Genomic DNA, 72,089 nt, shown 5'->3' with positions numbered 1-72,089 from the left:
AATATAAATTTCAACCAACAACTTTCAAATATATTTTGGAATTTAAATTTATTTATGATAGATTTTTTAATTACTCATAAATATTATTTTTTATTAATATATTCATAATTATTACTCAATCATTGGTAGAATCCGCCCCTTTATCAAATAGTGTTTCTACACCCACACATGAGGGATCTCGACGGGGATCCCACCTAGTGTGTTTCCTTTTTTCATGCATTTTTTTATCATTTTTAAATATATTTTTTTTAAAAATAATTCACAACATCAATAAAAAATACTTACTTAATCATTAAGTAAAAAAAAAAAACTAGTCGGATCCCAGTTGGGAATACCCAGTTGTTAATTGAGTATTTTCCTTTATCAAATCCCAAAAATTCAAAACTATCTCATCACATTTCACTATCTAAACATACAATTTTTTATAAACTATCACATCTCATATTAACTCAAAAAAATCTCACTACTATTTAAAATATCTCATTTTATCTCATCTCATTTAAAGTTACGAGATGTTCTCATATCTCAAACTCTCAATTCTCCAGGCACCATTGCTCCAAAAATACTGAGTTTTCGTTTCCTAAAACCAATTAGGTGGTTCATTTGCAATCGATTCTCTTGAAAAATCCAAAATAGTAGGTTCCCCACAACTGCTTCACACTCGCCTCGTTTGGTTACACAGTTTATATGAGATGAGATATTCTGTTGAAAGTTGAATAAAATATTATTAGAATATAATTTTTTAATATTAATTTTATTTTAAAAATTGAAAAAATTGAATTATTTATTATATTTGTATGAGAGTTTGGGAAAGCTGTAATGATAAGATGAGATGAGATGATTTTGTATATCCAAACATGGCCTAAGAGCTTAACAGTAAGCCCCGCATTGCTTAGGTATGATTATTGTGTTTCATTGACCTTCTATATAATTGTTGGGCTAGGAGGTCAAAGCAATCCAAAATACAACTCTAATGAGTTCATATTTTTTTTAATAGAAATTATATTATAATTTGGGTCTGAAAATAAATTTTAGACAAAAAAAGATTTTTGACATTGGGTTGAGCGGGGGGCAAGGCGAAGCGCAGTTTCAACCCCACCCCTGATAGTAGGGCGGGGGGCCCTGCCCCTACCTCCTAGGGGTGGGGTATGAAACCCTTCCACCCACATGGTGCAGGGAGGGGGCGTGAGGAGGGGGTGCCCCCGCCTCACACTTTGCGGATAGCACCCATATTTTAAAGAGACCAACGACAACATCTTTGTTTTTGTTATGTTATTTATGTGTTGATATATAAATATATTATTTATTATAGATATTAGAAAACAAAAATATATTAATGTTCTCCACATTGGCACTTGCAATAGCTTTACCCTCTTATGTGCCCAACACATTGCATCGACTATAATTGTTTCCACAAAAAAATAAAAATAAAATCATTTATTTAACCATTAAACACGCTAATAATAATTTAAAAAAAAAAAGTCTATTTACCCATTAAACATAGCAATTAGTATCAAAGATATTTATATATATTTTTAATATTTATAATAAATAATATATTTATCTACAAATACATAAATAACATAGCGAATGCAAGACATTCTCAATGATCTCTTAAAGTTTATTTTTACTAAAATTGCAAGGATATTCTCAACATGGTTGGGTTTTGCTTGCCAACATGCAACGCTGGCTATTAAAGTCTTAACAGGAGATGTTCTGTTACTTTGCAATTGGAGGCAAGTCGAATCCCAATCTAAATATTAAACATTAAATCATTTTCAATGAATGATTATGGTAGCTAATGTATACAAAAGAAATAAAAAATAAAATCATTAAATTGCTCATATTATTGTCACAGAATTTACTGGTCAGTAAAAACACTGGTGGGACCACTACCTCTTAGTCGAAGATTGAAACTGAATATTAAATCAATCTAGACATAATGAAGTAATAATATATAGACAGATAGTCAATCATTAGAAGATGCTATTAATACTTTGACTTTTTTATCAACTAAACATGTTGTAGGAAACCCTATTCAATTTAAATAAAGAATTAGTAATCTACTAATTAATTTACGTTGTCCTCAAATATCTCATTTTCATTGGTATAAAGATGTATTTTTAATTAAGGTTATAATAAAAAATGATTGCTAGCAGCCATACTAAAAAGAAAAATTCATAGCAAGACTTCCACAATACTTTCCCTAAAAGGTATGAGAACCGTTAGTAAAACTTGATGGTACAATTTGTTCGATTAATCTTCCTTATGGTAATATTATAACCACGAAATAATCTTTGCATCAGTCCATGTATCAAAACGCACACCCTACACCTGAGGTGGCAAACAAACACCCCCCTCCCCTCACACATGCGAATAACTTCATTCTCCTTTCCTCTTCTCAAGCTTCCTTCTCTACGAATAGCTCTAGCTGCCCCAAATTGAATCAAGACAATTTCAGAAACACACAATCAGCCAACTTCCTCTCTCAAACCGATCTCCCATGTTCCTCTCTCGTACCGTCTTTACTCCTACGGCTTGTCTCTCTGTTTCTAAAGGAAATTCTTGAGCTTCTATTCCACCAAACTCTAAGGAAGCTTTGCACCACACTCTGAGAATTCCGAAGCTTCCTTAGAGTTTCGCGCCTTTTTCTTCTTGATGTTTTTGGGTATTTATTAGAGCTTGAAGTTGGAGATTAGTTGAGAATCATATCATCCTCTTTTTATTGGTATTTTTCTGCAACTTCATGTATCTCGTGGTTTCAAATTTGTAAATTGCAGGAGCTTTTGTGAGCGTTTGATCGACAAGCAATGGTTATTCATGATTTTTAGGTATGGCTCTAATTACAAGCATAAAAATTCCTAATTAACTCTGTTTGGTTTCCGAGAAAATGCAAAATAAGAAAATAATTTGAGCTTCTGAAGCATAGATTATTTACCATTTAGGACCTGAGAAAATGATAAATTCCTGTTTAAACAAAATGCAGCTCTACGACTTAGTTTAGCTGAGTCGATAATTCAAGGTTTGAATGTGATTTGTGGCCAATCATTTCTCGAAGCCACATTGAGCATGGAGGATGAAATTCTATAATAGCGAAGCATGTTCTCGTCCAGCGACCTCGACAGACTCCGGGACCAAAATTTCCAATCAACCTCCATCTGTCCGTTCGAACTGTAACCGTCGTCATCATCTTGTGCTTCTGCTTCCAACCTCCTTTTCCTCTTCTTCTTCTGCCTTGTTATCGTTTTCTACACAGTGGTCACTAGCATTGCAAGGGGGCATGCGGCGGATCTAGATGATATGCTGGAGGACTTGGTCGACGCTGCGCTTGTGGCAGTAGAAAGCCGAGATGGCTGTCAGTGGGGCCCCAACTAATGTCGCCATGGCTAGGTGCAGAGATGATGTATAAGATGAAGATGAGGGATTTTGTTCCAATTTGGCGGGAGGATGTTGGTGGGGAATATTTGAATGGGATGCAAAAAAAATACAAAACGTGCTTTTTGCTTTTGAAAAAAAAAAATTAAATTAAATTTGAAAAAAAAAATGTAAGGTATGCTACATATCAGTCGTGAACAGTAACTGATATGTAGAAAAATTCTTATAACCACTATCAATAGACTTGGCTTAATTATATACAATGATTTACGATTAATAAGGCAAATGGATAAAGAAATGAGATTTGATAAAGAGAAATTGATTTATTCATGAAGGAATCTCAATAAACTCATAAAATTGACGTGGCTTGAAATCATATTATTAAAAATTGATAAACAAATTATAATACCCAATGATGAATCCTCATCACCAATTATTCTAAAAGAAGAGAGTGAAAGTTTCCTTAATATTATAAACAAAACAAAATTTTAAAACGATATCATTTATTCATTTACAACAATTACATTATTAAATATTATAGCAGATTTGTCTTGTATGTGAGAAGGTCTAACTATCTTGAAAAAATAAAAAAAAGATATCTTATGGTATTGACACAAAATTAAATATAAATTATAAACTATCAAATCAATATATTGGTTAAAAATATTGAAACAAAAGTTATTTTAGGAAATCAACATCTTGCTTTATTGTATATATATATATATATATATATATATATATATATATATATATTTCTGTGACGAATGAATAAATTGCGGCCAAAATATTTGGACAAGAACTCAATTTAAGTTTTTATTTGCACGTTTTTTAAAAGAAATAAACCATTTAAAAGATACTTCATTAAGCAAAGAGATTAATTATTTATCAAAATATAAAAGTAACCTAAAAGAAAAACAATTAAACTTTCTCAAACAAGAATCCAAATACAAAAGAACTGATTAACAGCTGATAGATCCATTATTAGTCCAAAAAAGTACTAATTTTAAGATAATAATAGAAATGAAATACGTTCTAATTTATCAAAATCCTTTTTGAACTAATAATCGATTTTGGAAGAAGAATATTAGACCCATAGGAATGAATTTTCGGAAAAAATATTAGACCTATTTAAATTAATAACAATTTATTAATAAAATGATTGCTTGGAAAAAATAAGTCACTATAGAGTTACGTTGTCTTTTAAAGATAAGTATAATTATAACAAGGAGTCCCTCAATTAGTAATTATTTATAAAATATTAAACAATAAAATCAAGTTAAATTGGATTATGAGGTGGCACTTGAGAGTATGTCATTGCCCCACATCCCTCTTGCAAGGCCATGTAGTATTTACTTTCCAAGTCTCGGCAAAATGGTGAGAAAAGTATAATTATGATTATGTTGTTAATATATTTGTGACGCTCCCAGCCACCACTTGGGATTTGACGGGTGGTTGCGACATTGGGATCACACCATATGGGCAACACCCCTTACGTTTCGTGGAATATTGTGTGCTTGTATGCTCAGCATACATGCTTAAAAATACGCACAGTGGAAATAATTTAAGATTCTAGCCAAAAACTAAAAATATGAATACTAGGAAAATATACTTAATTCACTCAAAACGTTATCCATAAGTCACATCAATCATCACGTTAAAAAAATTACAAATCAAAAATTTGTTTGTCGCCCACTTAAAATAATATCATAGTACTATAGTAAATCAAATTCTTAAAAAGAGACAGGCCCCCATGCTACACCTTGGGATGGGTTGGTTCTTTTTACTCATACTCATCCTAATCATCTACATCTACAATAAGATCTATACTTCTGAAGGGCAAAACTGTAGAGGGACTACCACAATGCAAATTAGAGAAATCTTTGTAAGTAAATACCACACATATAATTATAAAATAATGGTGCCAGAAAGATGCCTCTTAAGTAGAGCAAACTGCACGAAATAACTGACTTGAATTAAATAAATAAATAAATATATTTATATTACAAAGTCTCCCTCATTTTTCGTATAGGAACAACCCATTTTTTGTATAGGAACCTCCCAAAATCCTTTCTTCCCCAGCAACCCTCGTTCGCCCTTCTTCCTTTCTACAAATAGAGTGCATTCCTCCCTTGCTCAATAGAGCGCATTCTGGTAATCACCTCTCTCTCTCTCTCTCTCTCTTCTCAATCTTTGTAATACTAGATCTGAAGGGAAGGGACTTTTCTATAAAAAATGATATTCAGATTTTTCCATCAAAAGTGGGAATTTTGATGCTTTCTTTGGTAAGGTAAGTATAATGGCTAGAATAACAAATTTTTCTTATTCTTTCATAGCTTCTACTTGTTACCTTGGAGAGCGGGTGGTTGAGGTAATTGGTAGATCGTAAATACCATGTTACCAACTCCAACATTGGAGAGCCAAAATACAATCTCATGGGAATTGATAGTTTCTTTCTCAAGGTTTGAAAGAAAAATGCATCACATGCACTACGAACCAATTATTAGTTAAACTACTTGAAAAGGGGGGCTATACATTCTTGCTATTTAAGTACTTTGAAGTGAATAGCCACCCTCTTCTCTTTTTTCTTCTCTTTATTTTGGTTGAATTTTTCCACAAAAATAGTTTAGTTGAAGTTAAACACAATTTTTACTTGATAATTATTTTACTTAATTTCTTATTAGTTCTCCGATTGTATGAAATAAATGATGACAATAGTGTATGCTATTATTTGTCGAATAGCTCGATGGGTAAAGAGGAAGATAAAGCTTAGGGTTATAATGACCCGTTAAAGATATCATTGACGAATTGTTCAAACTCTATGAAGGTGATAGCTTTATTTATAGATTTTTTGGTCAACCTTGTTCTTGTATTGTTGGCAAATCGAAACTAATGCTTTTGCTTATGCTTTTTATCTAGGATTATGATGACATGTCAAGACCATCCGTTCCACTATTTTTTAGGCTAGAACCTCCATATGCTCCTCCATTCCAATCTAACAATTTAGTATAATAGTCATAAGCTTGCGTAATTATTTTATATAATTACATATCAACATACCCACCTTATAATTGTTGACCTGGATTTTTTTTGTGTGATATTTGAAGTGGTGCTCTCAAACCGCAACAATGTAGGAATGGTTCCAACCACGAATGATCGATTATACTATATGACTACCATATGATTGTAAAGATGCCATAATTAACAATCACTAAACCTCTGCATGTATATCATAAAAGAATTAACAATCTAGTTCTAAAAGACACAATAAGATGGTCTTCTAACAATACTAAATGAAACATTCAATTTTAACAACTTCTATATTCTTCTTCCTCACAAATATGGCTCACACATGTCAAACACTAAGCTGAAAGATCTCTCCCTTCAACAAGATTCTAATTGTCATGCTTTACTCCACTTCAACCAGCCAACGCCAATTCATTGAACATATCTCATCAAAATTGCATCTTATAAATCTTGCATGTTCATGAACTACTTGAACACTCAAGGCTTTCTCTTAAGTGTTATTTTCTATCTGATAACTCTTTTAGTGACATCCAACAATGCTAAACATCCAAGGGAACTCCTCTCAAAGGATATCTCAAACTATAAATTACCAACTTCAAAGCTTATAAATTTTCTTTAGAAGGACATCATAGACATCAAAGCTCAAAACCAACCTATAAAGTGGCTTACTACAACAATTGGTTGGTCAAACTTCCTCAATTCTATTTGATTGAAAAATTATTTGTGCCATAAATGAAAATAATAATTTCCTACGAAATACGTCATATGCTTCTGAAAACTCGATAAATGTGTTGCTAAGAATAATATTGTAAATGCTAATAAGCTGAATCTCGAAACAACAATTCCAAACAGGTTAAGCAATCATTAGTCCATTGTCAATCCACTTTTTTTGGCAGTTTAAAAGATAAAACTAAGAAAGAACATTGATAATCCTGTACACACTATCTGAATGTTAAGGTAGTATCATTCAAGATGTTCTGGAAATTTAAAAAACTATTCACGATCTCATCACAAATCATTAAAGTTGGGTTCTCATCACTAGGCAACAAAATCACAAATACGATCTCATCGATGGGTAAAAAAGTCGCATTGTTGTTTGAAATCCTAATTGTTCACAAAGAGAGAATTGGGTTCTCGTTCTCATTAATGTTCACAAAATATGAGAAATACGAATAAGAAGGTGAAGCTCTCGAACCCAATGAAATAAAACTGAAGAGGAAGGGAGAGACAAAAATTGTAACCTGTCCATCGAGTCCCACGGCTGGGTGACACTTTCATCTGCGAGTGATTCTTCTTTGCATCGTCCATCACATCCTATGGCTGGGTGACACTTTCGTCGGTGAATGATTCATCTTTGCATGATCCATCGCATCTCACAGCTGGGTGATTCTTTATTCTTTGTGTGATTTTCGTCCTCCAGTGTTCTTTCCTTTCTCTTGAGCGAGTCTAAGGAAAATGAAAGGGTTTACTTTCTATAAGGGTAAAATCGAGAAGGTTATTTTCTATGAGGGTGAAATCGACATTTCAATTGCTGATGTGGAGGGTGTGCGTTTTGTGCTATTAAACGGGGCTTCTTAGTTTTTAATAGCATTTTTTATTATAAAATATGAGATAACAATAAGATATGCTTGAAAATGATACCCAAGGGATTTCAGGCAACAAGACCTACTTACCGAGGGAATGAAACAAGCATCTAGTAATTTACGTCGAGAAAAGCAACACCCCAAGCAACAAAAGGAAATTTAACATGTATACTTTTAAATTCTAATAAAGCTATGAAACCGAGAAATACTTTTCGTAACTCACAAGTCTTAAAATTTGAAAGCCAAGTATTGAATTTAATATTATCATAAAATTTCAAAGCAACTTAAGTAATATAATTTTAATGTAGTAAAGTCATTCGAATATTATGGGCTTCAAACATAATTTCAAAGTTCCATAAATCTGAGAACCCCAAGTTCTCCATTTTGCCACAAATATCACTAAGGACATAAGACCATTTTACTCATCCATCATTTAAACACACTTTTTTAACATATGTACCACAGTCTCCCGTATATTACCATATACATACCATGGCTCTCTTTGTCGCATCATGGATAATGGTCGGGTGTGGAACTTCATTATAAGCAACACTTGACTTCGCATCCCTGTCCTTGACTACAGTATTCTCTAGCCTCCACCAGCAAAAGGCAACAACTACGGTACAAGAGTGTTACCATCCCATTTGACCTCGTCGACACATGCCTACCTAGCTGATGTCACTCCATCACGATCCTGAGTGACCAGCAAAGCTCTACCGAGATAATGTCCCACCTCAATTTGGGGTTCTGAGCAATATTTTGAATACCGTACCGATGACCGTTTCGGTCGAGACATTGAAACGAAATATTTCGATATTGGTATCGTTTCAGAATAATTTAAATATGAATAAATTATATATATAAATTGTATTTAACATAATAGTTTATATATAAATATATATATATTATAAATTGTCTGGTATGAATTGGGGGGTCAAAAAATGAAAAAAAAAAAGAAGAAAAAAGTAAAGGCCGAAATGGCCGAAATTCTGACCGGTGCGAAATAACAGGCTTCCTTATATCGGCTACATCACATAAACGGTATATTTCGACTGTACTGGCCAGTATGATACGATATTCAAAACATTAGTTGTGAGATACACACATGCACTCACAAGCACCTTTAACCAGCAAAATAATATACTTCCTTCTTGTAAAGCATTAACAAATATCAAATATAACATTTTGGTGGAAATCCAAATAAAAAGATTTCTCGTAGAAAATCATGAAAACACATAACAGATCTTTACATGAATGACACATGAGTAGGATTGAATGCAAATCACAGAGAGAGAGAGAGAGAGAGAGAGAGTATGAGGGATTTCTAGGTAATGAGGACTCTTTTAACATACACATATGCTTGAATGCTACACCATCATTCATCCATTTTATAAGTATCAGTATGATGAATACTTACCTGTTTAGCATAAACCTCTCTTAAGCCTGGTCGTCGTTGAGATGTCAGAATCTCAGTTACCCCTTCTATCGTCCAGATGCGTGCTCGAGTTCCAATCTTGAGAAAGTAAGGGCTCACGAAAATAGGGAGAGAGAGAGAAAGAGTTCGTAGTTTGTGAAGGTGACGTCTAGTGGGGAGAATAAAAAGGTAGGGAAATCTCTCATGGGTTTTTTGTAGCTAGTTGTGGGATTGGTCCATTGATTGGTGGTTTCTTAGCGGTCGAGGTGTACACTGGATTGATATGGTGACAAACTTCTGAAATGATTAACTCTCACTAAGTTTAGAAGCTCGGCCAATAAATGACGAAGCACTCTAACTGGGTTGACTTCCTAGAATGGCATGCGTGAATGTTATCCATGTGGCGTTAAAGTCTGCTCATGGTTGGGTGAATAGGAAGTTCGTGACTCTTTGGCGATGAGGTCGTTTCGCTAGCATGGTGAGGGCTTCTAGTTGAGACATCATTTTTGCGAACTCCCATGTCATTTCTGGGTACTCCAATTCTTTAGGTGCCTAACTAACCTCGCATTTTGGTGTCTGTTGTTCGTCCTGCAATGCGTTCATGCTACACGTTACTTGCTCGTTAGATTCCTTTTTACTTGTGCTGTGTTACACTCTCCTATTCTTTGCTTGATTATGTCTTTGTTCACATGAAATGTTGTATTACTTGTTTACCATTGCTTGCCTACACCCTTACTTGCCTAGATGACGCAGTAACCATTCTAGTCCCACCTAAGCCTTTCCTTACACTATCTTTCATTGAACCTTTGCATGCCCATGGTTGTGCTTACCTCAGGCATGCTCACTATAGGTTTTGGTCGTTTTGACCTTTCGTCAAGACTTTCCTTTGCTCATGAGATTTGCAAATCTTTTACACAGTCTCAACTAGTTATCTAGTGGGAGCTCCTTCCTTTGAAGGGTGCAATCCTCACAATATTCTCTCAAATTACCAAAACTTATGAAATTCTAGCCCAATATAGCCTATTTTAGGCTCATATAACTTCAATAACAAGCAAAAAGGAGTTAGAAGAAATTAGTAGAGGTTATGTCACATGTCTAACCAGTGATGATAATGAACTTACAAGTTCATCATCAAAGTATTCTTAGTAGAACCAATTGTCTCTAGCTCAATAGGCCTCTTCGATCCAACAAGCCTCTCATTTTCAGCAAACACAATTACTCCATATGCCTAAGACCCATTGGACTTGAAACTCGTTTTAGATTATAATCCAAATCTTACTCCCTAAAATGAAGAGAATGATGTTTATGTAAAGTACTTTTGGTACAATTATTTATTGTTTGCCAACCGACACATTATACCCAATCTTCATTGACAATTATCATGTTACTGTACACATTTTACTTTTTCTACACATACATTAGGACAAATTAACTTTTGACAACAATTATCACATCATGTGCACCTTTTATTATTTTTGCTGAATTGACAAGACAAAATACTTTTGGTACCAATTATGAAGAGCACAACTATGCTGCCTATAAAAGGAGCAAGAGTAAAGAAGCAAGGCATCTATTAAAGGAGGAATATATTTATATGATGAAGGAAGGCATCGAAGAAAACATTAGAAGCCCACCTTCTCATTTACTAACTTCTATTCGAAAATTATTTCTTACTCCCATTCCTATCTTTTGTAATATCTTCCTCGTGACTTCCGTTACATGTACTCTGAAAAATTAATCTTTTTATAAGTATTTATTTTTGAAATAAACATGTTTTTCATATTTATATGCCTTTATAAATACTATTTCACAATGTCCTTATATAATTTACTGGTGTTAGATCCATTCTTGCAAGTATATTATATTAGGAAAATCTTATACTTCAACTACCATCCTACTTTCATCCCACTATGTAAAACGTGATACATTTATTACCATTAGATGATCCTTTATTGGATGATTATTTATCATCTAATGGTAATATATGTGCCACATTTTACATAGTATAATGAAAGTTGGATGAGAGTGTGATGTATAACATTACTCATTATATCATATTAGTATTATTATCATTTACCTATTTGTTATTATATCTATTACTATATATAAAAGTAGAGTTATATAATTTCGACTTGACATTCTATCCATAAAAGTAGGCATTCTACTATTTAAATTTAAAGTTTTATGTTTATGAAACGGTAAACCTTTTAAAATCAATGCTTGATTATGAACCATTGTAACTTTTAAATTTCATTTCATTTCTTACATATAAATATATAAACCGATTCAAGACTCCATCCAAAAGCACTAATATAATATTTATATTGTTTTGTATTTTAAATGGAGTCATATGACTTCGATGTGGTATTATACTTTTTAGGCATTCTATTTATTAAACTTGAAGTATTATATTTATGGAGCGGTAATCATTTTAAAATCAATGTTTCGTTATGAACTGTTGTAACTTTTAAATTTTATTTTTTTTCTTACATATAAAGATATAAACCGATTCAAGTCTCCACTTAAAAATACTATTTTAACATTTATATTGTTTCGTCAAATGAACCGTCCTATAAACCGTTTTGAATTTCTTTAATATAAAATCCGATATCTCTCTAAATCTCTCCCTCGTATACAATATAAATAACAATCCACGCGTTACACGTGATATAGGCTTGTTGCTATTTATTTGCAAACTATTAACACTGAATTTGTCAATTACATTTGGCCGCAATCCTTTGCGCATTGTAATGCCATCTACCCCATACTCAAATATCAATTTCGCTCTTGTACGTGCCACGTGGGGTATGATGCACCAAACTTGAGTGCCCAATATCTTTTCGTTGAATCTTTAATTAATTTCACCTAAAAGTTTAATTAATTGATATTTTTACGAGGAAATAATATTTTATTACCCCCAAAAAAATAGATATTTTATTATCTCTAGATCCCTCGTGAGGATATGCAAGATAGCCTGCGTACACGTGGCAAAGACAAAATCGTTGCATATTATATCGATATTTATTATCTGAAGACAAGAGAGGGAAAAAATAAAATAAAAAAGTTAATTCGTCTAGACTCTAGATCTCGTGAGGATATGCAAGATATCCTGCGTACACGTGGCAAAGACAAACTCGTTGCATATAGGATGACCCGCTTGCTCACTCTCTATCATCTCCCTCTTCAAGTACCCTTACAAGGTAAACAGGCGATCGATTCGACTCCTTTCCTTCATGGATTCTCTTTGCCCGCCATTGCGACTCTCTATTGCTTCCTCTTCTTCCTGTTCGCGCAGAAGTGATCCTTCTCGCAACCAATTCCACTTCCTTCTTAACCTTCCGAATATCTCTTTCTTCGGTTCCAGGATTTCTCTTCCTCTTCACGATCTATCCTCGACTAATGAGCTTTCTAAACGCTCTTATCGGATTGTCCGTTCCGTTTCTTCTACTCCAACGAGGTCTGCCTTTCAGTTTTACTTCATCTTACTTGCTTTTTTTTTATTCTTCTTTTTCCTAAATATCTGCAAATTTTCAGTGTTTCATAGCCTCTGTTTGGTTGCTGGGGAAAACTGACGAAAGAAAACGAGAAACGGGGTTTTTAATTTTCTTGATGTTTATTTCGAACAGAAAATTAGTTTTCTAAATTGCTGGCGGCTGTGTTTTCTTTCGTTTATTTTGCTGCCTTTCCTCAGCAACCGAGCGGAACGAGTGCGCTGTCGTGCGTTTGCTAGTCTCATGGACATGGAGTCACTTCATTGTGTTTTAAATGTCGTTTTAAGGTGGAATTCATATCTCGAATGGGATTCTAGAGAAAAGTGGAAGCTAATGGAATAAATACTTGAAGAGTCTTGGAACGCCATCCTTTCGCTACGATTCAAGTTTACTTGTTCTTTTCCTTGTAGTCACTCGATACCTTCTACTTTTTGAAGGTAACTTGTGATATAGCTTCCATTTTCTGTAACGTCTCTGCCCATTCGTTTCTATTGACTTCTGCCTTCTAACGTATATAAAACGCAACGGAACCCTGTGATGCCATTGAGACAGTGGAACATGTACTACTTATAAAGTTTAGAGATCGGGTTTAATACAAGGGTTGATAAGCTTGCTTTTTGGCAGAGAGGAGGAGAAGATGGACGAGAAGATGAAATCTAAGTCGCGACAGGGGAAGGTGCGGCTTAATGTTCGACTGGATCACCAAGTTAAATTCGGTGAGCATGTTGTGATTTTGGGATCAATAAAAGAATTGGGATCATGGAAGAAGAATATTGGTATGAATTGGACTGAGAGTGGATGGGTATGTGAGTTGGAACTGAAAGGGGGAGAGTCTGTTGAGTATAAGTTTGTGATTGTGAGAAAGGACAAGCGCACGTTATGGGAAGGTGGGAATAACAGGATCTTGAAGCTGCCCAAGGGAGGGAGTTATGGGATGGTTTGTAAATGGAATGCAACTGGGGAGGCCGTGAATTTATTCCCTCTGGGCTTGGGGGAAAATGAGGAGCATGATGATTTGGGGGACAATGGGTCTGTGGTTACTGATGTTGCTTCTCAAAAGGAGGTTGGCACGAGTCCTTTTGTTGGGCAATGGCAGGGGAAGGGTGTCTCTTTCATGCGCTCGAATGAGCATAGAAACCGGGAATCCGAAATGAAATGGGACACTTCCGGTCTTACAGGATTGGCTCTGAAGTTAGTTGAAGGTGATCAAAGTGCAAGGAGCTGGAGGAGAAAGGTACTGCTAGAAATAATCGGTCTTCCTCCTGTAATATTAATAATAAGCTGAATGGAGACCATTGTTTTTTCCATTCAGCTTATTATTATTCTAAACTGTAGCATGATCCATTCTTTTGTATGTGCGTGTGTTTTGGCATTTGGAGGATAGCTTGACATCAGTAGAGTACTTGTATAACTAGCCAGTATCAATGTCTATATATGCATTTTGGCGAATTGTTTATTCATCCTAACTGTTTATATGGACCTACAAACCATAAAGACAAAAGTCTTCATGAATGAATTAGTAAAACCAAATGTTTGACATCTTTACTTATTCATGGATGGACTCTTATTATGTATATAGGCAAGAAAGCACATAATTTTCTCTTGTAGTCAAAAGAAGCAACAAATTCATATTGTTCATGTTGCTATCTTGTATGTTTAACATCCTTATCATTTTGAACAATTTAATTTTTAAATAATTTGATTAAAACATGTATTTTGATGCCCTATCAACGTTGACTGGGCAACACCACTTATAAAAAAAAAGAAAAAGAAAAAATGTTGACAAACAAGTACCAGGTTATGGTAATCTTTGTGATTATTATTTATTGCTGTTGTTGCTCAATTTTGGCATTCATTGCATTTGTTCCGGTGCAGATTTTGTTGCTAGTATTATTATTTCTGCTGCTGCTGTTGTCATTTGAATCTCAAAATCTAGCTGGCTGATGCTCATCTATGGTGTACATGGGATTTATATTCCAATCCAATTGCATTTTATATGTTGTTACTAAAGCTTTTGGACTATAAGCCCAACACATCCCTTAGTGGCTTACCCTCAATATCGTTTACTGAACTTGTATGCACTCTGATGGGCAATGTCAAGCTAGGCCTCTGTAGGTCCTACGACAAGCTTACAACTACAAAAAACTACAAGTGGCAACCAAATCTATTTTTTTTCCTGACATCTCAGGAGCCAGTGATTATTTTGAATGTCTTAAAATTCATTTAAAACAATATGAAATCGGAGATGCTGAGTATGGGATCAATATTAAATGCCAGGGAAAATCAACAAAGGTGCAAACCATGGGAGAAAGAGCAGTATGGTGATTTGTATGGTGACTCGTAAGGGGAAATGTGTGGTGAATGTGTCCCTGCTCTTAGAAGATTATTCTTCCTAGTCTGTTAAACCTAGTCTTGTAAATGCATTCTGAGTTCTTGTCAAACTACGTGCACTTCCACTCTAGTGCTACTAGGGGCTGATGCTATTTTTTTTTTTTTGGTTTAAACTTACGGAATCTTTCTGAAACTGGCCCAGCAATGTTCTTTGACTGGTTGCAATGTCACATCTATTGAGCTTGAAGCCTAGTAGTTAATGCATAATGTTTGTATGCTTTTTTTTTTTCATATATGGCTGGTGCTTAGATGTATAATAGTTCTCTTGCCTATTATTTTACCTTGTCTACCATAGTTATTTACCTAGATTCTTCTTTCTTCTGCTGTATATAACAAAATTCTCTAAAGAAATTCAATGGTTATTTGGAATCTGTACTGGATCTAGATTGACAAGAGAGCTCACAAGCTTGCCTTTCTACTATTGTCATGGTGAAAGGTGTTTTTTTTTTGGTGTATGCTGAAATGAGTGTCTGTCGCTCAATTTCTATGAATTAGTTAATATTTTTTTGCATGTCCCTTCATTATTTTTTGCATGTCCCTTCATTATTTTTTTTAAAGTAAGACAACTTTTATTGATACATATAGGGAAATAAGAGTAGTCCCATGTTGCCATTCATTATATAAACAACAAGAAGAAAAAGGGTGCGCACTATTCAGCCGTCACTCATATAATAAGGGTAATCGTGAGAATGAAAAAAACCATCAAGAGTGGGTGTTATAATTTCATCTAAGGCCTCTCTCTTCTCATTATGGAATGGAAGTAGTATTTTAACGCCCAGTCCATTGCTTAACTGGATGAAATAACACCTATTTATATTTATTTTCCTTTTATTGATGAAGCTTGAAGTTGTACGTGAGCTATTAGTTGAAGGCTTACAAACTGGGGACCGGTTGGAGGCTCTCATTTATCCAGCCATATATTTGAAGGTTTTCTTTGATGCCTTTTTTTCCTGCTTCTGTCTTCAAGTTGATTCTTGCAACCCATTTTCATATATTTTTCTTATGCAGTGGATAAACACAGGGCAAATTCCTTGCTTTGAAGATGGGGGTCATCACCGGCCAAACAGGCATGCTGAGATTTCCAGGCTCATATTTCGTGAGTTGGAACGGATATCTTGTAGGAAAGATACTTCACCCCAGGTTGTCTACCATTTTGTTTGTAATGGATTTGGACTGATCATTTATCTTTGTAGTTTAATATTTTACGATACGTCAATTAACTTGTGAGATGAGAAAGGAAAGACTTAAATATTGTACTTTAAATTGAGAGTTCTAATAAGAGGATATAAAACAGAAAAGCCTGCCTTGACAAAAAACTACAAGTGCCATCCCAGCTCGGGTTCTACAATAATAAGCATACAATGTATACTTACTTAGGAAGCTTTCCAATTCTTGTTTCACATGTTAATCTTGGAGCCCAGAGGTACAAGTGCTCTGAACAGGGAAAATAAAACTGGGCCAAACTGGCATTGCATCAGTTAACACTTTAGGAATGTGACTGTGAGCATTGCCTCATATCTCTTTTTTAGAGAATGGTGTGGTCTCAATGCTGGTTTCCAGGAATCATTAACTTCCTGATTTATTTTATTTATTTTTTCACCTTTCAGGTTTGTCAGTAACAAGAATAAAACCTAAGATCCCACCCCATGACTTCTTATGCCTCTGGTCTTTTAGCTCTGCGATAGGACTTCATTGGTTTTGGTTTCCATTGGTTAGAATTAACTGATGTAAGATAGCCCCAAAGTATCTTCGAGTTCATTTTAATTAAAAAGGTAAAAAGGAAAAAGAGGACGAAAGAATAATTACCTTTGCATAGCTGCCTGATTATCAATTGATGTTTTTGAAATTGTCTATGTTACGTACAGAAATGACCAAACTGCAAAATGAATTGGTGAATAAATATTTCGACTCTAGTGTACATATAGTCTCACATGCATTTCTTCTATGTGTATGCTTCTTTTGTGTCTCATGTAATTAATTTTCTTTTGTTGTTCAGGAAGTACTTGTCATCCGCAAGATCCATCCATGTCTGCCTTCTTTTAAGGCAGAATTTACTGCATCTGTTCCTCTAACTCGCATTAGAGATATTGCCCATCGGGGTGATATTCCTCATGACCTTAAGGTTATATCCTGTAGAGCTTGAATTGATTTGCATCATAATCAGATGATGTGTTAATTATTATGTAATTCATTGCATTCCAGCAAGAAATTAAGCATACAATACAAAACAAGCTTCACCGGAGTGCTGGACCAGAAGATTTAGTTGCTACAGAAGCTATGCTTGCAAGAATTACCAAAAATCCTGGAGAATATAGTGAAGCGTTTGTGGAGCAGTTCAAAATTTTTCATCATGAACTCAAAGATTTTTTCAATGCTGGAAGGTTTGATATAATGATAAATGTTCATTGTATTATGTATAGCTTTCCACCACTTCTTACAATATAGAGTTGATCTTACCTCTTTTGGTATGATCTTTACCAAAATTTAATCCTTTTCTCATGAATAGCGTCTGCTATGTCTAGCATTGTTCCATATGTTTTGTGCATTACTTTTGCTATCATTGCTTGTACCTTCTAAAAACTTGCTCAGACGAAGAAGTTTTGATGCTTAGGATTATGCTGCTATATAGACTTTTGTGTAAAAACATTGGACACTATCCTTTTGGATTAGGATTAGGAGTGCTGGGTGGCATTATTGTAACAAAGTATACTTTATAAGTCTGGTGAAATGTTTTCTTACATTATATACATATACGGTCATTTGTGGTAGAGGGGCATCTCTCTCCTCATTGATAATACTTGCTTTTGACATAGTATCAGAGTAGTGGTCCTGAATTCAAATCTTGGCTGTACTCTTCATCCAGCATTTTGGTTAAATATTTCATGTGCCGAGCCTCATTGTGTCCACACGTGAGGGAGAGTGTTAAAACATTAGCTAAATGATTGAATCCATTCCATCGGAATAATTAAAATATTTCATTTGTTTAAACTTATGGGATAATTGGTGATTTGGATCTTATTACATTATGCATAACTCACCATCATCTCTTTTTGGCATCTTAAATTGTCTACATTTATTATGTTAGATAATGTTAATGATTCTCTACGATCTATGTTTCACGTCTCTTGTTGAATACATTCTGTATGTCTAATATTAGTATGGAAAGTACAATTTGAAGCCTTGAACTAATTTTTCAATTTTTAACGTAAACTACTTAAATTTGAAATTGACACTGCAAATTCACAATTTGGTAATTTTCACATTTGGTTAACATTTTCTGTTATAAAATAGGACATGTGATGCAATCTTAATAATTAGATCTTAATCAAATGTACAGATTGCCATAATTTGGTATTTTGGTACATTGGGTGCTAATTCTATTCTTGTAGTTTAGGGTGCTTATTACAAAAGCGATGGTAGCTGCAGGATATAAAGTGTTATTTTTCCAAAATTAATTATAATCTTAAAGGGGTGTTATCTTGGTTGCATTATGAGAGTGCTACTGTTTCACTTAATTCTTTTTTGTGGATCTCGCAAAGCAGTTTTTGTAATAAGTTGACTGAGGACTAGATCAAAGTCAAAGTTTCATGTTGCTGTACTCTCCCCTCACTGCCCACCGCCAAAAAAAACCAACCCCACCAGTCTCTCTTCCCTTTTTCATTTCCTTCATTGTTATGACCCATTCTATACCATTAATAGTTAGTAATTTTAAAGTTCAATTTAACATTTTATGGACAGCCAAAAACTTATCATGAAATAATTTAAAAAATGAGTTCTGCATCCCATGCACAGTTATGTGTATGTCAGGTATAGTTATGTATGCCTGATATGATTTCTTCCCAATTTCCAAGTTTAAGTTCAAAAGTTGACTTTGAGATAGTTATCCAATGTAAGTTTGTGCTACTTGAAAGTGCAACATCCAAATGGTTTAATTAGAGATTCATTTGTGATGGTGTTCTTTTACAGCCTTGCTGAGCAACTAGAATCTATCAGTGAATCAATGGATGAGAGTGGCATTTCTGCTCTGACTTCGTTTTTGGAGTGTAAAAAGGTATTCTTCATTTTCCAATCTTCTTAAATCTCCAATTTATAGCTGTCATCTCAAAGTACAATCTCAAATTGTTACCCAATACACCTTGATTATAAACTCAATTACATTATTGGATTTTCAGATGTGTGCCATTCTCCCAATTTAAGTATGATACTTGTGTAAGAGGAATTTTGAGAATAAATATAGTATATTCAATGATCTATGTAGGCATTTGTGTGATAAGGTTTTATAACCATTTAATTTGAGCCAAGCATTACAATCAATGGTTATTCCCCTGTCAATATACAAAATTTGTCTTGACCATAGAGGTTAGTCAAAGTTCTGAGGATAAAACTTGCTATTGGATTGTCAATTTTAGTGTCCAACATGGTATTGCAACATTGGGAACTCTAAGACTAGCCCTAAAATGAGTCCCATATTATCACGGAAAATCGACGTGACAACCAATTTATGATTGCTTTGGTAACACCACATTCTGATTAGGGATGCGATCTTACATATCATTCTTAACCAAATGCCTAAGCAACCTTTATTAATGAACTTAAACAACTTACCATGCCATTACAACTCATAGAAAGAAACCTAAGCATTATCCCCTATATTTAATGCAAAATTACTTGCACAACGTCTCTAATGTGCTTTTATATTTTGTGGTGCAAATCCAGATTATATCTGCTCTTTTGAGGGCTTTTCTTTTTATGCTTTGAAGCAATCTCTTGGTTGAAATTAATTTCTTTTTTTGATAAGTAAAAGGTATTTTTTTATTAGTAAAAATGTATTAAGATCAATAGGCTTAACCAAGTACACTGGGTGTATATAAGAGAAAACACCTAGCCCATAATAAAGAGCCCATAGTAAAAGTTTATTTATAATAATAAGAATAGGCATAACCCAAGTACACTGAGGGTATATAAGAGTTTACACCTAGCTAAGAGGGAGAGATAGAAACAAGAAAATCATGAAAATTTAGGCCATTACAATCTAATCTCCTCCAATGTTTGCTCCTTATCTTCAAAAGTCCGATCATTTTGTTCCTTCCATAGGCACCAAAGAATACATTTAGGAACCATCTTCCACACGGCTGAGATTTGTGGAATTTTGTCCAAATTCTTCCAATTGGCCAAGAGCTCAACTGTCAAATTGGTTTGAATACCTCTCAATCGAGAGTTTCCTTCTTATTAAAAAGCCCAAAATTCCCTTAATTATAGCCTACAAATAATATGTAAATCAAGAAGCATCAATTTGCCAATCATGAACTGATGGCGGTGACGAGAAAGAGCCTTGGTAAAGCATCAGCAGTTTGGTGTTCGGTGGAAATGTGAGGAAGTTTAATAACATGTTGATCAAGTGCTTCATGAATGGAATGACAATCTACTTCAATGTGTTTGGTGCGCTCATGAAATACCGGATTGGCAGCAATCTGAATAGCACTTGTGTTATCCGCAGGAAGATGAGTAGGAGTAAGTTGTGGGATACCAAGTTCACCTAACAAACCCTGAAGCCACACAATCTTCGAACATGCTAATGACAGCACGATACTGAGATTCGGTAGAGGACTTCGAGACTCGATCCTACTTCTTACTCTTCCAAGAAATAAGAGCATCACCAAGGAACATGCACCAACCAGTAACTGAACGGGGCCCAATCAGCATCACTATAACCTATTAACTGTAAGGAGTTTCCTGTAGAAAATAATAACCGTCTACCAGATGTACCCTTGAGATATCGAAGAATCCATTGTAGTGCTGCTAAATGAGAGTGACGAGGAGCCTGCATAAATTGACTGACCTGCTGTACAACAAATGAAATATCTGGTCCGGTAATTGTCAAATAATTCAAACTCCCTACTAGCTGCCGATACAGAGTTGGATCAGATAATAGTTCACCACCCTCCTAACAAAGCTTCAAATTGACCTCCAGAGGTGTAAGTACTAAGTTCCCAGACTGAAGACCAGCCAAGGTGAGAATTTCTTGGGTATACTTGTGCTGATGCAAAAGCATACCATTGGGACAAGAATGCACCTCGAGACCAAGAAAATATTGAAGTGAGCCAAGATCTTTCATATGAAAGGTAGTCTTGAGATGCTGCTGTAGTTGCTCAATCAACTGAGGATCAAACCTTGTGATAACAATATCATCCACATATACTAAAAGTGCAACAAGTCCTGTGGCAGTCCTCTTAAGAAAGAGAGAAGAATCAAACTGACTCCGAGTAAAATAAAAATCAAGAAGAGTGGTACGAAACTTCTCAAACCATGCATGCGGTGCCTGCTTTAATCCATCTAGAGACCGCTTCAACCGACAAACCTCAGTGGAGGAGTGAGTGAACAAACCAGGAGGACTGATATATATTTCTTCCTTCAAATCTCCATGTAAGAATGCATTCTTCACGTCCATTTGCCGAAGAGACCATCTTTTAAAAGTAGCGATAGCCATAATAGTTTGTACAGTAGTCATCTTGGCCACGGGTGCAAAGGTCTCCTCATAATCAAGGCCATACTCCTGACAATTCCCAAGAGCCACCAAACGGGCTTTATACCTCTCTATAGTGCCATCAGACCGTAGCTTGATGGTATATACCCATTTGCATCCAATGAGTTCGACTCCATCAAGACATGGGATGATGTCCCAAGTGTGGTTGCCTGAAGAGCCTTAAGTTCTTCTTGCATAGCTTGCCGCCAACAAGCTTGAGTAGAAGCCTGAGAGTAAGAGTTGGGCATAAAGGTAGTATCAAGAGTAGCCTGATGAGCAGTATGTGAGAACCCATACCTATCCGGGAGACATGAAACTCGAGATGACTGTTGAGGTTCAGGTGGGATGGGATCAGACGTTGGTTCAGTGTCAGGAAAGGGCAGTGGAGACTGTGGGCGACGTCTTTGGTACACAACCCCTGGCTTAAAGCGTTCAATAGTACAAGTGAACAAAACAGACGCAGCCAAATATATGAAGAGAATTATACTCGGGAAGAACACCAAACAAATGAGAATACAGAGAGTCAAATTGTAAACTTTGAGAGGGTAGACGATTAATCAAATAAGCAGCTGTAGATAAGGCTTCTACCCAGAACCTAGGAGGCACAGAAGATTCAATTAACAAAGTACGAACAACATCCAAAAGATGATGATTCTTTTTTTCTTTTTATAAGTAAAATAAGAATTTATTAAATCACCAAGTGTCATAATACAAAGAAAAATGCCCTAAATATGAAGGCACATTAGAAACTAGGAAGTCATGGAGGTCCATGTCATTAAAGTCTACAACAATGGCCCAAGTATAAAGAGTTCTAAAAAATAACAGTTTTAGCTCCTCCAAAGATCTCTCTTTATCTTCAAAAGTTCTCTCATTGCGCTCCTGCCATAAACATCACATAATACAGATAAGGATCATCTTCCAAACTGCTTTGATCTGTCTCATCCCTTGAATTGAAGTCCAACAAGCCAATACATCCAAAACTGTTTCCGGCATAACCCATGCTAAATCCATTCTTTTAAACACCTCGTCCCAAAGAGTTTTGGCTATCTCACAGTGTAAAAGTAAATGATTCACCGACTCACTCTCGCTTTTACACATACAACACCAATCTGTAATAATTATCCTCCGCTTTCTTAGATTATCCGTGGTGAAAATCTTACCCAAAGATGCTGCCCACACAAAGAAAGAGGCTTTGGGAGGAGCCTTATGACGCCAAAGCCTTCTCCAGGGAAACTGTATATCTGGAACTTGTGTGAGAACCTTATAGAAAGAGCGAACAAAGAACACCCCTTTCCCTGCAGGACGCCACCACAACTCATCTTCCTGCTAGTTTTTTGGACGAACAGAATATAAGAGACTAAAAATCTACAAAACTCTCCATCTCCCAATCCTGTGCCGCTCGGTTGAAATTGATGTTCCAATGAATTTTCCTACCTGAGACTTCCACAACCTCCACCACTGTGGCCTCTTTGGAGCTTGCAATCAAGAAAAGAGACGGAAACAGATCTTGTAAAACACTGTTACTACACCAAGCATCCTTTCAAAATCTGATCTTGGAACCTGTCCCCAATTGCAATCTAGTGTAACGATGGAAGACCTCCCATCCTCTTTTAATATGTTTCCATATCCCCATTCCAGATGCTCCTCTAACTTCTTTAGTACACCACCCCTCCCCTAAATCACCATATTTGCTCTCGATCACAGTCCTCCATAAGGTCTCTGGTTCCTTGGAATATCGCCACAACCATATGCCAAGTAATGCCCGATTAAATAACCTCAAATTTCTGACACCCAAACCGCCATTGGAGATAGGACGACATACCAACTCCCACTTGACTAAGTGGAATTTAAACTCATCTCCTAAGCCCCCCCACAGAAAATCTCTCTGTAACTTCTTGAGTCGACCCGCCACACTTGTCGATACAGGGAATAATGATAGAAAGTAGGTGGGTATGTTAGAAAGTGTACTTTTGATTAATGTAGTCCGGCCCCCTTTCGACAAATACATTCTCTTCCACTCTGCTAGTCTCCTATCTACTTTTTCAATCACTGTATCCCAAATCATGCGTGCCCTCGGTGCTATACCCAGCGGCAATTCCAGATAAGTCATAGGAAGAGACGCTATCTTACAACCCAGTATCCCAGCTAGCTCCCTTATATCCTAAACTTCTCCAATCGGTACCAACTCTGATTTATCATAATTCACTTTTAAACCAGACACTGCTTCAAAACACAGCAGCAATGCCTTCACAGCCCTCAACTGGGCTTGATCAGCCTCGCACATGATGAGCATGTCATATGCAAACAGCAAATGAGAAATAGTTGTATTACCCCTACTCGGCGATCCAATCTGGAAACCACTGATAAAACCATTAGTCACTAAGGCTGAAATCATCCTACTTAATGCCTCCATAACAATAACAAAAAATAAAGGAGATAACAGATCCCTTTGTCTCAAACCACGAGAGCTTGGGAAGAAACCTTCTGGACTGCCATTGATCAACACTGAGAACCGTACCGTAGATATACACCATCTGATCCAAAACCTCCTCCTCTCTCCAAAACCACACCTACCCAGTAAATAAAGAAGGAAATCACAAATAAAGATGATGATTCTTATGCTCAACCACCCCATTCTGTTGGGAGGTGTAAGGACAAGATCATTGTGAGAGAATACCCTTGGTTGTAAGATAATCCTGAAACTCATTGGACATATATTCCTCCCTAGAGTCAGAATGTAGTGTCTTAATACAAGCAGGAATTGGGTCTCAACAAAAACAACAAAAGCCTGAAAAGTGGAGAACACATCAACTTTAGATCGAAGGAAATATATCCAAGTGAAACAACTATAGTCATCAAAGAAGGTTACGAAATACTTGTATTGAGCATGAGAAAGTAAGGGACTCACACCCATACATTAGCATGAATAATCTCAAAACATGTGGAAGCCCGACTGTCATGTAAAGGAAAATGTAAAGATTTGTTTTTACCAAGTTTACAAGAACTACAATTAGAAGACATTAGAAACTGAATCCTTGTTCCCCAAATAACCGTGTTTCATAAGATGAGTCAAAACAATAGAATTGGGATGTCCCAATTTCTTATGCCAAACATTACTATTATTAGCAATAACAGTACAAGCAAAGGAATCAAAACTAGAAATGGAAAACTGAAGAGGAAATAAACGTCACACTTTAGGCCCCTCCGTGATCACTTTCCCCAACGCTTGATCCTGCACACAACAACCATTACGATCAAAGTGAATTTCACAATTATTATCTACCAGCTGCCCAACAGAAATTAAATTTATAGATAAGTCTGGTGACACAAATACATTATTGGAAGAAGACCCCAGATTTCCAATTGCAGTGATAGGAAGGGTACTACCATTGGCTATTTGAATGTGCTGGTCACCCTTGTACTTACGAACATCATGTAGAGTATCAGTATTTCCAATCATATGATTAGAAGCCGCAGAGTCAACCAACCAAGGAGAGGTGAGTAGATTTCCCTTACCTTGAAGGCCAAAAGTAGAGAAAGCGGAGACAATCATCTGTTGGACCATCTCGGGTGTAAGAGTAGATGAAGAATCGGCTGTTGGTTACTGCCCTGGAGCAGGAACAGAGGGGACAATAGCTAAATTGGACTGGACAGTAGTGTTAAACGCTTGACCTTGTCGATTCTGAGGTCGCACCCAACAGTCTTTAATGATATGTCCTTCCTTCTTGCAGTAATTGCAGAATTTCCTGTTGCAATGCTTTGCAATATGCCCAAATTCCTTGCAACTGTAGCACTGTATTTGTGTCTTGCATCTTCCTTTCCCTTGAGCCGCATAAGCCACATTAACCATCTCAGTAGTCACAGTTTCTTGAGTTAGGCCAAGTTGAGTGGCAAGATGCTGCTCTTCTCGTAATAATCTCCCCAAGCACACATCGAAGGAAGGAACAGGATTACGGTTTATCAAACCAGCTCGCATAGTCTTAAATTATGGTCTTAGCTTCATTAGAAATTGGTCTCTTTGACTCTCAGCATGGACAACTTGCAGTGCTTCTAAGGCTTCCTTGGGAACTTTAGAATAAACTATCCCAGAATATTCACTCCACAAATTAAGAAATCCAGCATAAAATTGTTCAATAGAAAGATTACCCTGTCTGTAGTTGGCAATTTCTAACTCTACTTGAAACTTCCGGCCGGTATTGTCTTGATAATAGACTCGCCTGAAATAATCCCACATCTCCATAATAGTAGTAAATGAACGAAAATTGTTGACCATATGTGGTTCAATGGAACTTAATAGCCAGGAAACAATCTTGGCATCTTTGCTGGACCATGAACTAAATTCTTTGAGATCAATAGGAGCCGTAGAAGATCCATCCAAATGACCCCATAGTTCATTCCCTTTCACAAACATCCTGAACTGAAATTCCTAGCTTGCATAATTCTGGCCATTAAAGCGAATTATTGAGTTTTCGCCTGACATGACTACCACAGAACAGAAACTGCTCAAAACCAAGAGTCGTCGATAGCCCAAGATCACTAGAAAGTGCCGACCACCAAGAACAGAAGCTGCTGGCAACACCAGAAAGCGCTGGCCCAGGAACAGAAACTGCCGACAGCACCAGAAAGCACCGGCCCAAGAACAGAGACTGTTGACAGCCCAAAGAAAAAAAATACCCCAGAAATTTTAGTACCATGTCAAATTGGTTTGAATACTCTCAATTGAGAGTTTCCTTCTTATTAAAAAGCCCAAAATTACCTTAATTACAGCCTACAAATAATATGTAAATAAGGTAACAATCTAAGTAAGGAAATAATCTAAATAGGGAAACTGTACAACAGCCTAGTGTCTAACAAAATGGTCTCCTATACATGTATACATATTTACTGCCATATATGTATATGTATGTATGTGTATATATATCTATATATATATTGTTGACATAAACCACCATAGCACCTATCAAAAAAAAAAAAGAAAGACATCAACCACCATAGCAGATTAGCTGGCATAACCTAGGCTAACTCCAATCTTCTAAAGACATCATCCCATAGTGATCTAGCTACCTCGCAGTGCAATTGGAGATGATCCACAGTCTCACCATTTTTTCTGCACATACAACACCAGTCCACGACAATCACCCATCATTTTTGTAGGTTATCCATAGTCAAAATCTTGCCCAGAGAAGATGTCCAAGCGAAAAAGTTCGTCTATAGAGGTGCCTTGTTTCTCCAAATACTTCTCCATAGAAAGCTATTATGTGGCGGATTGGTGAGGGTCTTATATAAGGAGTGGACAGAGAAAGCACTGTTTCTAGCTGGCGTCCACCACAACTTATCAATTTCCTAAGTGCTCAATCTCATGGCATACAAGGTTTTGAAAAAATCAGCAAAGCTGTCAACTTCCCAATCATGAGCCGCCCTCATAAAATTTACATTCCATTAGATTGAGCCACCGGACATCTCCATGAGATCTGCCACTGATGCTTCCAATTCACACGCAATCTTGAAAACTGTAGGAAATGTGTCAAGAGCTCGATCTCCACACCATAAATTATGCCAAAATTTTATTCTAGATTCGTCACCCATCACAATTCTAGTGTGTCGAGCAAACTCCCCTCAACCTCTTTGTATGTACTCCCAAACTCCCACTCCATACACCCCTTGTACCTCTCTAGTACCCCCCCCCCCCCACACACACACACACCTGTACTTGAGATCAATCACAAACTTCCATAAAGTTTCCCTCTTCATGTTATATCCGCCACAACCATTTCCCAATAAGAGCTCGGTTGAATGCTCTGAAGTTTCTAATTTCCAACCCACCAGTAGAGATTGGAGAGCAAACCTTATCTCACTTGACCAAGTGGAACTTAATCTCATCCCCCAACCCACTCCAAAGGAAATAACACTGGAGTTTCTCTATTTGGATCGCCACACTAGCGGGAATTGGGAATAAAGATAAGAAGTGAGTAGGTAAATTGGACAACGTGCTCTTGATTAGGGTGGTCCTATCCCTTTTTTACAAATGTCTATACAATCTCTTCCAACTTGCCAATCCACGTTCAATCTTTTCTATTACTTTATCCCATATAGATTTAGCCCTGAAAGAGGCCTCCAAAGGAAGGCCAAGGTATTTCATGGGAAGTGAGGAGACCTTGCATCCAAGAATGTTGGTCAACTGCCGGTTGTTACGAACGTTTCCAACTGGGACCAACTCTGATTTGGATAGATTCACCTTCAATCCTGAGATAGCTTCGAAGCAAAGTAGGAGAGCCCTTAGATAATGAATATGATTTTGTTTTTCCTTACAAAATACCAAGGTGTCATCTGCAAACAACAAATGAGAAATGTTAAGGGTGCCTCAATTGGTGTCACCAATCAAAAATGCATCCATAAAGCCATTGTCAACCATAGCGGACATCAAGCTACTAAGCGCCTCCATAACAATGACAGAGAAGCGAGGACAATGGATCACCTTGTCTTAGGCTGCGTGAACTAGTAAAGAAACCAATTGGACTGCCATTCACCAAAATCGAGAACCTCACAGTTGAGATGCAATATCTAATCCATGAGCATCACCTCTCCCCAAATCCATACCTCCCAAGCAAGTATAAAAGGAAGTTCCAGTTAACATGATGATAAGCCTTCTCCATATCCAACTTGCATAGAACACCCTGTTCTTCTAATTTTAATATGCTATCTAGACATTCATTGGTGATTAGTATTGGATCCAATGTTTGTCTTCCTTTTAGAAGGTGTTTTTGGGGTCTCGAAATAATCCTCCCCAAAACCTACCCCAAGCGGTTTGCTAAAACCTTGGAGATAATCTTATACACCCTATTCACAAGACTAATAGACCAAAAATCTTTAACATTCAAAGCCCCATCCTTCTTGGGAATAAACGGATTAAAAGTGGCATTGAGACTTTTCTCAAACTTCCCAAATGAGAAAAATTCCTGGAAAACCTTCATCAAATCATCCCTGCCCACCTCCCAACAAGATTGGAAGAATCCCATACATAAACCATCTGGACCATGTGCTTTGTCTTTGAACATCTTTCTCACCACTTCATAAACCTTCGTCTCATCGAAAGGCCTCTCCAACCAGGCAACACTTTGCTGCTCAATGGTCTCAAATGCTAATCCATCGAGTTTGGGCCACCACACTACTTGCTTGGTAGGTAATTGTTCCAAAAACCAGCAACATGCTCCTGAATCACTGGAAGCTCCGTTGACACAACACCATCAATATTTAACATCTCAATGTTACTCCTATGTGGATTGGCCACTTTATGGAAAAACTTCGTGCTTCTATCTCCTTTTAACCACAATGCTCGAGATTTTTGGCGCCATGAAATCTCCTCCAATAAGATAACTCTCTCAAGTTCTAGAACTAATCCTGTCTTGCGAGAGAGTTCCCCCATAGAAAGTGCCCGACCCTCCTCTACCCTCTCTATCTCCTGTAGTTCCTCAATTAGAGACTTCTTTTGATTGCCTACATCTCCAAAAACTTGTGCATTCCATATCTTGAGATCTCCTTTCAAAGCTTTCGGCTTACCTACAAAAACAAAACTGGGGTGCCATGTATTAGATAGGAGGACCACCATTTCCCCTTTCCACAAAGCCCCCAGTTTCAGCCATATATTCTCGAATTTGAAATACCTATGCCCTCCACGAATACCTCCACAATCTAACAAGATAGGAAAATGATCTGAAAAGAGGCGAGTAGTCTTGTTTTACATAACTCTGGATAATGGGTTTCCCAATCCAAGAAACAAGAAATCTGTCAAATCTAGATCATGTTTGATTGTTTGACCACATGTATGCTCCACCCATATGAGGAATGTCCACCAAACCCAACTCAAATATGAAATATGAGAACTTCATCATTGTAGGCCGAAGCCTACTCTCCCCCGATCTCTCGCTTGTTGAAATTAAATTTAGTCAAGTCAGAGTTGGTTTTTGTGTGAAATGTCCATCATGTGGATAGTTTGGCTAGTTTATTTGGGTGCAAGGTTTCCACTTGGCCTATTAAACACCTTGACCTTCCTTGGAGTGATGCTTTTAAGGCAAATTACATATGGGATAGGGTGTGATTGAGAAGATTGAACACCGATTGGCTTGATGGAAGAGGATGGTTTTTTTTTTTTTTTTTTTAAATAAGTAAGAAAATTTTATTAATCACGTAATGAGGCATAGCCCAGGTACACAGGAAGTATACAAGATGTGAACCCAATTACAAGCTGTGCTGTGAAAATCAGCATAAAAGTCATTAAGGCTAGTCCCATTCAATACAATGGCTGAAGCCTAATGTAACAATGTATGATAGAAAAAGTCCCTAAACCCTTCCATCGACCGCTCCTTGTTGTCAAAGTAGCAACCATTCCTTTCATTCCAAGTACACCATATTAAACATAGAGGCACCATCTTCCAAACAGCCGCTATTTGACGATTACCCTAAATTCCTCTCCAGCATAACAATAAGGGCTCATTTGGATAGTGATATGAGAAGGGATGAGATGAGATGGTTTTAGATGAGTTAAATAAAATATTGTTAGAATATTATTTTTTAATATTATTATTGTTTTGGGATTTGAAAAAGTTGAATTGTTTATTATATTTTGTATAGAAATTTGAGAAAGTTGTAATGATGAGATGAGATGAGGTGAGATGGTTTCTAAATCCAAACGGGGCCTAAGTCAACCACCTTCCTAGGCATGATCCAGGCAATCCCAAGCCTAGAGAAGATATCATCCCATAAAGCCTTGACCACTTTGCAGTTTAAAAGAAGATTATCCGCTGTTTCTCCATTGCTTTTACACATAAAGCACCAATCCATTATTAAGAATCCTTGCTTTCTTAGCTTATCAATAGTCAATATTTTAACAAATTCTAATATCCCTAGGACAGGTTAGTTTAAAACTCATTTTATAGGATTCCTAATTTTTATTGGATTCTTTTTGGGTTAGCCTAATAGGACATAGATTGAACATTGTTACTCCTTAATCCCAGGCCTTAAAAAATATTTTCACCACCTACTACTGCATGAGATTACTAGACTTATGCTCTGCAATATATCTCAATCTTCTTATATTTTTGTTTGACTGTCAATTTTTGGTTTCTTTTTCCTGAAATTTGTCTTGATCCTCTTTCACGAATGATCTCTGTTGGGCTTTGTTTTCTGAGCCAAGTGCAAATTAGTGGTGATAGTAGCCCTCGTGTTCATGATGTGTGCTCTTGCCTGGAATAGAGAGCTTGAAGTAGCATCTATATAATTTGAGTTCCACTATGATAGATTCAGTCCCTCACAGTAACTTCGAGTCTTCAGTCTGCCCTTAAAAAAAGAGCTTTGTATGCTTCTTGCATCTTGGGTTGTGCGGTTATCGTTTGGTCATTCATTCTGAAGTCATCTTAGCCCCAATTTTTCTTTACGTTTTGTTCACTGGTACTTAATTTGACAAACAGAGTTGGCAATATCGAGCTTGAAAATGCAAGGTTACTGTTTTTCCGGGATTTTTTATAAGCAAGAATGAAATCTTATTGAATATCAAGTAAATAGGCATTGCTCAAGTATATAGGAAGTATGTGAAAGTGAACACCTAATTACAATTTGGGAATTAGAAACAGATACAAGAAAATCATGTACACTAGTCCCATTGAATTCAATAGCTGAAGCCCATAGAAATAGAGTGTGGAAAAAAAACATTTTAGTTCGCCCAAAGAGAGTTCTTGATCTTTAAAGCTCATGCCGTTCCTTTCAAGCCAAATGCATCACGAGACAAAGGAATCAAATTCCATACAGCAGCAATATGAGAGTTACCCCAAAGATCTCTCCAACAAGAAAAAAGATCCACAACCCTCCTAGACATCACCCATGCCAATCCAGTCCTAAAAATTTCATCCCATAACACCTTCGCCTACTCACAATGAAGTAATAAATGGTCCACAGGTTCGCCATATTTTTTACACAATACCAATCCATAACAATAAGCCCATGCTTCCTTGGATTGTCAATGGTCAGGCATTTCCTAAGAGAGGCTGTCCAACCAAAGAAAGGAACCTTGGGAAGGGATTTTACTTCTCAAAATATACTTCCAAGGAAAAGAATTACAATACTGGCAAGACAAAACCTTGTACATGGATCTAACAGTAAACTTCTTATTCTCAGGTGCCAATCCTTGTAGCATACAACAAGCTGAACAAATCAGAAATAGCACCAATTTCCCGATCCTATGCAGCTCTAAGAAAACGCACATTCCGTGGTGGAGAGCCACTAGAGATATCCAAAAGATCTGCCACCACACCAAGAGTCATTCCAGAAGCTGACCCTGAAGCCCTCACCAACCACAAAGTTAACATGACCGGCGAAATCTCCCCAATCACTCCTAATATATATTCACGACTCCACACCATGTGCACCTCTCACTTCATTAGAGCACCAACCACCCTAGCACTCCCATATTTGGAATCAATCACAATCCTTCATAATGCCTCCCCTTCCTGATGGTACCCCACTATAACCATTTCCCAAGAAGGGATTTTTCCTGGGATTTTAAGCTATTTTGAGATCTTTATGATTTTATGTTTACTATGATCCTCAGATAGGTGCTGGCTTAATTACTGTTGAAAGGATGTGTGTGTGCGTGCTGATGTGTTTCCAGAGACAAATCAACAGGGGAGAGAAGATCAAATAAAAGTTATTATGTCTGCTTAAATACTTGTGTAGGTCAGAATTTTGATTTAATATTTGGCAAAGTATGACTTCTGAACCAAAAAACTTGAAAGAAAATGTGTGACCAGTGTGTGGTAACTATAGCATGCACAACGTTTTGTTTTTCTACTGTATAATAGTACCACGCTAGGAATGTTTTCAAACACCTCATCCTCCTGTTATTGTACTTCATCCTTGAGCTGATTTTATATTGATTCATCCATGTTGTGTTGTGTTAATCATTTTAGTTGTGATATCTGATCATAAGTGTTGATGACTTGAAAATTTCCAGAAATTGGATGCTGTTGAGGGATCAAGTATTGTTTCAGAAAACATAGGCACAGATCTATTATTCAAAGCAATCCAATCTTTGAATGCTCTCAGAGAAAAAATTGCAAAGGGTCTTGAAAGTGGCCTCAGAAATGATGCCTCGGACACTGCAATTGCCATGCGTCAAAAGGTGAAATTACTTTTGGTACTTATTTGGTGTGAACGAAATGAAACATGAAGCTAAATTGGAATTTTCTTTTTATCTCCCTTTCTCTTGTGAGAGCAGTGGCGTCTATGTGAGATTGGGCTTGAGGATTATTCATTTGTTCTTTTAAGCAGGTACACTTCTGGATGTGCTAATTATATTTTGTTCTCAAATAATGGAGATAACAAGAACACTCTTAAAAATTTTTGTTGATCATTCATATAAATCTGAAATACACTTTTTCCTCTTACCCATTGGCTTGTTGGACACCTGTCAACTTTACAAATACATGGGCATCCTATGTTTAAGCTGTAAAAGGAATGCGCTGATTGTAGTAGTAATTACAACCCTTTGTTGAAATCATCTTAAATTGCTATTAAAAATTCATCATCTTGCCTTTGTTACGCAACACTTCCTGTGATTAAATGCCTTGCTAACACACATCTATTTTAATAGATTCCTCAATGAGGTTGAAGCTGTGGGAGGGGCTCATTGGCTAACAAAGAGTGTGGAATCAAGGGATATAAACCCTTGGAATGGTCCTCTTGGGGTGCTTAGTGTTGGCATTCATCAGCTATGGTTATCTGGTTGGAAGCCAGAGGAATCTGCTGCTATTGAAAATGAACTCCTTGCCTGGCGAGAGAGAGGTCTCTCTGAAAGGGAAGGTAATTTCATCATCTTTTTTTTTTTTTTTCCCCGTATGTTCTTTAATTGATCTTCTGGCCAAAGTAGTATTCTTGTGTAAAACTCGTAATCCCAGTACTTATTTGTTGTTTTAAATAAATAATGAAGGAGATGAAGATGGCAAAACGATGTGGGCGTTAAGGCTTAAGGCTACTCTTGATAGAGCAAGGAGGCTAACTGAAGAATATACTGAAGCACTTCTTGAAATATTCCCTCAAAAAGTCCAGGTAATAAGAAAATGCCGTTTTTCTCCTTTAGGTTGACATAGGTACTGTTTTATTAAATCTTGTACTCCATTAAGAAGTCTACTTGAAATGATGACTTATTCAAGATGATTTTCTTGTTTGCGGTACAATTATGAACTGCATGAGTAAAATTTTCAGTGTTTCTTGATAGATGGTAGCTCCTTACATTTTTGTGAATACAATCCCTCTGTGAGATTTCTCTTAGAGGTAGCTCCTTATATAATGTTCCAACAATTTCTCTCCGTACACTTTTCGCCCTCCTCCGTTTTCTCATGCACGTTTGAAAATTATCACGCTGGTTGGTTTTTTCTTCGTCGATAGTTTCTGTTAATGGTGAAATAAATCTTGTGGTGTTAACTGCTTCATTTCAATATGGGTTATCCCATAGAAGTGGTTATTGAATCCAAAAGATTTATTCTGTCAAAAGGGAGTGGTGGATCAGTGAGAGTCACCGAGAGAAGCTGGAAGATGGATCATACAGTGATTCTGGGAGCATCATCAACGCATTGGCTGAGGAAGGTGTTAGAGGAAAGTTTAAGAGAGAGGAAGAATGAGGTGTATTCAGCAACTAGAGATGGCTACTGCAGTCTTATTGCCCAACGATGCGCAAATTATAGAGGAAGATATCTTGAAGTGTCGGAATATAACCAGGGGGGGAGGAGAAATGTATTGTGCATTCCAAAAGGAAATAATGGGTGGGGTTGGAGGAAAATGCGGGAGGCTTTGTTTGAAAGGGGTAGAGAGGTCCCTGTCAATGGAGGAGCTCAGGTGAACAATGGGAAGGAGGCGGTTCAGTCACGGACGTATAAGGAGGCCTTATCTTCGTCGTTGCCGATAGCTAGGACGAAACAGGAAGATGGAGGGACATACTCTGACAGGAGACAAAGGGAGTGGAGTCGAGATGCAATCCCGAACCATAGCCATGGTAGGAGATCCGCGGCGTGTCAGGAGGCGTGGGAAGTGCGAAGGCTACTGATGGAGATGCAAGGCCAGCTACGGTATTTGCAGAGAGATATGGCTGATATCGTGTATTTTGTTGAGGGGCTAAAGAAAAAAGAAGGCACGGAAGCATTAAGAAGAAACGTGGGGCGGGTTGGAGATATGGGTGAAGGGGCTGGGCCTAGTAAAACCCGGAATGAGGCCCACCAGAGTAAACAAAAGGGGCGGGCCGTTTGGAGGAAACTAAATGGGCAGACTCGGCCCAAGTTCCAGCGAGGCCCGGCTTTTTCTACAGGGGCTGGGCCTTCCCAGCCGGTCCAGCCCGAGTTTCAAACGGGCGGGCAAGGATCTGAGTCGGAGGTTCTTGCCTAGAAACGCGTGAATCACAGCGGCGCGACACCCAGCCTCGGCTTCGTGCCGAAAAGCCTTCCGATGGTGGAGGTAGCACAGAAACCGCCGACGACAGCTGTAGAGATCGCCGACGAGGCCGCCGACGAGGCGTCACCGGTGTTCTGTGCACAGAAGGAGCTCGAAATCCGGGAAAATGCGACCCAGATTTTACCGACTTCTATGGAAGGCACGGGGGTGGATCTGGCGAAGTTATTTATCAGACCCTTAGAGGTTTCTGAGTCGGAGGTTGGGGATGAGGAGTCCGAGGATTTCATGCACTCGGTGGAGGATGATTTAGCCCTCTCTGAGTTGTGTGATCAGTTGGGTTTAGAGGAATTTTCTGTGGGGGAGGATTTTCAGAATTTCCAGAGTAGCAATCCTATCCCATTGAACTATTGTTTTCCAAATCAAGCTTCAAACTGGGTATTACATAAAGTGAAAGAGATTCAACATTTTGTGGGGATTAATTGCGAGGGGTATGAAGAGCAGTTCATAGCATTGTTAACTGCTATGGAAGCTGGGAATCAACATAAAAGGAAGGGGGACTTGAAGCAGAATCGGGAGCTCAAAAGGTTGATGTGGTCGATGAATTCGGAGGGTAGTCCTGGTAGGAGTAGGGTAAAAGGGAAGGGGCCGTATGTTCATAAATGAAGCCAAAAATTGTGTCTTGGAATGTCCGCGGTCTTAATGAGGTAGAAAAGAGTACTCGAATTCGACACTTCGTGAGTGGAAAGCGGACATCGTTTGTTTATAAGAAACGAAGTTGAAGTTAATCAATAGGAGGATTGTGAGGAGTATATGGAGTAATAATTATGTAGATTGGGTGTATTTGGCTTCTTCGGGGGCATCGGGAGGAGTAATATTGTTATGGGATAGGCGGGTGGTGGAGAAAGTAGAGGATTACATAGGGAAATATATGGTAGCGTGCTCTTTTAGAAGTGTGGCGGATGGTTTCTTGTGGGCTTTTGCAGAGGTTTATGGGCCCAATTTAGATGTGGATAGAAGATTATTGTGGGATGAGCTTGCTGGGGTTCATTGCTGGTGGGAACTCCCTTGGTGTATTGGGGGTGATTTTAATGTTGCTCGATTCCAAAGTGAAAGTTTTGGAAATAGAAGATTGAGGCCAGCAAACTTGGAGTTCTCAGAGTGCATCTTTGACCTGAATCTGATAGATCTACCACTAGCAGGGGGCTTTGCTACATGGTCTAATAATCATACATGGACTCGATTGGATCGTTTCCTGATTTCACCAGAGTGGGAAAGCCAGTATCCCGACGTATGGCAAAAGCGGTTGGGCCGGTTAACCTCAAATCATTGGCCTATCTTACTGGATTGTGGAGGTATTCAGAGTAGTAGACGGTATTTTAAGTTTGAGAATATGTGGTTGAAATCAGAAGGTTTTGTGGAGAGGGTCAAACAGTGGTGGATTTCTTATCAGTTTAAGGGTACACCCAGCTTTATTTTTGCAAATAAGCTGAAAGTTTTAAAAAGAGATCTAAGAATATGGAATAAACAGTCTTTCGGCAATGTGGAGGAGAACAAAAATACCAAGTGGATGGAAATACAGGTGTTAGAAAGACTACAGGAGGGGAGGCCTCTTACTGAAGAAGAACAAGCACAGAAAACTTTGTTGGGCGCAGATCTTGAGAGGATAATATTGCAGGAGGAAATGTCTTGGCGCCAAAAGTCAAGAGCATTATGGTTAAAGGAAGGGGATCGGAGCACGAGGTATTTTCATAGTATTGCAAACTCGCACATAAGAAACAATAACATTGAGGTGTTGAAAATTGAGGGGGTGGAGTGTAGAGAAGAAGAGGTTATCAAAGAACATGTGGTTGATTTTTTTGAAAAGATACTTACTGAACAGAAGGGGTGGAGTCCTACTCTTGATGGGTTGGTGTTTAACATTATTGAACCAGGGGATGTGGTCAGGATGGAGAGGGCTTTTGATGAGGAAGAGGTTCTTGATGTAGTAAGAAAAATGGTAAAAGACAAGGTCCCCGGACCGGATGGTTTCTCTATGGGTTTCTTCCAAGAATGCTGGGAGGTGATTAAAGAAGATCTTCTGAAGGTGTTTCAGGAGTTGTTCTCGTTTGGAAAATTTAAGAAAAGTCTTAATTCCACGTTCCTTGCATTGATTCCTAAAGAGGCCGGGGCTATTGAGATCTCGGATTTTCGGCCTATCAACTTAGTGAATGGAGTATACAAGATTATCTCAAAAGTGCTTGCAAATCGCTTAAGTGAGGTTCTGGGAAAAATTGTGACTAAGCCTCAAAATGCCTTTGTTAAAGGAAGACAGATCCTCAATGCGGTTCTAATTGCCAATGAATGTTTGGATAGCAGATTGAAGGAGGGAAACTCAGGTATTATGTGCAAGTTGGATATGGAAAAGGCGTATGACCATGTTAATTGGGACTTCCTCATACATCTTTTGGGTAGGTGTGGTTTTGGTGAAAGGTGGAGGTCATGGATTAGGTGGTGTATCTCTACGGTACGGTTTTCTGTATTGATTAATGGTAGCCCTGAGGGTTTCTTTCAGAGTTCTCGTGGTCTGAGGCAAGGGAATCCGTTATCTCCTTTACTTTTTGTTATTGTGATGGAGGCACTAAGCAGGATGATCTCGGCCTTGTCGGCTAATGGTTTTGTTAGGGGTTTCCAAATTGGTTCTCCAACCAGGGACATTACTACCATTTCTCACTTGTTGTTTGCAGATGATACGCTTATTATGTACGAAACTGATCGGGACCAGGTGCGGGCTGTAAAGGCGTGTCTACTGTGTTTTGAAGCAGTGTCTAGTCTAAAAGTGAACTATGATAAATCTGAGATGGTACCGATTGGAGAGGTTCAGAATATTAGGGAGTTGGCTGACACGTTGGGTTGTAAGATAAAGTCTCTTCCTATGACTTACCTGGGATTACCTTTGGGTATAGCTCCGAGGGCACGCTCGATTTGGGACACAATAATTGAAAAAATAGAGAGGAAACTGGCAGGGTGGAAGAGAATGTACTTGACAAAAGGGGGTCGGATTACTTTGATTAAAAGCACACTTTCTAATCTACCTACTTATTTCTTATCTTTATTTCCTATTCCGGTAAATGTGGCGAGGCTTTTTGAGAAGTTACAGAGATATTTTCTGTGGGGTGGAATGGGAGACGAGTTTAAATTTCATCTGGTCAAATGGGAGAAGGTATGCCATCCTATCTCCAATGGCGGTTTGGATATCAGAAATATGCGGCTGTTTAATCGGGCGTTACTTGGTAAATGGCTGTGGAGATATACCAAGGAGCCAGAAGCCCTATGGAGAATTGTGATAGAAAATAAATATGGTGGTTTAGGAGAAGGTTGGTGTACTAGAGAAGTTAGAGGGGCACATGGAAGGGGGCTTGATGAGGACATCTCCTTCTATTATTGTTTTAGTTATTTTATTAATGTTTTGTCTATTTTCATTTAGGGTTGTATTGCCCTACTAATTAAAGACATTTTCTATTTTTGTCATTTTATTAATGTGTTAGTTATTTCATTTAGGGTTTGTGTTGCCCTACTACTTAAAGACTTTTGAAGGGATTTTGTAGGCAGTTGATTTTGAATGCAAAACAGATGCGCTAGCCGCCCCCTTCCAGTCCCGAGTGTCTTCTTCTTCTCTCTCCCTCCTCTCTCGTTCTTTTCTCTTCTCTATTTTCTCTGCTCTATCTCTTATCTCATTTCTACCCTACATCATATTGGTATCAAGAGCCGGTTGTATTGTTTTCTCAAACAATACCGAGCCATTCGCTTCATCTCCTTCCTCCGAAAACCAGCGCCGAAAATCCACCCCCCTGAGCTCCCTTCGATCCAAGCCAAAGCAAAGCCCGTCGAAGACCTTGTCGAGAACTGGGTTCTCTTCAGTCAGTGATTCGACCCTCCCCGTTACCTCCGTCTCACCCTCGGCCTCTCCCGAAATACCCAGTACCGAGATACACAGAGACAACAGTCCAAAAAAAAAAAAAAGAGCACAGACCTTGCCGAAATCACTAGACTGGAGGCAGACGACGCCGGAAACGCAGCATCTCAGCTCCGATTCTTCTCCCTCTACCAGACGTCGAACTCTCCTTCGGGTTCTCCTCTCGCGACTTCCGCGTGGTTTCAGCCCATACATTCGCGACTTCCGCGTGGTTTCAGCCCATACACACCGCGTGGTTTCAGATTATACGTCCGCGTGATTCTCATCGATAGTGCACAGTTATCGGACAGAGGGAAGTTTACTATCTCCTTCTTTGGTTTACACTATCGGTTTGTTTTTGAAAATGTATTAATTGTTTTCTCTGTGTTGCTATTACCATAGAGAAGTTAGCCAAACCCGCATTTGCTACGGCCAGATTTATTCGACACTTGAATTTCGTTTTACTTCCTATGTCTTGTGTTTCCATTCTCACTTTCATAGCCTGAAGCTTTACTCTCATTTTGCATTGATTGTCTTTTCAAAAAAAAAAAAAAAAAAATCAGCATTGCTACGTGATTGGACTTGTTTGATGATTAAACATTTGTCCATTGCTTTATTATTTTAAACGTCAGTATTATTTGTTTGCCGTATTTTGAATTTACTTAATCCCAAAAAAAAAAAAAAAAAAGACATTATTATTTGGCTCAGTTGATATTTTTCATTGCTTGTATTTATTGTTCATTGATCTCTCCATTGCACTTCATTTAGCGAGTGTTGCATTGCATGCAGTTGCGTAGTGGTCGTCTTGTCACCTCTAGTTCCAGTACTTTTACCATGGACCCTTCCCAATTTGATGCCCTCACTCGGCAATTAGCTCAACTAGCCAATAACCAGCAACATGTACAAACTCAATTAGCGGCTGTCCAAACTGAGATGGCTGCTACTCGTGAGGAGAACAGGGACCTAGCTGCTAGGTTGAACAATTTTGAGGAACTCCCTCATTCGTCTGACAACTCTGAAGTGTCCCAAAATAGACGCCATCGTCGTCGACGAGGTGATCGACAACATGTCAGACATGATCGTGGGGGTAGGGATTATGATCGTGAGCGAGAACGAGACCATTACCGCCAAGGTACTCAGTCCCCTACTCGCCATGAGGAGCGTCTATTCAGAAACATTAAGCTAGAGGCCCCTACTTTTGATGGTTGCTTAGATCCTCAAGTTTTTACTCAATGGATTAGGGATATGGATCGTTTCTTTACCTGGTATAGAGTCCCTGAAGATCGAAGAGTTCAATTTGCTAGCCTGAAACTAACTGGCACTGCCCAACTCTTTTGGGAAAGTGTAGAGGATCTCCTTGAGAGGCGTCATGCGCCTCCCGTTGGGAGTTGGGAAGAAATGAAGCGTCGTCTTCAAGAGAAATACCTGCCCCAATCTTACAGGGGTAATTTGTTGGACCAATGGAATGCCCTTACACAGGGCAATCGGCCAGTGACCGAGTATGTCACTCAATTTGATGAATTCCGAATGAGATGTCATATTGTTGAGAATGAGGCCATGACTTTGAGTAGGTTTAGACAAGGCTTAAAGGATGACCTTAGACGTGAGCTTGTCCTTCGGGGTGTCGCTACACTTGACCATGCTTACTCTTTAGTCCGAGACTATGAGTCAGTCATGAGGACTCCGTATGGAAGGCGCGGTGACAACCGCCCTTCCATCACCCCAGCGCCCACCCTTTCCCCTAAGTCTCTCTTAGGACCTCCGCCATCTAATGTGTCCCCCGCATGGGAAAATAAGGGTAAAGGTCCTGAAGTTCCGAGGACTTCCTCCCGCTTGCAGTGTTTCAAATGTAAGGGTTTTGGTCACATTTCTTCCAATTGTCCTAGTCGAACCCTAGTCATTGAGGAACATGAGGGTATAGTTGAAGAACTGTTAGAAGATCAAGTCTATGAGCCTAATCTTGAAGAGTTTGGTGATTTAGGTGATGATGAGGGTACATTCTTAGGTTGTATCCGAGCCTTTCCTGCGGATTTAAGTTCTGTACCTTACGCTCCCGACACACCCAGATTAAGTGTTGTACGTTGCACCCTTACCCAACCAAAAGGTGCTGATGATTGGCGCCGTCATGCCATCTTTCATACTTATATCAAAATCAATGATAAGGGTTGCAAAATCATTGTGGATAGTGGGAGTTGCATTAATGCGGTTTCTGTGGCTACTGTGTCCCGTCTTGGATTACAACCAGTACCTCATCCTCAGCCTTATAGTGTTTCTTGGGTTGATACCTCTTCCATAGCTGTGAAAGAGCGTTGTCTGGTTCCTATCCAGTTCTTAGAGTATAAGGATCGTATATGGTGTGACGTCATTCCTATGGATGTCGGTCATGTCATTCTTGGCAGGCCTTGGTTATTCGACTTAGATGTGACTATCCATGGTCGATCCAATTCATGTTCCTTTGTGTTTAATGGAAAGAAGATTCATCTTAACCCTTTACCTCCAAAACTTGTTGGGTCACAACAAACAAAGAAAATTGTGGAACGAAAAGGGTTAAATATCATTAACTCTACGGAGTTTGAGCGTGCACTAGTGAGTGCTCCTGTTGTGTTTGCTGTAGTTGTTATGGAGGTTCCTTTGGCATCTCCAGTAGTGGTCCCTGATGAGGCCCAATCTTTTTTTCAGGAGTTTCGGGATGTCTTCCCTGAAGACCTCCCTGACCACTTACCTCCTCTACAAGATATTCAACATGCCATAGATCTCGTCCCAGGAGCGTCCCTTCCCAACTTGCCTCATTATAGGATGAATCCCACTGAGCATGCTGAGCTCCAAAGACAAGTGGGTGAACTTCTTCACAAAGGTTTTATCCGTGAGAGTTTAAGTCCTTGTGCAGTTCCTGCCCTTTTGCCTCCTAAGAAAGATGGTTCTTGGAGGATGTGCATTGATAGTCGTGCCATTAATAGGATCACAGTGAAATATCGATTTCCCATCCCTAGGCTTGATGATATGTTGGATATGATGGTTGGTGCCACAATATTTTCGAAAATTGATTTAAAGAGTGGGTATCACCAAATTAGGATTCGCCAGGGTGATGAGTGGAAGACTGCCTTCAAGACGAAGGACGGCTTTTATGAGTGGTTGGTCATGCCTTTTGGACTAACCAATGCCCCAAGTACTTTTATGAGAGTGATGACACAAGCTCTTCGGCCTTTCATGGGTAAGTTCCTCGTCGTCTACTTTGATGACATTCTCGTTTACAGTAGGACTAAGGAACAACATCTAGATCATCTCACACAGGTTTGTTCCACTCTTCGTGAGACAAATCTGTATGCTAATGTGAAGAAATGTTCTTTCTTCACCGATAGGGTTGTCTTCCTAGGATTCATTGTGTCTTCTACTGGAGTATCTGCTGACCCCACAAAGATTCAGGCCATTGTTGGTTGGCCTGAGCCCAAGACTATACACGATGTCAGGAGTTTTCATGGTCTGGCTACATTTTATCGTCGTTTTATTAAGGGGTTTAGCACAATCATGGCTCCTATCACGGAGTGCATGAAGAGGGGCGAATTTCAGTGGACATCGGAAGCGGCTAAGGCTTTTAAGTTAGTTAAGAAGCGAATGACGGAAGCCCCTGTCATGCGACTTCCTGATTTCTCCAAAGTCTTTGAGGTTGAGTGTGATGCTTCAGGGGTAGGAATAGGTGGAGTTCTTAGCCAGGAACGCCACCCTATTGCTTATTTCAGTGAGAAGTTAAATGATGCCAAACAACGGTACTCTACCTATGATAAGGAACTGTACGCGGTTGTGCAAGCTTTGCGCTATTGGCGCCATTATTTGCTACCTCAGGAGTTTGTTCTTTATTCAGATCATGAGGCCCTCCGCTACCTCAATTCCCAGAAAAGATTGAATTCTAGGCATGGCCGTTGGGTTGAGTATTTGCAAGCTTATTCTTTTGCTTTAAAGCATAGGAAGGGCGTTGAGAACCAAGCAGCTGATGCCTTGAGCCGCCGTATCTCCCTCTTGTCTATCATGAATGTCAAGGTCATAGGTTTTGAAAGACTTAAGGAGGAGTATGAATCTTGTCTTGATTTTAGGGATACTTTTTTCGCTTTGAAAAGCGGGCAGTCGGATACCACTGATGGTTTCCGTTTGGAGGATGGTTATCTTTTTAAGACCAATAAGTTGTGTATCCCCCGGACTTCAGTTAGAGACTTTATAGTTTGGGAAGTTCATGCTGGAGGCTTGACTGGACATTTTGGACGTGATAAGACCATAGAAGAGATTGAACGTCAATTCTATTGGCCTAGCTTGAAAAGAGATGTGGCTAAGATAGTTAGCACCTGTAACACTTGTCAATTAGCCAAACAAAAGCGACAAAATACTGGTCTCTACACACCCCTTCCTGTCCCTAGTTGTCCTTGGCAAGACGTTAGTATGGATTTTGTGTTGGGACTTCCACGCACTCTGAAGAAGTATGATTCTATTTTTGTTGTAGTGGACCGTTTCTCAAAAATGGCTCACTTTATCCCTTGTAGCAAAACTTCAGATGCGTCTAAGGTCGCTAGGTTGTACTTTAACGAGATTGTCAAGTTGTATGGTCTTCCTAAAACCATTGTGTCAGATAGGGATGTTCGCTTCACAAGTCATTTTTGGAGAACCCTATGGCATATGGTTGGCACTAAATTGAAATTCTCCACTGCTTACCACCCCCAGACAGATGGTCAAACTGAAGTTGTCAACCGCAGTCTTGGCAACTTATTAAGATGTCTGGTTCAGGAGAATCTTAGGAATTGGGATTTGATCCTCCCTACAGCTCAGATTGCATATAACAGTTCGGTGAATCGGTCTATAGGTATGAGTCCCTTTGAAGTTGTTCATGGCTACAAACCTAGGAAGCCCTTAGACCTTATTCCCATGTCTCCTCATGCTCATGTATCTGTGTCAGCTGAGGCTTTTGTTCAACATCTTCATGACTTGCATATTGAGATCAATAAACAACTTGAGGCTAGTAATGCATCATATAAACTGCAAGCTGATTTGCATAAACGACATGTTGAATTTAAAGTTGGGGATTATGTTATGATTCGAATTAGACCGGAACGGCGTCCACCTGGATCCGCTTCCAAATTGCAAGCACGTAGTGCTGGTCCTTTTAAAATTTTAAAGCGTGTTGGTCCAAATGCATACATTATTGATCTTCCATCACATTTTGGTTACCACCCTACTTTCAATGTTGAGGACTTAGTTGCTTATAAAGGCCACTTCAATCCCTCCAGTGATCCTTTTCTGCCTTCGTCTGTGAGCCTTAATCCTGAACCTTTTGTAACTCCTAATCCACTACCATCCATCACAGCACACAAAGATAAAATTGATACTATTCTAGATGAACAGATTGTGTTGACCAATGATGGAGAGGTTCAACGTTTCCTTGTTCGTTGGGTCGATCGACCAGATTCTGACTGTACATGGATTCCCAGAGAGACACTACAGCAGCTTGATCCAGATTTATTAGAGCTTTATCGGGGCCAGCAGGACCTTCCTTTGCCTGGGTCACCAGCCGCCTGTTCTAGAGAAGTGGGCAGAGACACCAGATTCAGACCTCCACTCACACGTGTTTATGGCCGTCGGAAGAAGCGTGCTCAACCACTTAGTTTATGGTTGGGTGATCGATTGCAGCCTTAGTGTGACTCATCAACTTGGCAGAATCAAGCTTTTCCACCCCGGGAGAGTTGATGAGGACATCTCCTTCTATTATTGTTTTAGTTATTTTATTAATGTTTTGTCTATTTTCATTTAGGGTTGTATTGCCCTACTAATTAAAGACATTTTCTATTTTTGTCATTTTATTAATGTGTTAGTTATTTCATTTAGGGTTTGTGTTGCCCTACTACTTAAAGACTTTTGAAGGGATTTTGTAGGCAGTTGATTTTGAATGCAAAACAGATGCGCTAGCCGCCCCCTTCCAGTCCCGAGTGTCTTCTTCTTCTCTCTCCCTCCTCTCTCGTTCTTTTCTCTTCTCTATTTTCTCTGCTCTATCTCTTATCTCATTTCTACCCTACATCAGGGCTATGGAAGTATATTAGAAAAGGGTGGGAGGTTTTTTATTGACACACGAGATTTCAGGCGGGGTCAGGTGCCAAGATCAGATTTTGGAAGGATACATGGTGTGGTAACAGTGCCCTCAAAGAGTTGTTTCCTATTCTCTTCCAAATAGCAAGTGCCAAAGAAGCTACAGTGGCGGAGGTTATGGGAATCTCAGAAAGGGGTATCCACTGGAATATCAATTTCAACCGGGCGGCACAGGATTGGGAGATGGAGATTTTCGCAGAATTTTATAGTTATCTATACTCTTTTAGTCCTAATACCCAGCATGAGGATAGCCTCTGGTGGATTCCTGCAGGAAAAGGGGTTTTCACTGTTCGTTCCTATTATAAGGGGCACAGTTTCCCTGGAAAAGGCTCTGGCGACACAAGGCCCCTCCAAAAGCTTTTTTCTTTGTGTGGACAGCGGCATTAGGCAAGATTCTTACTACAGATAATCTGAGAAAGAAGATAATTATCGTAGACTGGTGTTGTATGTGTAAAGGAGGAGGTGAGGCGGTAAATCATTTACTCTTGCATTGTGAGGTAGCTAGGACGCTCTGGAATGAGGTATTTCAAAGGATGGATCTCGCTTGGGTTATGCCGGAATCCATGGTGGATATATTGGCGTGTTGGACATTTATCCGAGGTGTGCATCAAATCAAAGAGATTTGGAAGATGATTCCTATTTGTATCATGTGGTGCCTGTGGCAAGAGCGAAATGAGAGGACGTTTGAAGACAAGGAGAGATCGATGGAAGAACTAAAAATTTTCTTTTTTAGGACTCTTTGTACTTGGGCCATTGCTGTGGACTTTAATGGCATGGAACTTCAGGATTTCCTAGTTTCTAACGGGCCTTTGTAAATAGGGCATACATTTTTGTAACTGGCAGTTGTTGCCTTTTTGTTAATAATACTTATCTTACTTATCAAAAAAAAAAAAGATTTAGATATACTTGAATGGCATTTGAATTAGTAAGAACTGACCAGTCTTTGCGTATCTAACCTTCCAAACATCAAAATAAGGTGCCCTGGAGTTCATAAAATTGTTTCATGCTCTTGCAGACACTAGGAAAAGCTTTTGGAATCCCTGAGAACAATGTAAGGACATATACTGAAGCTGAGATCCGTGCTGGGTATGATTAATGTTTCTTTAAAGATTTTTGAAATACACTGTTGCGTGGTACAGTTTGTTGATATCTACTGTTGAACAATTAGTTATCTTAGCAGCGTTGTTATCTGACTTTTTTAATTGCTATGTTGTTTGTAGTGTAATTTTTCAGGTTTCAAAACTCTGTACCCTTCTTTTAAAAGCTGTTAGAAGCACGCTCGGTTCTCAGGGTTGGGATGTTCTTGTTCCTGGGGCTGCTCAGGGAACATTAATCCAGGTACCCTCAATTGCCTTTACTGAATAACATTGAGACCTTTCTTTACCGATTTTAAAATTGAGTTTCAGCTAAAATTTCTTGATGAGTAATTGAGTTTCTGTTTAAATTGAACAGAAAGAAAACGCTGAAATCAGAAAGGTTAATTTAATTGTAGTCGTCCACAAAATCATTTAGTGTTGTTAAAAGAAATAAGAATATGAGGTAAGAAATTCAACTTTAGCACCAATGCTTTAACAAACTAAGAATTGAAGTGATGGCAGAACCTTAAACCCTCTCCGAATCTTCAAGATGAAGAAGACCTTGGTATATGTTGCTTTGTGAGAATACAGTCCTACTTTACAACACCAAAACAGTTGTTTGTTTCTAAGTTAGGCTGTGTTTGTTTCGACGTAAAGGGGTGGAAAATAACTTACTGCCCTGGTAAAGGGTAAACCATTTTCCATCTCATGCACTTAATTTTCCCATTAACCCACTAGTGTCGCATTTATTTGGTTTTTGGTGATGACTTGCCTAGTCAAAGAGGGTAATTGCAAAGTTTTTAATTCCGTCCTGGGGAATGTTTCGGTTTAGGTACTAGAACGGAATGTTTCGATACTGGTATGTACTGATGTACAGTTTCGGGATACCGCTTAAAACCCAAGAACATTTCAAATACAACAGACAAAACAGAATTAGAATTTAATGAGTAATGACTAATGATTTTGGTATAGGCAGCAAGTTAAAGCTTATTACAATTTAAAAGTGGCAACAGCAAAAATAAATTACAATTTACAATTGTTTGGAAAAATTCAAACCAATATATTTCTACACAAACACGATACTACAAATGAGCTGCTGTAACCTAACGTAGGTGTACTAGAAAATATTGCAATCTACTAAACAATTCTACTTTATATTCAACTATTAGTAAATATTGCAATCTATTAAACATATTCTGCTGTAACATATTCACCTTGAGTCACCGAGAAACTATTCAGGTGGAGATAACAAATTTGTAACACAGAAATTCAATAGGATTAAAATTGAAGATGTTCCTCCTATTTTAATAGGTTTCGATTTCTCCATATAACAAACAGAGAGAGGGATAGAGGGAGGGAGGGAATAACTAGGCTTACCGTTGAGAAAAAAGAAATCGAGAATGCTACTGGAAGAGAAGGAAGATAAGAGATTCAACTATTCAAGAGAAACCAACAGGAAGGGTATACATGACAGGCGAAATTACGAGATTGCGACATTTGACAAGCAAATTACAAAAAATGCCATGCAGCCTTATTTTGGACTGGAATTCATTATTCGCCCGGAATGCTGGAATGGCCGAATTCACCGGTACAGGCTGAAATCATCAGTTAAAGGAAAATTAGGGGTTTCCCGTACCCGTGCAAAAAATGTCAGCCTTTCCGGCCGGTAAGGAATGGTTTTGAAAACTTTGGGTAATTGTCAGAAAAGGATAATGTCCGAAGATGTAGTTCAAATAGTTTCTTTGCCAATGTATATTCTGGGATTTGAGTCGGCACTTCTTTCCAATTATTTCTTCACGTAAACTGATGAAGTTATTGTTCTTAAGATATATTTTCACCTCTGGCACTATGAATCCCTATAAGATACATACATTGGCTTGTAACCTCAAGCTGTCATGTTGATCAGTACTATGATTTCTTATAATACTTTGTAAGACTGTGACCCATCCGTATAATATTGAGTTATTTGACTTCAGGTTGAAAGCATTGTACCTGGTTCGCTACCGTCATCAGTTAAAGGACCTATTATTCTTGTTGTCAAGAAAGCTGATGGGGACGAGGAGGTTTGAAAAATGCCCTACAACACTAATGCTCTTGTTGTTGTATATCATCTCACTATCATACATAATATAGACGTGTAAACTCACATTTGAATATTTGGCAGGTAGCAGCGGCTGGGAATAACATAGTAGGAGTTGTGCTTCTGCAAGAGCTGCCTCATTTATCTCATCTTGGTGTTAGGGCTCGCCAAGCAAGTCTCTTCTCTCTAAGAATGTCAATTCCTTACAAGATGAATCAAAATATAATAATGTGATCCTTAAATTCTAACGATAATTTGCAGGAGAAGGTTGTCTTTGTGACATGTGAAGATGATGACAAAGTTGCTGAAATACAAAAACTTACTGGAAAATATGTTAGGTTATGTTTCTGTGTCTCTGTCTTTGTCTCCAGATTTTTTAGTTAATATTTATGTTCTTGAATTCTGTTGTTATTGATGATCTGATTCATGTTGTCTGATGCTTTGAATTTTTTTTTTTTTTTTTGTTTTTGTTTCTGCATTTGTGGAATTTCTCAGGTTGGAAGCGTCTTTGACGGGTGTTAATCTATTTCCCTCTACATCAGATATTAGCAGTGGTGATTTTGCTGTGAAAACTCTGTCAGGTGATGGTTCTTCCAGAGTTAAAGCCCCAGGAGCTCGTGATGCTTCCTTGTCTGCTGTTAAGGCCCCTTACTCTAGTCAAGTATGATGTTGTTCATCTATTCTTCTGTTTCCCCTACTCAAAATGTTTGGTACATTCACATAAAGTGGCAATGGTTGTATCTTCATCCAGGGTGTTTTTGCTGGTGGGGTTATAATGCTTGCTGATGCAGATGCACAGACTTCGGGTGCCAAGGCTACTGCTTGTGGTCGCTTAGCATCTTTGTCAGCAGTTTCTGATAAAGGTAATGTTGTGGTGATTGGGGACTGCATGTTTTCTTCCCCAAAAAAACTCTTGCATCATGAGCATTTCATGAAATTTTATTCTTTTTAACAACAGTAGTATACTAAAGTTGTCTTCTTTTTTCGAACTATTAATTAATTTATCTTCTGATAGCTTCCAAATATTGTGTATGGTCTTGATTAATTTGAATCATTTGAGAGCAGAAAGAATCTCACAAACAAATCCTTTTGTCACATTTATAAGTTTAAATTTTTGGATTCATCTAAATTGCGAGGGCTAAGCAGAAGTAGTTTTGAGTTTGCCATAGAGTTCTCTGTGCCGAGGGTTGAGCTTTGTTCCTTTCTCTTTAAAACCCAAATTTCACACCCACACATGGTTTTTGATGTTGTTCATTTCTCTCTTTTTTTCCCTAATTATTTCTAAAGATCTCTTTGGAATTATTGAATTGCTATCTGTCTCAGAAGCTTGGGCCATTGGAAAGTGGGTCGACAATGTATATTGAGTATACAATACTCTAACAAAAAAAAAAATACTCTAACAACCCCTCGTATAGGCTCCTGATCTATATCAAGCTTCAGCTATTATGACTGCTGTGCATGAACCCAAGACCCTTGAATTGCCATCGGTCCCAAACACTTAGCTATTAGAAAGAGGACCAACATTGTGGATCTGGCATGCTACAACTAAACCTAAACTAATGAAAATACTCTACTGTATATATATATTTTTTTGCAGCCAATTGAATGGTTCATGTAGATGCTACTGTTATATGATTCTGTTAGGGCTCTTTGGGATTGCAAGCCCATGTGATTGCAAGGCTATACCAATAACAAAAGATTGTGTGTTCATGTGATATGCAGAGCCGTCATGGTTTCATAACGTTTTTCAGTGGATTTGAGATTTGATGTGCAAAAATGATATACAGTTAAATTATATGTTCGCGTGATATGCAGATGATATAATGGGGAAAACATGTAATACATGTTACCATTGTTTTTGTAAGTTGTTTAGAATATGTCCAGTTAGAAAGTAACTAAGGGTTCAAATTGGCACTTCAAAACAAGACGGTAATTGATTCCTGTTTTACCAATGATGCTTTGATGTGATGGGTTAACTTTTGTTCCTCGTGCTTACTGAAATATGGGGGATAATACCATTGCCTGTACATGTTTTTAACCCTTTGTAGAAAAAATGTTGCATCACCACATTAGAATGTGTTGAATTTCCATGTAGGATTTACTCATACACGGACGTGTCAAAATTCAGGGAAAATTTTGAATCAATCTCTTTTTGTTGTATTCTTGTGTATTTTTCTCCCTTTTAATTTTATTATTCTTACAAAAATGTTTGTGTGTCCATTTGTAATAAACATCCTTTGTGCACGCGCATGCGCACATATTACTGGGTGTTTTCTCATAGTTAACCTCATGGCACTCTTACTCCATCAGTTTAGCTCCACGAGTTTTTATCTAATATATTCTCTCTAGTATCCCATGTAGTGTGACGCATTTAAACATTCTTTGGACATTAAACAGCCTTAGTATGATTTAAACAGAATCCCGTAAATGACAGAAGCGGTTAACATATGATGATAGAAACTTCAATATCATTCCAAATATATTAAAGAATGAGAGAAGGATATCATGTCATTAGCTATGCTTATACTTAGTTTCTACCTTTATGTGTAACATAGAGCACACCAGAACATTTAATGTGCACCAACTTTTAATGTCACGATCATGTACATTGACTGGTTGCCGGCAGGACATGTCACCTGTGCAAAGTTTATTACCACCAAGCTTACTTAACGAGTAACTAGAGAAAGTTGCTGGGAATATTACTATTACATAAAATGGAGGACTACAAATAAATTAAATAATTGATTCTCATGAATAGGAATTTTTTGTTAACTTTCTGATTCTCATTTTTTCTTTGATTTTCTGATTGAATTTTTTCTTTTTCCAAAACAGTCTACAGTGATCAAGGGGTGCCAGCTTCATTTAATGTCCCTGCAGGGGCAGTGATCCCATTTGGCTCTTTGGAATTGGCATTAGAGCAAAGCAAATCTATGCCAGCTTTTAGGTCTTTCCTAGAACAGATAGAAACAGCTAAACTGGAAGAGGGTGAACTTGATGCACTGTGCCATAAACTACAGGAGCTGATAAGTTCCCTACAACTCCCGAAAGAAATCATTGATAGCATAGGGAGAATATTTCCCGGCAATGCACGTTTAATTGTCCGTTCAAGTGCCAATGTCGAGGACTTGGCTGGAATGTCAGCTGCAGGACTTTATGATTCAATCCCCAATGTTAGTCCTTCAAATCCAATAGTTTTTGGAAATGCTGTTAGCAGAGTATGGGCTTCATTGTACACACGAAGAGCGATTCTAAGCCGACGAGCTGCTGGTGTGCCTCAGAATGAGGCTGCTATGGCAGTTTTGGTGCAAGAAATGCTTTCGCCAGACCTTTCATTTGTGCTCCACACAGTTAGCCCAATAGACCAAGATCATAATTCTGTTGAGGCTGAGATTGCTTCTGGCCTTGGTGAAACTCTGGCTTCTGGCACTCGAGGAACACCCTGGCGTCTATCCTCTGGAAAGTTTGATGGCCTGGTGCGAACACTGGCATTTGCAAATTTTAGCGAGGAGCTTCTGGTCCTTGGTGCAGGTCCTGCTGATGGTGAAGTTATTCATTTGACTGTAGACTACAGCAAGAAGCCATTGACAATTGACCCGATATACCGTCGGCAGCTTGGTCAGCGACTTTGTGCAGTTGGGTTTTTCCTTGAACGGAAGTTTGGCAGCCCACAGGATGTGGAAGGATGTGTTGTTGGCAAAGACATCTACATAGTTCAAACACGGCCACAACCCCAGTGACGAGTGTTTCTAAGTCAGTACTTTCTTTTAAGGTTGAAATACCACCGAATATAGAGCCATATGGTGCAATATCTCAGGCAACTCTCATTGGATGTCGCTGATGGTTCGAAGACGAGTTGTAGGAGCATGAAAACACAACCAAAATTTCTTCGGTACCACTGAGTGGGGTAGTTGCCCCCCACTGAAAATGTTAAAACTTGTTTCGTTTGGCCTATAGTTTGAAAAACTTTTAGAACATCTATGGCTCGTCTCACATATGAGATGTATGAACATTAAAGATGTAATCACTTTGTTATACTTTGAAAACATATCAGATTTTATTGCCAAACAAAATGAGAAGATTCCTACTGATCTTTTTGTTTCCTCCTTAAAAATGCTTGTGTTTTTTTAAGCGCAGGACATTTTCTATCAATGAATTCAGTTCTATGTACCTACTTCTTTGGGAAGGAAAAAAAATGTTTGTGGCATCAGGTGACTTGAATATTATGGTACTCTAGAGTCATTTTCTCATGACTGGTTTACTTACTGCAGAGAATTTACATTGAACCTTTTAGGGATTTTCATGTTTAGAAAAGATTTAACCAATGAATAATGACAATCTCATACTGTCTATGGGAGAGTACTCTCCCTTGTTTGCCTATTCATTACTGCTGAATCCTCAAGTTGGTATTCTTATTGTGGATTGAGGGCTGAGGCCCAACTAGATTATGAGCTTGACTTTGAAACCACCCAAAATATGGGCAAAAGGAGTTGGAGAAAGGTGTGAAGTTTCAAGTGTAACGTCAACATGTGTGAGGTCTTTTGTTAGGGATGTCAAATGATGGTTTCTGCTTTGGGTGGCTTCTAATTAAGCAGCTGTCCCCACAATTTTAGCAATCTGACTTGCATCCAACACCAAGTGGTGTTATGTTTTCTTCCAAACTCAGTACCACTAGCACAGCTATTTCCTTTTGGGCAACTCTTAACGATTCAACCACTTTACAAACCATCAGCATCTAGATATAATTTTGATTTGCCTTCTTAACCACTCTACCGCGCGCTAAATGAAACTTGGTTTTCTCCCTTCAAATTTAACCACCTAATGATTGGCTTTATCCCTTTCTTTAATCATTTCAGTTCAATCTAATATGCAAACGTCTATGTTTACAGAATTTCCCTTAAATTCAATGCATCTAAAAAAGGGTAGGTTAGGTTGGGCTTTGGAAGATGGACACAAAATTTAGTCACAATCAAAGCACAATGTTTCATACATATTTTTGGAGATGGAACTCTTTTTGTATGAAAGCTGTGAGGTATCCAGAAGTAAACATGTGAGATTTACAGCTTTGGCAACAAAGCTATTTTTTTTTTCTTGAAATTGGATTCTTTGAACTGATCTGTGAATGAGCAATAATATAAAAGATGGGAAATACTTTAGCCACAAAGGGATTACACAAAAACAATCTCACAAACTGATGTGGTTTTATGTAGTTCGTCATATTATAAAGTTATTTTTATTGTAAAGTAGATCTAACGAATCAGATGAAATCACATCGGTTTGTGAGATTATTTTTGTATAATTCGTTTGTGGATGTAGTAGTACTCATTATCCTCGCACCACACAACACTCATAATTTTTTTTTTTCTCTTACCAAATATGTAGTAAGAGAAAAAAATAAAAACGAGTTAAGAAAGATGTGCACTTATAAAATTAGCATTCATAGCAACTCAAATTACCTGATCCAGAATAATTCAGTTATTCAAAATTTTGTATAGTTTTCCCAGTACTGTTTAAGAACAAAATTATCTAAAACTAGACAGATGTAGTCAGATAAACACGAGTTTACCTTACATCCAATGAAAATGAAAAAATAACTAGACGTGTCCTGTTATGTAAATGAACAGTTGATGATCAATCAATTAAAATGAATAAATTAGTAAATCTCATCCGTTCATTTTTTTTTTTTTTAACAAGACACGTCAATAATATTTGTTGCAAATGTAGTTCATACTCGTAAACATATTAAGAGAAAGTAATTAAAAGTAATAAGTAGGTTTGGTGTTGAAAGGAACGTTGAGCGGAAGAATCAATGATATTGACCAGCCTCATAATTGTAGTACCCACATTTAACGGTAAATAGAAGAAGTATTCTATGGTATAATGAGATATATCAGATTTACATTGACCAACCCCATGCAAATCATTTCTTGTCTACTATTGACTTGGATTCTGTACCTTCAACATTTTCAATACCTAATAGATATATATATATATATATATATATATGTAAGAACAGATGGATAACGTGGAGAGAGAGAGAGAGAGAGAGAGAGAGAGTTTTGCTTTTTACAGGTAAAAAAAGGATGTCGTGCATATTAAGTTATTGGAGAAAGAAAAGGAGGGATGGTAGGATGAATCACGAGGAGGCAAAGGAAGGGTTGGACAGTGAAATTGGAAAAGTTGTGGTAAGACTTTATGTAATGTCTTACCTGCTCCAACTTGAGCGGTCTCTCCTCCAACTTTATATATCTACGTACGTTCACCACTTTCTTCCAACTGCCTTGAGTTTCCTTTCCTTTCCTTTCAGGTTCTCCAAATCCAACTTTAAACCATAAATTTCTTTCTCAGGCAATCAACCTCCAGCTATAGAAAAACAAGCACCCAAGTTTAGCAAAGGGCCTCTAAATTTGGTACAAAGTTGAAGGGCAACAAAACAACTCTGAACAAAGCTTAATTCCTTCTTTTCCTCCAACTCTTGGCACATTCTTGATCTTCTGGGGTAGTTTCTTTGACAACAATGTCGGCAGTTGTGGGAACTTTCACTGCAACTAAGGACGTTACCTTCAATCCTCAAATGGAGGAAGAGGAGCTCAAAAGTAACAAGAACAACAATGTTGGTGGTGAACCAGTCCAGGTGCCCCACAGTGATGATGACCATGATGATATTGACAATGATGGTGATGAGCTAGAGGAAGAGAATGAAGCCAAGTTGAAATCTGAGAAGGAATTGGATCTTGGACCTCAAGTTTCTCTCAAGGAACAGCTCGAAAAAGATAAAGTATGATGTTCCATTTCTTTCCTCTCTCTCTCTCTCTCTCTCTGTTTTGAATGGTTTGATTGAACAAAACTTAATTTGTTAGTTGATTATGATACTTGTCTGTACAAGTGTCAAGTGTGTATGTTTGTTTTATTGGTTTTCTTGTTGTTTTCTAAAGGATGATGAAAGCTTGAGGAAATGGAAGGAACAACTTCTTGGAAGTGTTGATCTCTCCGCTGTTGGAGGTATTTTTACTGATCTCTATCTCAACTTCTGGGGTTTGCATAAAGCTGACTATATTGCATGGAAAGTAATCTATTTATACCCTGCAATTTCATTATATAAGGACAAGGTGCAATAACCTCTTAGACTTTTCAGTTTCTATTTTACAAACGTAAAAAATCTTCTTAATGCCAAAAACACACAACTCGCTTTTCCATTTCTCTGTCTGATTCGTTGGGATTCTGTGGAAAATTAATGCTTTTCATTCAGCCTTTTGGGCAATTTTACAGTTCATGCTGAGCTCCTTCTGTTATGCAGACTAACCGCCATTTGTTTCCTCCAAATGTTTTTCTTAAGACATAGAAAACAATCTTTCAATGCTCAGATCTACTAAATGTGATTTCATTGAGCAACTGAGCCCCATTTTAGCTCTGAAGTATGAAGCTGTAATTTGCATGGCATGAAAATATAAAAAATAGACTCCCAATTGAAAAAAAAAAAAAAAAGAATAAGAAAAAGCTAAAACAATCACATTCCATTATTGAAAGCAGAAACTAAAGAACCAGAAGTGAAGATACAAAGCCTCACAATACTATGCCCGGGCAGACCAGATCTCGTTCTGCAAATTCCATCAGTTAAGAAGTCTAAAAGCACCCTCTTCAGCCTCAAGGAAGGAAGCCATTACCGCCTCAAATTTACCTTCACCGTTTCCAACAACATTGTCTCTGGTCTCAAGTACACCAATGTTGTGTGGAAGACGGGTGTGAGAGGTAGAAACAAGCAGCTTTCATTGACATTTCTTACTGCCAGCTTTTTAGTTACTCACGTACAAAATTCTCTTGACAGTTGACAATTCAAAGAAGATGCTCGGAACTTTTAGTCCTCAGCAGGAGCCTTATTCATGTGAGATGGAAGAAGAAACTACCCCTTCCGGCATGTTTGCCAGAGGCTCGTACTATGCTAGAACCAAGGTAAATGTTGAAACCAGATCAACAGCCAAATTTCAGCATTGGAGACAAAATAGAAAGAACTCTACATTATTTAATGAAGTCTTTTTTTTTTTTTGTGTGTGTGTGTGTGTGTGTGTTAGTTTGTGGATGATGATGGAAAATGCTACATGGACGCGAGTTACTACTTCGAAATTCAGAAGAACTGGCCAAAACCGTTATGAGGTTCTATCTGGTTTATCATTGTCATTGGCTTGGGAGTGCTTCAAGACTTCAAGTGATAACTACAAAGAGATGCTCTTTCCTCTGGCATGTTGTACTCGTATCTTGTATTACAAATGACAAAGTGGCTATCCATTTTTAATTCAATGAAACTGCACCCACTGTACATGGCATGATTCTGCTCCATGCTCCATGATCATCTCGCTGTCATTCTCTTCTTTTGTTTTTTTTAAATTTTTTTAAAACTACAAGTTTTTTTCCTTTTTTGGTTTCAGTCCCATGATGTCCCATATCTAGTTGAGATTGAATGGGTGGAGTCGTGGAGATTAGATGAAAACGGACCCATGTGATGTGATGAAACATTTGGAATCAAATGTTTGTAGCTTTTACTGCTGCTGCTTATGCTTTCCCAAGCAAAGTGCCAAAAGCCAGGTCAAATCTTTGGTGGTCCACGCTTTTATTTTATGATAGAATGCACGCTTCCTCCATCAGATCGAGAAAACGAAAAAAAGGAAAAAGAAGAAGCTCAGAAAATTAAAAAGAAAAGAAAAAGATATGTTACTGGACCATCTATTGCCCTTTATCCTCGGCATGTGTAGAATAACTTGTAGACCTTGCATGATTCATCTCTGTGAGCCCGAGCATCTTATCACTGAGTTTGTTATAAAAGTCTAACCTCAAAGTACTAGCACCTCTGGTTTTAAATAAGATGCACAGGAAGATTCTTTTGCCATGGTTGAGTTAGTCTTGTTAGAGTGATTAAATTTACTCATTTCCAACATTTTAAACTTTCGAGACAAATGATGATTTGACAAATTTGTTGGCCGCTAACAAATTTGAAATTGTTTGCCCAACCAAAAATCTTGTCAAAACCAGATACTGCCAATTAGGTTGAAGCATCCAATTCCTGATCCAAGAATGCCATACTGAAGGCCTTGTTTAGTTGTTGCAAAAACTAAACACCAATCATCATGGTAGTTAGGAGCATTAGTGTGTTTGGTGTTGGAAATATTTTCAAAATAATTAATTATATATTATATTTATTAATAATATTTTTGGGTTGATTTTGAAAGTTGTGAATTATTTTGGGAAGATAGAAGTTATGGAAAATTTATAAGATTTATTTTATTTTGGGTCTATATTTACATCATAAGTCATTTATTGGCTTAGTGGTATTGATGTATGGGATTACCAAGAGGGCTAGAGTTCGAGTGACCCCCATGCGTGAAGCATTGCAACGGGGTCTCGCCCCTGCTGCCCCGGCCCATTTCCACCCCGCCCCGCCCCGTCCGTCAGTTGTGGGGGGCGGGGCCATCCGCCTGCATCTAGGCCTACCTCCGGGGGCAGGATGGGGGTGACCCCCGCCCCACCCCATATATATTTATATATATTTAAAAAAAAAAAACCAGCGTTGTTTCATGCCTAGATTTATATCAAAAGTTCAAAACCCAGGCATGAAACTACGTCGTTTCATGCCTGGGTTCATATCAAAACCCACCCCCCGGCCCCCCCTCCCGATTCCCGAACCTTCATCTCCCTCGCTCCCGGTCTCTCCCTCTCTCTGAGTTCTCGCATCCGTCCCTCTCTCTGCATCGTCGTCGTCGTCGCCGTCGCACAACTCACACCCGGTCCCTCTCTCTTCATCTCTGTCACCGAAGGTCCGAAACCCTAAATTCAAAATTTAATTATTTATTTATTTATATATTTAATGGAGATTGGAGGTAGGATGGGGTTTATCGAAGATGGAGGATGGGATTTTGTGAATTGTGTGTTGTGGAGTTTAGATTGTGCATGTGGTTTGAACTTTGAATGACTCCCATGAGTCCTGTCCGTTTGTTTTTGTTTTTGTTTTTATTTTTGTTTGTTTGCATTATGTAATGTGTGTGAATCACTGAATCATGATATTATTTGTGTCTAATTAATTCGGATTGGAACCCTAAATTAATTTAGAACTCCAATCCGAAACTTTAAATTAATATAGTGGTTTCAAAGATTAAAAACCCTAAATTAATTTAGGGTTTCGAAATACCCTAAATTAATTTAGGGGTTTCATTCTTTGAAACCCCTAAATTTAGGGTGAAATACCAAAGGGATTGAATTTTGTATTGCTTTTTCTCCTAGTTGGTGCAATGCGATGATGTTCCACTTGTTAAATGATTTATGCTTTATCCGGTGAATTATTAATACTTTGAAGGATCATATCTTGGAAACCATCCTACTTAGGTCATTGTTACTGTGATCATATATAATAGACCGTCCTCCAATTCAACAGAATGCACTAGGGTATTTCGAATTACAATATAATTAATTAAGATGAAATATATATATATATATATATGAATGTCAAGTGATATTTTTTTTATTCTACTTTTTTTATGTTCATTATATAGTTGCTATGCTTATATTCTTTCAAGCCTAAGAAACTATATTGTTAATATACTTTACTACATATATAACCAAAGTACTCTATTTTTTATTTTTTTATCGTGTTTTCATAGTAGTTCTGATCCATTCAATCATGATATTTTCTATTTTTTTATCGTGTCTGAAATTAAAGATCATCATGATGTTAATTGTTTGGCATGTTGCTATGTTTTCTATAATTTCAGATTTCTTGTTTGCTTGAGTTCATGGATATGTCAGCAGATTCTAATGCAAGCTCTCCTTTCCAGGCCGAGGGCACCCGTACCCCTACACCTACACCTACACCTACCCCTCCTACTCATACCCCAACCCCTAGCCCTATGGCACCTTGCCCAGCCCCCAAGCCCAGAAAGAAACCTGCTTTAATAGTTTAGAGTCATTTCACCAAACTAGAGGGTGGTGACCCAAGTAACTCCCAAGCCAAGTATAACCATTGTGGGAAAATTTATGGATATCACTATAGGAAACATGGCATCTCACAATTAAAGGTGTACTTAGAAGAGCAATGCAAAAAAAATCCAATATTAAGATCATTATAAGAGAAAAACCAATCTAGGCTAGAAATTGGACTTCAAAAAATAGCGGAGGAGACTAGTGGGGGTGCAACTTTGAGGGGGTATACTAAGTATAATCCCGATGAGTGTAGAAGACACCTAACTCGTATGGTCATTATGGCGACCTACCTTTTCAACTTGTTGATGGGAAAGGGTTCCAGGCGTAGTCTCGCTATTTGGAACCAATGTTTAATATTCCTTCTCATCACACGGTGGCAAAGGATATAAAAAAATATTTTTACATTGAAAAAGAGAAGTTAAAGGGTCAATTGGCAGATCAATTTGTTTGTCTCACTACTGACACTTGGACATCGGTCCAAAATTTTAATTATATGTCTTTGACTGTGCATTTTATTGATTGTCATTGGACATTGCAAAAGAAAATTATAAAAATTTGTAAAATCACTGATCATAAGGGTGAGATAATTGAGAAGGCTTTGGAGGCCGCAATAAAGGAGTGGGGGTTGACCTGAGTTGTTACAGTCACAGTCGATAATGCCTCGCCTAACGATGTCGCATTGGGACATCTGAAAACCTATCTTAGAAAGCAAAATAAGACACTCATGGGTGGTGAGTGTCTGCATGTGAGATGTGCGGCACATATTCTAAATCTGATTGTCACTGATTGTCACTGATAGTTTGTGGGATCTTCATGACGCAATTGCTCAGGTTAGGACTGCTGTGAGATGGGTGAGACATTCTCCATTGAGGTTGGAGAAATTCAAGGTTGTTGCGAGATCTGCTGGCCTAACATCTAAGAATGGTCTTTGTACTGATATGCCTACACGATGGAACTCAACATTTTTTATGTTGGAGGCGGCCCAAGAATATAAGTTGGCATTTACATTATTGGGTGATGAAAACATCCAATATGTTAAATATTTTGATGATCACGGGAGATTGGAAAAATCCGTAGATGATGATTGGAAAATTGTAACTATTTTTGTAGAGTTTTTTAGATTTTTTTACAATGTCACCACGAGGCTATCTAGAACTTCGTACCCTACATCCAATATTATATGTCAGCAAATATGTAGGGTAAAAGAAGAATTATATGACATGGTCGTGGGTGGTCACATTAGGTTGCTGGAGATGACATTAATTATGAGGACAAAGTACGACAAGTATTGGAGAAATTTAACTAAGACTAATATTTTGTTATATGTAGCTGACGTCGTTAACCCGATGTATAAGTTGGATAGCATGATATTTGGATTGGGTCTTGAGTACGGACAAGTATGGGCCGAGTTTATTGCAGCAAGGATTTAGGAAACCCTTGGTAGATTATTTGATGAGTTTTCCACCCTGTGGGGTGGTAATATTGCGGCACCTACACCTACCCCCTCAGGCTCACAGTTTCCTGAAGTCGAGGTTGGGAAATGACGTAGATTGGAGTGGGGTGAGAGGTATGAGCAGGCCTCCTTCCTCCGGAATTCTGTAGAGGCTCAGTCAGAGATAGATAGATACTTTACAGTAGAGATTCTACCATTTTCATGAGATTTTGATATATTAAGTTGGTGGAAGGTGAATGCCGTGAAGTATCACATCCTTGGAGAGATAGCCTGCACACTTTTGGCCATCCCTATTAGCACTGTAGCCTTAGAGTCGACCTTTAGCATTGGAGGACGTGTATTAGATTCATTTCAGAGGTCATTAGCTCTTGCTACTGTGGAGGCTTTGATTTACGTGTAAAATTGGATCAAGGAAACTCCAATTCATGTTCCGGATGTTCTTGAGTATGAGGAGGCTGACGTCGAGAAGGAGGGTGATGATCAGCCTAGATTTGGTATTTATTTTAATTTCATTTTCTAATTTCTTATTTTAATTTATTTATTTTCATTTAATTGGTATTCATTAATTGGATTTCAAATTGAATATATAGTGATACATGAGACGACGTCTATAGCTACCTCCGATGCAGTATGACTTTGCCCACCATTGCCATGGTTTGCACAATTTCTCCCTTAATTATTTTTTGCATTTAAAATTTTGTTTCATCTTTATAAATTTTTAATTCTAATTTGTTTTATTTTTAACTTATTAATATTTCAGGTTTTATAATTTATTAACTTTTATGATCTTGATTTTCACTCTCACAACAGTCGATACAACTCATCACTCAGTAAACTCACCGCCACTGCTCCACCCCCAAATCAAATTGAATAAATTGAAGAATTATATTTTGTTAATTTACAATTAATTGTAATGTTACTATAATAGTTAATGTACAATTTGTAATATTTATTTTTTTTAGAGGAGTTTGTAATATTGTAATAGTTTATTAGTTCTCTTAATTTGTATAATTGTAAACTACTTATTTTAGTTTAGTACCTTAGTGATGATTATTACTTAATTAGTTAATAGTTGAAACTTAATATCTACTTAATAGTTCAATCTATATATATATATATATATATATTATTTTTTTCCAGTTTTTAAATCCATATATTTTTTAAGTTAAATTATGATATTAAAGTGGCCCAGAAACAATTATGGGTCATTTAGGGCTCAAAAAACGGTACTGGGCCAAAGGCCCAGTAGTGGGATGTAGGGGTGCGGACGGATGGAGGTCCACCCCCGCACCCCGGCCAGCGGACGGGGTACCCTGCCCTAGCCCATGCGAGGGCGGGGTACGGGGAAAAATTTCCCACCCCTGCATATGCGAGGGCGGTGCGCGGGTATCACCCCTAGAAAGGGCATAGCGTCTGGCGCATAAAGGCACAACTCTTGGCAAATAAAATGCCAAAAGTCGCACCAGTCAGGTTTCAAACCTATGCGAGATGGATGGCGGGGAAGCAAGGTGACTGTTGGACTAAGTCCAACATTTGCATCACTTGGTAACGGGCACAATAAATATACCTGTTCACATCCTTTGGTTATCCAAAAATATACCCAATTGGCCTACAAATTAATTGTAGAATCACAGAAGAACATAAAGCAATTTCAAAATTCTCTCTCTCCCTAAAGCTTTTCATTTCTTCAAAACTTATCATTAGGATCTGTTCATTCTGTAGATAACAGATTTCTAATCTCTTGGTTGAATAGTAAAACTTGAGGGTATTTGGGGTCTTATTTTGTGTGCATAGCGCAGTTAAACAAATAGACTTGTTTTGGACTTCATTGTCTCTTGGAGGTAAATTTACTTGTAACCCGTGAGCATACCATTATTGGTGGGGGCATACATTGTCTTAAGGAAAGCAATATTGTAATGTGGCTTCTTTTTTTTAAGAGCCAAGATCACATGTCTAAGAGTGATCTCGTCCCATTTTATTCAAAAAAATCCTCACTTATGGCAGAGGAATACCATGGAAACAAATCAAACAAACTTGAGTATTTACAATAAATAAACAAGAAACCCAAAAAAAAAAAAAAAAAACTTAGGTGCCAAAAACCCCAAAACAAACCAATAAAAAATAAATCCATCAGCCTCGAAGATAAGGAATACCGAGCTTGTCAATATGAATAAATCTCCAAATAGGTCCTTGTATGGAATTCGCGCCACAAAATTCAAAATTCATACCTTGAGTCCCTTGTTTTGCTAAAAAATCTGCAACCATATTAGCCTCTCTATAAATATGATGAAAATGATCATGGAGCTCAGACACAAGATCTTTAACTTCCTCTCGAAAATCTCATAAAAACCAATATTTACAAACTCCTGATGACAACCATCCCACTATAACCGTTGAATCCGACTCCACCAAAATATCACGCAAACCCAATTGTTTGCATAACCATAAACCATCTAGGAGAACACGACATTCAACAATTGTATTAGTAGCTTACCCATATGAGTGTGCAAAGCCGGCCTCAACCAATCCTTTATGGTTCCGAATAACACCACTCCCACCGGACTCTCTCGGGTTACCACACGAGCCTCCATCCACATATAATTTAAATCTCCCTCTCTCTGGCAGTTTCCAAGCAATTAATTTAATTGACTTTGAAACCACAAGAATAACCGGGCAAGATAAACACTCCATTACCACCCTATCATTCTTGCCCAGAGCTTGAAATTTTTTTATCTTACCTGAGATCTCTCTAATTAATATTTTAACAATTCGGATAATATCATCAGGATTGAATTTAGCCCCTTCCATTCTTGCCGCACATCTGGCTCTCCATATCGCCCAAGAAGTAATGATAGGAAGAACTCCCCGAAGCCACCCAACTTGAGAAGACATGGAAGCTCTTTGCCACTAGAAGTTCATCATCCCTTCCCAATTCTGAATATAAAAAATCCTAATACGGCATGGGTCGACAAAGAATTTCCAAACTTTTTGAGCCCCAACACCCTCACATAAAATATGATTAAACGTTTCCATATGGGGTTGAATACAACATTCACATTTAGAGGCTAAAGGAATTCCTAAATCTTGAATGATACCATCCACCGAAATCACCTTTCTTTTTGTTCTCCACACAAAGAAAGACATCTTCTTAGGAATCCAATTCTGCCAAAGCCATTTCTTCCATATGCAAATTTCACCTCGTTGTCGAATCAATTGCCATGCGGATTTGGTTGTAAAATTACCATCAATAGACGGTTGCCACACACACAAATCCTCCTCCTGCCGTAGCCTGATCCCAGCGGCATAGATTTTGTTGAGTGTTTCGCTCGGTACCAACTCCTGCAAAACAGAAATATTGGGACCCAAATTATTAAACACATCAGCCACACACAAGGTACCAAATCAATCAAAGGCCCATCGCCTATCCAATTGTCCAGCCAAAATTTGGATTGAACCCCGGTATCATCCACTTTGAGTTGCAAATCACCTTCGACATGAGCACCATTAAACCCTTCCAAAATCATGTACCTGTCATGAGCTGCATCACTGAGTGTATGTGAGAATTACCAACATATTTTTTATTAAAAAAATTCAACCACATCGATCCCCCTTTGATAAGCTTCCAAGCAAATTTCATAAGCAAACCTCTTGAAGATCCCGAATTCCGAGTCCTCTCTCTTCCACTGGCAAGCAAATTTTTCTCCAAGAAATCAACTTTCTTTTTTTATTCTCCCTCGAAGAGCCCCATAAATAATCTGAAAAAATTTTCTTGATGTCTGAATGCTCCTTTTGGAAGATTTAAAACAGAGAGCATGTGAAAAGACATACTATTCAAGATATGCTTAATCAAAATAATTTTTCTCCCAAAAGATAGTAGCTTACTCTTCCACCCAACCATCTTCTTTTGAACTTTTGCCAAGAAAAAAAAAAATTTGTTGTTTCAATCGGCCCACAAATAAAGGGACACCCAAATACGTACACGCCCATCGACCTTCCTCAAATCCCGAAATCATTTTCAGCCCATTTTTACGATTAATTGAAATAGATGAAGAGAAAAACATTGAAGACTTACATGGATTAATCAACTGCCTAGACAATGATTCATACATTCGCACTACCTCCATAAGATTCTGAATAGATGACTTCCCCCCATTGGAGAAAATCAGGGCATCATCTGCATAAAGCAAATGAGAGACAAGAGTTCCTCCACCCGGGTGATAAGGCTTAATTCGCCCCAAACTAAACTCACGATTGAGCATTCGAGAAAGAATCTCCTCTGACAAAAGAAATAAATGAGGGGAAAGAGGGTCACATTGCCTTAAACCTTGAAATGCCTTGAAAAAACCTCTAGTACACTCATTCAACATCACCGAGAAGAAAGGGGAAGAAATAGCATTAAAAACAATACTTCGCCAATTTTTCGAGAAGCCCAATCACTGTAGAATCTCTAGCAAAAACTTCCAATTAACTCGATCATAATTAAGCTTTGGCCATATCGATTTTTAACATCACATTCCCACCTCTTATTTTCTTATTCATGCCATGAACCAATTCTTGAGCTAGTGACAAATTCTAAAAAATGCTCATTCCCCGAATGAACGCCGCCTGCTCAGGAGAGATGATTTTATCCAAAATCGGCATCAGGCGGAAAACCATAATCTTCGATATAATTTTACATACAACCGAACAAAGACTTATCGGTCGAAATTGACTAAAGCCAATAGGCTCCTCAACCTTTGGAATCAAAACCAAATTTGTAGCCCCAAAGAAAGTAGAAAGTGGTTGCCCCGCAAAAAATCTTTAGTCATTTCCAAAAGATCATCTTTTAATAAATCCTAGGCCAATACGAAAAAAACTCGCAGAAAAACCATCGGGCCATTGTAATGTGGCTTAAAGCAAACTTTTCTCTCACTATTTATTATTTTGCAACCCCATTTGCACCAACAATCTTAAGAAAACATTCGATTACTAATGGCACATAGTTTGAGAGAGTTTGCTTCAAATTTTGTTAAACTCAAACGTTTTTATGGAGCCAATTTTTGACAATAGCAAAAGAAAATGCACTTCCTCCTGATCAGTCTAAAAGTGGTATATGTTCCAACCACTCTTAGGCCTTCTGTAAATGAGGATGAGAAAATCGTTCAAAGATGAGCAATGATCAAATGGGAACAAGATGACTACATCTGCAAGGGACATGTTTGCAATGCAATGTCTGACACATTGTTTGACGCATTTCAGAACAAAGCAACCGCCAAGGATCTATGGGATGCACTTGAGGCTAAGTATCTTTTAGAAGATGCTCACTCCAAGAAATTAGACTTTTTGAGTCACCTGAAATCGACGCAAATAATTATTTCCATCCATTCCTCATCGACGCAAGGGAGACGATAGTACTCGCTCTCAAAAGCACTTTTGCGTCAAAGGTAAATAACGTCGCAAAAACAAGACTATTTGCGTCACCATATGGCGAAGCAAAAAATAGATTATTTCATTGCAAATGATGTTGGATAAAGTGACAAAAGTACCTATTTGTGACGATGTTCTGGTGTCGTAAAAATATAAAGCCGCAAATCAATTCTCATTCCCGACAATTGACATCGATGCAAAACTTTCAAATAGTGACACAAATAATTATTTTCTTCCATTCCTCATCGACGCAAGGGAGACGATAGTACTCACTCTCAAAAGTATTTTCGCGTCGACTGGACTATTTGCATCATAATATTACGACGCAAAAAATAGATTTGTTCGTCACAAATGATGTTGGAAATAGTGACAAAAGTATCTATTTGCAACGATGTTATGGTGTCGTAAAAACATACAACGGCGTGCAAATCAATTCTTATTACCGGCACATGTATGTGGTCGCAAAAGGAATTTGGAGCCGCAATACATAATCTTTTGGCCACAAATGATTTATTAGCGAGATAGCATATTTAAAGTTTTGGTCATTGATAAATATGCTTGAAATGTTTACCATAGGAAAGAACTTTAATCATTCCAAAAAATAGATTAAATAAACATTAATGTTTCGTTTCAATTTATACGAAAAATTCAATTAATTAACTTGAAACGATTAAAAAAATGATTTTCAAATAAAAAATTATTCCAAATACATGTAAATATGTTTACATGTATACACAAAAGTCCAATTACCAATCATTATATCCTACTGGCCAAGTGAAAAAACCAAAATCTGTACACAGATTCCATATATATGAACTAGAAATATATAACTGCTTTCACTTAGAGTTTATCTCATCTATATATGCATAGAAAGCTATTGAGTAGTGTTTTTTTTTCCCTTCGTGCTCATGATAAGTCAACTAAAGTTCCAACATATATTACATAAAATGTGCCAAAACAATATAAGTCAAGCAACTTCTTACAATGTTCTTACACACAAGTTTAGTACAACATATTTGACAGACAACTTCACTATGTGCTATTTACACTATATATGTGGCAAACTACATATTTGGCATTTTCATAAAGTTGTCTATTTTCACCAATTAAGACTTCTATTGTGATACTCGTAGTTCTTATTCTCTTTCTTATCTTGAGAATTCAACAAATTACATATAACTAAAAATAAAGGAACAAATTGCAAGAACCAAACGAAACAAATTCATGCAAGAACAAAATGAATAAAGGAACGGTTGAACCACTTGGCCATGGAAGCAAAACAATGGCAGCAGAAAACTCAACAAACGAACTAAAAACACTAGTAGAAACCACACAAAACAATTGCAAATATTCCTACTAATTAGGATCCCGAGGACTTCGTGAAGTACACATAGCAATGGACATTATAATATATCAGCAGACAATTTGTAGCACCTCTAATGAATTATATAAGAAAATAAGTGAGATAAAACATGGGTAGATCATTGGGAGGATCTAAGTTTATACTAAGAGAGTAGTTCCAACAATAGAAGGATATTCTAAGCCATGTTAAACTATGGCTTACCAAATAAAATCCACAAAAGTGCCAAATTAGCTGCACACAGTTGAGTAAAATGGAATTCAAAAAGAAACATTCACATCCCCTTTCTCCTAACCTCTTCACCATGCAAGATTGACGGTGAGTATCTCCTTCTCTCTTTTTTGGTACTTGCAGTTGTTTAGGGAATAAAGGTTCCCTATGCAATAATATCTAATAAATGTTAAGAAATACCTTAGTTCCTAATGGGTTGAGGTCGTGATCATGTTGGCTCTTTTTTCTTTCTTTTCTTTTTCTTTTTCCTCACGAATCTTTTTGCCAAGTTCTCCAACTTTTCTTCTGTGAATTGCTCTACTTTCTTCACTTTAAAGAGACTTTATTTGTGATCTTGAAAATAGATCTTTTAGCACTACATGTGTATTGATTTGAAAACCAGTCTTAAGTTGGTGTCTGCTGGGCTTTTGGGTAAGGTTGAGGCATAAGTGAACTCAAACTGATTGCATAAAATTAGCTACATGCATAGTTGCAAAACAGCACAGTGGCACAACACTTTTCGCACGCATGAAATTGCTGCATCGGCCAAAGCATAGGGATGGAATCTCACAAATGATATGGCTAATGTTTGGTTGCTTAGAGACCCACACATGACTTTTCTACCATCAACTTTTCTCCAAATACTTTTGAATGTTTTTTTCTCATTTTTCGTTGTGACCCCTAACCAGACATTATTATGGTTAGTACTTGGCAAGCAAATGGTTGAATTATTCCAAGAAGCTTTCGTGATTTCTTAACAGCATCACACTATCATTATGTCCGCGGCATCATCCATTTGCCTTGCCACATGATTGTGCTTTCCTTTCTCGCTTACAGCCAGGACATGCATGCCTATAATAGTCACTTCCTCCATCTTGGCGAGGCACATTGCTCTATACTGCAAGAAATATTTTTCTATCATACAGCTCAAAGAACATAATTGGAATGTCATTTTACACTTAATAAGGGAAAAAATAAACTTTGCACACTCGATTTATATATTACACATTTTACTAGTTTGTGTTCTACATTCTTGTGCTCTTCCTAGAATTCCTAATGCCTCTTGCTTCAACATAGAAGAAGTTATGAACCACTTTGTCATCATATTACTAAAGATGACACATTGCATCCTTCAATTACCATAATTGAAAAAAGAGGGTTGCTAGAGACACAAAGGTCACATATTGAGTGTGCCACGTCTCCCTTCTTCTTCTTCTTCTTCTTCTTCTCTCTCTTTGTCTCTCTCTCCCCCTTCTCCCTGTGCCTCCCCTCCTCCCCCTTTTATCTTTCTCCACCCTTTCCCTCCTCGCCGACGTTGTCTGCCCTCCCGGAGTGGTACCCGACCACCACAGACAACCAAAGGACAAGTCATCGGCTCAGATCCCGCCACCCTAGCCACATAGCGGCGCGCGGTCGACCACACACAGTGTACAAAATGTGGTCCCCTCACATGCATGATGAGCTGACGTGAGCTCCATGTTGGTGGTGCCGCTTGGACCGTTGGTGTCTTCTGTTGACTTTGAGGTGGTCCCCAACCACCATGGTAGGCGTGAAGAGAGGGCAAGGGTGGCGGCACGGGGGAAGGAGAGAAAAAAAGGAAAAAAAATAGGTGGAGACATGGCACACTAGCAATATGCCACATCAGTGTGTGAGATGAGATCTCTTTGTGGGATACATTTCATGTGTCTATAGTGTTTTTGTTGTAAAGATCAATAAAAAAAAAAAGTGATATGACAAGTCTTGACAGCCGAATCTCACAAAATAGTGCACATTTTAGATTTTTGGTAGTTTCGAGGAAATGTATCTGTTTAAGCAGTTTTAGGTACAAAATCATGTAAAGCGACTAATAGTTAAAAGGTGTACAATGTACTTTTACATTTTATTGAAGATTTTTTGACAATCATTTTACAGTAAAGTAAATAAATGAGCATTTTATGTTGAGAAAAAGAAGGGGATATATTATTGTATTTGAATAAATGAATGTAATGTTATTCTATTTTTATTTCACCCCAATTTAATCATAATTGTACAGGAGTATTTATAATGGTTTGCAAGCTATAAACAACCTAAAAGGAAAGGATAAATACATTAAAGAAGCAAATATTGGTTGCATTGTTTGGAACTTATTAAGTCATTACGAAAGGTTTTTCTACCAATGGTCAACTCTTTGTCTTGCCATAATGGAGTCTTTTATATTTGTAAAGTTACTATTGTCTACATTGACATGCTTTGTTTCTTTCCTTTGTAGTGATGGAGTGATTTATTGCCGTGATAATGCCAATGATGACTTGTCCTATTTTTTCTTTTACACTGGTGAAAGAGTCATCATCAATTATATGTTTAATTTGCCCCCGCAAACTGAGCCGAGTAGTGAGGCTGAGTTTGGGGTCATAATCTTTCAAGATCAAATCGGGATAATGGTTTAGTAAAAATATCGGCTAATTAAGAAGACGAGGAGACATGGCGAGTCTAGAGAAGGCCAAGTGTGACACTTTCTCGAACATAATGATAATCGATTTCAATATGCTTGCTGCAAGCATGAAAAATGAGATTGACTGTCATGTATAAAGCACTTAGATTATCACAAAAGATGGTAGGACGGGAGTCAAGTTGAACACACAGATCTCAAAGAATAGAGGTAATCCAAGTTAATTCAGTTGCAGTGTGAGTCATAGAGCAGTATTCAGCTTCAGTGCTAGAACGAGTGACCGTGTTTTGCTTTTTTGCACACCATGAGATGCAGTTCCTGCATAAGAAAGTGCAAAAGCCTGTAGTGGAGCGATGTATAGTGGGGCAGCTTGCCCAATCAACGTCAATAAATGCATATAGATTAAGCTTGGTGTGGGAGTGGAGTTGAATGCCCAAGTCAAATTTGCCTTGAACATAACGGAGGATGCATTTGACCATCTTGTAGTGATTTTTTATAGGAATATGCATAAATTGAGATACAAAGTTCACGCTAAAGGTAAGATCAGGCCTGGTAAGAGTAAGATATTGTAGGGCCCTTACAATGCTCGATAATGAGCAAGGTCAACAAAGGAAGTGGTGGTCAAGACTTCCTTTTTACATGTCATCGGTGTTGTAACTGGTTTTACAATCTTTCATTTGGGCTCGATCAAGAAGATCTAAAGCATATTTGGACAAAACATTCTTTATGCAACTAGCCTATGTAACCAGGGGTAACTGCCACTTCAGATTAATGAAATGGTGCGTTTCATTTTAAGGCTTCAAGCAAGTGGGAAAATGAATCTTGCAGGATTTCATCTTTAATGAAAATCAAAACACACCGTTTTGGCGTTGTTTCACCTCCTTCATGCGTCCCCTTCTCAGATCTTCCTTCTCCTTCATCTGCTCTTTCCTTCCGTAAGCTCGTGCCTCCCCTTCTCAAATCTCCCTTCTCCTTCACCTGCTTTTTCCTTCCCTAAGTCTATGTTCATGAATGTGTATTGCTCTATTTCCATTCCTTTCATTCGGTTGGTACTGCTCCCAACATCTTTTTCTTTTTCCCTCTTTTGCATTTGAATTGGTTATTTGATTCTCAATAATTCTCTCTTTGTGGGTTTCTCAGATTTTTGTCTCTCTTTCGTTGTTTGGCTTCAAATTTTGAACCTTGCTTGCATACGTCACTCACTAACATCTTAGTTTTATGCATGTCTTTGTTGAGGATGAGTTATATTCGTTCAGATTGGCCTTGTGAAGGATTGGGGTATTATTGATTTTTCTCATCTGGGTATATGTTGTTAAATACTAATTTGATTCATTGCTCTTCTGTCTTGGTTAATGTGGAAACTTGAACTGTCTGTGCTTGAATGTAAATTGAATTTCTCATTCTATATATTTTATGAGTGACAAAGCAATGAGCTATTTGCTTTAAAAAAAATGCTTACAATCGAAACACTGTCGAAATGGTTACAGTTGAATTTTTCGTTCTGTATATTTTTCAGTCTGTCAAAATGCGAAATACTCCGATCAAAATGTTACATTCTTATGGGTTTCGAAATGGGTTTGGGGTTTGGGCGTTTCTCTCTTCTTAGGTCTCTCTTCTCCTACTCAAATGGCTTCTTCTCGCTTTCTTTTGAATCGTATTCTACGGATTTTTTTTAATAATTCTGTTAGATGAGCTAGCCACATCACCTGGTTACCCAGGAGTTGCGCACCCTCGATTGTATGTAGCAGAATTGTATTTGGACTGTGATAAAATCAAACCATTAGTAGTAAAGGTCACTAGGATACCAAGAAAATAATGTAAAGGGCCA

The 72,089-nt window shown here is 37.9% G+C and overlaps 2 protein-coding genes across 2 annotated transcripts; both read left to right on the top strand.

The window, feature by feature from the left end:
• The first annotated feature begins 12,567 nt into the window (after positions 1 to 12,567).
• Positions 12,568 to 52,541, top strand: LOC108987321 (phosphoglucan, water dikinase, chloroplastic). The gene is made up of 19 exons (XM_018960212.2): positions 12,568 to 12,853; positions 13,512 to 14,121; positions 16,119 to 16,205; positions 16,287 to 16,418; positions 17,275 to 17,400; positions 17,481 to 17,659; positions 19,245 to 19,329; positions 32,804 to 32,971; positions 33,068 to 33,120; positions 33,443 to 33,651; positions 33,779 to 33,897; positions 46,302 to 46,372; positions 46,507 to 46,624; positions 48,339 to 48,425; positions 48,527 to 48,613; positions 48,704 to 48,780; positions 48,938 to 49,103; positions 49,194 to 49,305; positions 51,275 to 52,541. Exons 1-19 carry the CDS (start codon positions 12,630 to 12,632, stop codon positions 52,177 to 52,179), a joined length of 3,615 nt encoding a protein of 1,204 aa, XP_018815757.1. The 5' UTR covers positions 12,568 to 12,629; the 3' UTR covers positions 52,180 to 52,541.
• Positions 52,542 to 54,713: 2,172 nt separating this feature from the next.
• LOC108987310 (rho GDP-dissociation inhibitor 1-like) lies at positions 54,714 to 56,877 on the top strand. The gene is made up of 5 exons (XM_018960201.2): positions 54,714 to 55,217; positions 55,375 to 55,441; positions 55,970 to 56,188; positions 56,265 to 56,389; positions 56,509 to 56,877. Exons 1-5 carry the CDS (start codon positions 54,957 to 54,959, stop codon positions 56,587 to 56,589), a joined length of 753 nt encoding a protein of 250 aa, XP_018815746.1. The 5' UTR covers positions 54,714 to 54,956; the 3' UTR covers positions 56,590 to 56,877.
• Positions 56,878 to 72,089: the final 15,212 nt, after the last annotated feature.

The sequence above is a fragment of the Juglans regia genome, chromosome 7, assembly GCF_001411555.2.
Source record: "Juglans regia cultivar Chandler chromosome 7, Walnut 2.0, whole genome shotgun sequence".
In the NCBI taxonomy this organism is placed as follows: Eukaryota; Viridiplantae; Streptophyta; class Magnoliopsida; order Fagales; family Juglandaceae; genus Juglans; species Juglans regia.
Note: the sequence above shows the minus strand (reverse complement) of the source record. Positions and strands in the feature narration are given on the sequence as shown.

Excerpts from the sequence above, each read along its gene's own strand:
- LOC108987310 (XM_018960201.2), top strand. The coding sequence starts at position 54,957 with ATGTCGGCAGTTGTGGGAACTTTCACTGCAACTAAGGACGTTACCTTC. Across the intron at positions 55,442-55,969 it reads TGATCTCTCCGCTGTTGGAG|AAACTAAAGAACCAGAAGTG; the intron begins GTATTTTTACTG and ends TATTGAAAGCAG. Across the intron at positions 56,390-56,508 it reads CGTACTATGCTAGAACCAAG|TTTGTGGATGATGATGGAAA; the intron begins GTAAATGTTGAA and ends TGTGTGTGTTAG.
- LOC108987321 (XM_018960212.2), top strand. The coding sequence starts at position 12,630 with ATGGATTCTCTTTGCCCGCCATTGCGACTCTCTATTGCTTCCTCTTCT. Across the intron at positions 46,625-48,338 it reads CTCAGGGAACATTAATCCAG|GTTGAAAGCATTGTACCTGG; the intron begins GTACCCTCAATT and ends ATTTGACTTCAG. Across the intron at positions 48,614-48,703 it reads TTGGTGTTAGGGCTCGCCAA|GAGAAGGTTGTCTTTGTGAC; the intron begins GCAAGTCTCTTC and ends GATAATTTGCAG.